The sequence below is a fragment of the Cervus elaphus genome, chromosome 11, assembly GCF_910594005.1.
Source record: "Cervus elaphus chromosome 11, mCerEla1.1, whole genome shotgun sequence".
NCBI lineage: Eukaryota > Metazoa > Chordata > Mammalia > Artiodactyla > Cervidae > Cervus > Cervus elaphus.
The window spans coordinates 13,175,166-13,240,521 of record NC_057825.1 but is presented as its reverse complement, the minus strand read 5'-3'; the positions used below and the strand labels follow the sequence as shown (position 1 = coordinate 13,240,521).

The 65,356-nt window shown below is 40.9% G+C and overlaps 5 protein-coding genes and 1 non-coding gene across 7 annotated transcripts; 5 read left to right on the top strand and 1 right to left on the bottom strand.

Annotated features, from left to right (window-relative positions):
* The first annotated feature begins 4,649 nt into the window (after positions 1-4,649).
* On the top strand, positions 4,650-5,642 carry LOC122703088 (olfactory receptor 1J4-like). The gene has a single exon (XM_043917181.1). It carries the CDS (start codon positions 4,650-4,652, stop codon positions 5,640-5,642), a length of 993 nt encoding a protein of 330 aa, XP_043773116.1.
* Positions 5,643-11,648: 6,006 nt separating this feature from the next.
* On the top strand, positions 11,649-22,846 carry LOC122702938 (olfactory receptor 1J4-like). 2 transcript variants are annotated; one of them, XM_043916946.1, is made up of 2 exons: positions 11,649-12,145; positions 21,907-22,846. In XM_043916946.1, exons 1-2 carry the CDS (start codon positions 11,649-11,651, stop codon positions 22,844-22,846), a joined length of 1,437 nt encoding a protein of 478 aa, XP_043772881.1. The 2 variants fall into 2 exon arrangements, with proteins under 2 accessions (XP_043772881.1, XP_043772882.1); XM_043916947.1 differs by lacking the exon at positions 21,907-22,846 and having other exon boundaries at positions 11,649-12,590.
* A 2,425-nt stretch (positions 22,847-25,271) lies between these two features.
* On the top strand, positions 25,272-25,996 carry LOC122703087 (ubiquitin-conjugating enzyme E2 E1-like). The gene has a single exon (XM_043917180.1). It carries the CDS (start codon positions 25,272-25,274, stop codon positions 25,956-25,958), a length of 687 nt encoding a protein of 228 aa, XP_043773115.1. The 3' UTR covers positions 25,959-25,996.
* Positions 25,997-34,854: 8,858 nt separating this feature from the next.
* TRNAC-GCA lies at positions 34,855-34,925 on the bottom strand. The gene has a single exon. It is a non-coding gene; the product is annotated as a tRNA-Cys (tRNA).
* Positions 34,926-35,567: 642 nt separating this feature from the next.
* LOC122702937 (olfactory receptor 1J4-like) lies at positions 35,568-47,171 on the top strand. The gene is made up of 2 exons (XM_043916945.1): positions 35,568-36,064; positions 46,229-47,171. Exons 1-2 carry the CDS (start codon positions 35,568-35,570, stop codon positions 47,169-47,171), a joined length of 1,440 nt encoding a protein of 479 aa, XP_043772880.1.
* Positions 47,172-53,676: 6,505 nt separating this feature from the next.
* On the top strand, positions 53,677-54,618 carry LOC122702939 (olfactory receptor 1J4-like). The gene has a single exon (XM_043916948.1). It carries the CDS (start codon positions 53,677-53,679, stop codon positions 54,616-54,618), a length of 942 nt encoding a protein of 313 aa, XP_043772883.1.
* Positions 54,619-65,356: the final 10,738 nt, after the last annotated feature.

Below are 65,356 nucleotides of genomic sequence, written 5' to 3'. Positions count from 1 at the left end.
CATCTCAAGTATTCTTTGTGAATTTATTTTTATAATCTTTGAGTAACTGATCTATAAGCCATAGTTACTGTCCTATAAGTCACAGGTGGTAAGAAATCACAAATCAGTGTTTTGAGTGTGCACATGAATGTGTGTTTCATGTGCAAGTTTCAGGGGCTTCTGATTCACCCCACGAGCCCAAATATTGCCTTAACTGTCTTTCAACAGTGGCCGTATCACTGCAATGAGTGTGGAAGTGCATTTCCAAAACCCGTGGGTAGCTGCCACATACTAATGGATGTGAGTTCAGGGTCTGCACTGTGTCAGATCAGAGCCTAATCCTCAGTCTGGCCCTTAAATGTTTTTATGATCTTAGGAAGTGATTGCAATTCTCTGAGGTTCAGAACCCTCCCTGGCAAAGAAGAAATAACTGTTCCTACTTCACAGTGATATTGTGAGGATTAAATGAGGTAGTACATACAAATTGTTCAGCACCTAGCCTGGCACATAATTGGTACTCATTAACAAGGAGATACTTTTATTATGTTCCTACAAACCCCATGGATGTGTCATGGAGCTTCCTCTTTCAACATTGTCTGGTAAAAGAAGACAACAGGCCCATCCAAAGGCCCTGTGTCATACTTCAAGATCAGGGTCTGACCTTTCCAGGGCTCATGGCCCGCTGCCTCTTTCACAAGGTCCTACTTGAATCAAGGTTGCTGTTTGGTTCCGATCATCTTGCTTTCTTCTGGTTTCTCGACAAGGACTGACCCAATGTGTGTTGGCGAGCAGCCACGCTTCCCCATAAGGATCAAGTCACTGTCTTCCTTGGTGGCCATGAACTAAAAAAAATCAGTGCCCCTGATAAGAGTTCATGGTCCTGTTATTGAGTCCAAGCTCAATAAATCTGCTTGCCACATGACAGGTCAATAAATTGGGAGACGAATTGTTAGGGCAAGAAATAATGACTTTATTGGGAAAGTCAGAAGACTGAGAAGATGGTGTTCCAAGGAAACATCTTCCCCTAGTTAGAATTCAGGCTTCTTTCGTATTGAAAGGGAAGGGGACATGGTTGGTTGTTGCAAACTTCTTCATGTCTGAATCCTGTGTTTTTTTAGCTGTCCCCTTAGGTCAGGTCAAGATGTTCCTGTAAACCTCCAATAAGACAAATGCTATTCTCTGTTTTGCAACTTTTTTATCCCGATATGAATAGAAAAGTATTATATCTTTAAAGATCAGAGTCTTGAGAATGGGCTAGCCTTTATGTTTAAGGCTATAAGCAACTTTCTTTTCTTTTTTTAATAGCTTAACAGTGCCAGTTATTCATTATGACACACGAGATTTTCAGTCTTCATGGGATCTAGTTCCTGACCAGGGATTGAACCCAGGCCTTTTCCATTGGGAACTTGGAGTCTCAGCCACTGGACCACCAGGGAAGTCCCTAGGCAACATTCTTAGCTTGTAGCAAAAACAATAGAATACAAATGTTAAAGTAAATTAAATAGATCCAATATGGAGTCAGATTTATTCTTCCCTCTTAGTCTCTAATGGGGACTCATTGTCCTGCTCCCCTACTTCAGGGAGAATGTCAGTTTTGATTCCCTCTTTAGGTCCATGTGGTTAGTAATCCTTACGTGTAATTTAACTTGCAAAGAAATATTAAACCTGGAATCCACCATGAAAGAGCTGAGTCACCTTAGGTAAGTCTTTTATCTCTTTAGCTTCAGTTTTCACATCTATAAGATGAGGACATAACATTTGCCTGTGTAACTAAGCAGTCCCTAAATTATAATTATTGCTTTAAGTGGTTAAAATCCATGTGAAAGTCGTTTGTAAATTGTATAATGTATAAATAATGAGTGGTAAATTTTTCTTTGAGTTAGGAACATTTTAGAGAAAGGTAACTAACATAACATATCTTCTCTGAAAATTCTAATGAGGATATAATTTCTATGCAGAGTGGTTAAGAGATGGAATCTGGACAGATAGACATATATTGTGAGTCCATCTGTTGCACTTAATTGTGTGTATCTTTGCACATTTAAGTAATGCACACTTGAGACTTCCTCAGTGATCCAGTGGTTAAGAATCTGCCTTCTAGTGCAAGAGATGTAGGTTCAATCCCAGATCAGGGAACTAAGATCCCATATGCTGCCAGGAAACTAAGTCTGCATGCCAATTGCAACAAAGACCCAGAGCAGCCAAAAAAATAAAAAGCAAAGTAAATGTTACATACTTCTGCTTTTTATGATTAAAATGTGTTTAATAATACTCACTTGTTAGAGTTATCATGAAGATTCCATTTGAAAGTACATGTAAAACACTTGGAATAGTGCTTGGTACTATTGTTGTTGTTGGTTTGGAGACCACTTTTTTTGTTTTTAATTTATATAGCTGTGCTGGGTCTTAGTTGCAGCATGCAGGACCTTTTAGTTGTGGCATGTGGGACTTTTTTTCTTTAGTTGTGGCATGTGAACTCTTTGATGAGGCATGTGGGATCAAGTTCCCTGACCAGGGATTGAACTCAGGCCTCCTTCATTGGTATAGTGGAGTCTTGGCCACTGGACCACTAGGGAAGTCCCTGGACACTTTTTGATAACAGGGAATTTTAAGTGACTCAAAGCAAGTAGGATGCAGCAAATTATATTGAATGCTCATGACAAAGCTTTAGTAATTCTCTTTCAGTTTAGGGACTTGCACATCCTTTTGATGAGGAAATGGCTGATACCTCTGACCTGGTGCCCTTTTCACATTTTCTAACATATTTATTTATTTTTAATTGAAGAATAATTGTTTTAGAGTATTGCATTATTCCTACCAAACATCAAAATGGATCAGCCATAGGTATACCCATGTCCCGTCCCCTTGAATATTCTTCCCTCCTCCATCCCTATCCCACCCTTCCAGATTGTTACCAAGGCCTGGTTTGAGTTCCCTGAGTCAATTCCATTGGCTATCTATTTTACACATGGTAATGTATGTTTCCATGTTACTCTCGTCCTACCTCCCACCTTCTCCTCCCCACCCCCAGCTATGTCCATAATTCTGTTCTCAATATCTGTATTTCCATTGTGCTGTGCGGTGTATAGTTGCTCAGTCATGTCCGACTCTTTGTGACCCCATGGACTGTAGCCCACCAGACTCCTCTGTCCATGGGATTCTCCAGGCAAGAATACTGGAGTGGGCTGCCATGCCCTTCTCCTGCTGCTCTGAAAATAGGTTCATCAGCACCATCTTTCTAGATTCCATATATATTCATTAGTATACGATGATTGTTTTCTTTCTGACTTACTTCACTCTGTATAATAGGCTCTAGGTTCATCCACCTCATCAGGGCTGACTCAAATGTGTTCCTTTTTAAGGTTGAGTAATATTCCTTTGTATATATGTACCATAGTTTTTTATCCATTCATCTGTTGATGGACATCTAGGTGGCTTTCATGTCCTAGCTATTGTAAATAGAACTGCAATGAATGTTGGGTTACATGTGTCTTTTTCAATTTTGGTTTCCTCAGGTATATGCCTTATGGTAGACTTATTTCTAGTTTTTTTTTTTTATTTCTAGTTTTTTAAGGAATCCCCATGCTGTTCTTGGAGAAGGAAATGGCAACCCACTCCAGTACTCTTGCCTGGAAAATCTCATGGACAGAGGAGTCTGGTAAGCTACAGTGCATGTGTTCGAGAAGTGTTGGACATGACTGAGCGGCTTCACTTTCACTTTTCACTTTCATGCATTGGAGAAAGAAATGGCAATCTACTCCAGTGTTCTTGCCTAGAGAATCCCAGAGACAGAGGAGCCTGGTGGGCTGCAGTCTATGGGGTCGCACAGAGTCGGACTCAACTGAAGCGACTTAGCAGCAGCAGCAGCAGCAGCATGCTGTTCTCCATAGTGGCTATATCAATTTGCATTCCCACCAACAGTGTGAGAGGGTTCCCTTTTCTCCACACCCTCTCCAGCATTTATTGTTTATAGATTTTTCAATGATGGCCTTTCTGACCAGTGTGAAGTAATATTTCATTATAGTTTTGATTTGCATCTTTCTAATAATGAGCAATGTTGAGCATCTTTTCATGTGTTTATTAGCCATCTGTATGTATGTCTTCTTTGGAGAAATGTCTGTTTAGGTCTTTTGCCCACTTTTTGATTGGGTTTTTTTTCTGGTATGGATTTGTATGAGCTGCTTCTATATTTTTGAAATTAATCCTTTGTCAGTTGTTTCATTCGCTATTATTTTTTCCCATTCTGAGGGTTGTCTTTTCACCTTGTTTATAGTTTCCTTTGCTGTGCAAAAGCTTTTAAGTTTAATTAGGTTCCAATAATTTATTTTTGTTTTTATTTCCTTTCACAGTTTTAATCCTATTAAACTACAGAGGTTTGAACCCCACTTGATATAAAGGTGAAAACTCCCTAAACATGGAGACTTCTCATGTCTTGTTCATTATTATGTGCTTAATATGGGATGAAACTGTTTTTTGATAAATATTTATTGAATAAAGAACAATGTCCTTTGCTTTCTGTGGAAAGAGACTTGGTTAATGTGAGGGTTTGATGCATTATGAAAGCCAGAATGGGACAGACTGATTCATTCACCAACAATTATGAGAAATAAAGAGAAAGGGAGCAAAAAGTAAGAATTTTCATGCTAAAGAGGACTTTATGATATTATGGAATGTTCACTGACATTTCCTACATTCTCCACTTTTCAGCAGAAATTAAGAAGAGAATGAAGAGGGAGAACCAGAGCAGCATGTCCGAGTTCCTCCTCCTGGGGCTCCCCATCCTGCCAGAACAACAGGGCATGTTCTTTGCCCTGTTCCTGGGCGTGTACCTGACCACACTGCTGGGGAATCTACTCATCCTCCTGCTCATCAAGCTGGACCCTCGCCTCCACACCCCCATGTACTTCTTCCTCAGCCACTTGGCCTTCACTGATGTCTCCTTTTCATCTGTTACTATCCCTAGGATGCTGATAAGCATGCATATTCAGCAACAATCCATCCCCTATGTGGAGTGCATTTCCCAGATGTATTTTTTCATACTTTTTGGCTGTCTTGACAACTTCCTTCTCGCAGTGATGGCATATGACAGGTACGTGGCCATATGTCAGCCACTTTACTACATCACTGTCATGAGGCAGGAGCTGTGTATCTCACTAGTAGCTGTGTCCTGGTTCTTCTGCTGTATCCATGCCCTGTTGCACACCCTCCTCTTGGTCCAACTATCCTTCTCTGCTGAAAATACCATCCCCAACTTCTTCTGTGACCTCCCTGCCCTCCTGAAGATGAGCTGCTCAGACATTTCCATCAATGAGCTGGTCATCTTTACCGAAGGAGGAATGCTGTTCATCTTGCCTCTGAGTATCATCTTGGGCTCATATGTTCGTATAGGGACCATCGTCCTGAGGGGCCCCTCCACTAAGAGACTCTTTAAAGCCTTCTCCACTTGTGGCTCTCATCTCTTTGTGGTATCTTTGTACTATGGAACACTTGCTGGGGTTTACTTTTTCTCCTCATTATGGGACTCCAATGACAAATATATAATTGCTTCAGTCATATATGCAGTAGTTACTCCCATGCTGAACCCCTTTATCTACAGCCTCAGAAACAGAGACATAAAACAAGCCCTAGAGATATTTCTCAATAGGGCTAACTTCCTGAAATGACAGTCACTAAATCCTCTTATTGCAGCCATGAGCATTGTAAGATATATCTCCTAAAATTATTGTATGGTTGGCAACTTTGTGTAACTTCAAGTGAATATACATTCTGATGTCATGTTGTAGTGTTGTTAACATGCCAACAAAGTCCAGTTTGTTACTTGGACTCTTAAATATTCTTTATCTTCAATTTTTTCTGCTTGTTGATGAACAACAAGCTTTCATAAAATATGTGGAAAATATTATGCCAAACATTTTTATACTGTGTTGCTGAGGACACACAGATTTAGCATCATGATCTACTCCTGGTGGGCTAATTCTTCCTTGTAAGGTGTGCTGAAATTGGATGCACTGGCTTCAAGCTGATTATGAACATCTCTTTTTAACTCCATATTCAATGACAACATGCTGGTGGATTGAAATCAGTCATAATGGGGATAATTACACTATGGAAATTGGCAAATGCTACAAAGCAAGTCTCCCTACAATAGAGAGCCATTTTTTATCCATTTAACAGTACACCACTGCACTTATAATTAAGAGACATTTCTCTTTAGCAATGGCTCCTAACTTAACGTCTCATTTACTTCTTCTGATGTTAGTATAGATATACTAGCTTTCTTTTTGTTAGTATTTACATGGTACTTTTTCCATCACTTTAAACTTTGTTAAGTTCTTCTATCTGTAAAGTGTCAGTTGTTAACAGTGTGAAGTTGGGGTTTGCTCTTTTACATAGATTGGCAGTCATTTCTGGAAAATTTCTCTCTTAACATCTAATCTAATCTAACCAGAATATACTTGAAGTTATATTTTTCATATTTCTATATGTTTTCTTCTATTTGTTTGGTTTTTTTGGCTGTACTATGTGGTATGCAGGATTCTAGTTCCCTAACCAGAGATCATTGAATCTATGCTCCTCACATTGGGGGCATAGAGTCCTAACCAAAGGACCACCAAGGAAATCCCTGAATTTCTACAAGTCTTCTAGTTGAGATATCTGATTTTGTATTTATTGTCTCTTCTCTTTCTCCCTTTTGATTAATTAAATATATATTTTATTATTCCATTTCCCCTCTGCTAACAAATTAATCATATATTATTATTGATTTATAATTCTTTTCTGCAATTTATGTAGAGACTATGTCTTGCTTTTTCTTTAAAAATTTTTTATTGTAATATAATGCATACAACCTGAAATTTACCATTTTAACCATTTGAGGTATACAGTTAGATGGCATTTGGTACATTTATCACTGCTATCTCATCCTAGGGCTTCAAAAGGAAACTTTGTGGAACATCATGCAATTGAGCCCTTCAAAGCTATGAAAAAATAATGACAAAGACATCTATGAATCAATGTGGAAGGATTTCCAAGCTATATTATTTAATGAAAAAAGAAATATGTAAGACAGCATCTATAGCATGCTACTTCTTGTGTAAAAATAAAGGGAAAATAACATATACATGTAACTTCCCACTGAGCAAGAAGAAGCACACAAAGAATAAATCAGAAGCTAATGAAACTGCTTACCTACAGGAGGTGGGTGGGTATGGGATAGGAAAAGATGGAGTGATAGTGTATTTATTTGTATAGTTTGATGATGTTACCATTTACCTACTAAAAATAAATAGAAGATGATGGAGAATAAAGCAAAGTAGAACAAAACAGAAAATGAGCCTAACTATATTTCAAATTAATACCATAATCGGACTAAGGTGGGGGGAATAAAATAATCAAGTAGTTATTAAACACAGAATTTTGTCTATAAACTACTCTCACAGTAAAGAAAAGATTAAGCAAGGTTGAGCTGAAGTTAGTCTGTCATTAGCAGTGGTTTGAGTTCAAGTGACATTACTTGTATTCAAAGATATAGCAAATAAATAAACCTATTCTGGAAAAGGGAGTAATTCATCAGTTGGGGAAAGATGTCACATACATGGAAAAGGAGAGGCTGGAAAGAACTCTATGGTGTCAAGCTAGAACTGGACATAAATCAACTTGAGCTCGTGGGTTTTAGTATGTCTAAACAGACTGAAATTTATTGGTTCCCATCCCACATATTCAGTGGTGTTGGGATCTCAAGGACTAATACTGCTCTGTCTGGACCTTACTGTGATATATGGGGAGGCAGAGTCCATTGCCGAGTTCTTCAAAGGTCAAGGGCATTCACCTCTCCTCGTCCTCATGAGCAGGCAGAGGAGCGGCTAACATGTCGGTGACATTAGGGACACCTTCTGCCGGGACTCCTGTGGCTCAGCCCTTTGGCCTCTGCAAGGATCCATATCAAGAAAAAGGCAAGAAATTGGCCAATTAGCTCAGCTGGATTCTTTTCTAACAAGAAGCTTGGGGCTGAGTCCCTGGGGCCTTACTCCTATTGATAAAAATGAATCTTCCTGCTCATTGTTCCAGTTCTTGTAGTCAGGCATGGAAGGTGCTAAAGATTCTTAGGTCTTGGAGGTACAAGAGACGGATATTTAGGTAGCAGCCTGAACCAGCAAACATCAACATCAATCTGAGGAAGGTGGGGAAGCATCTCTTTTCCTAGATATGTGCATTGATGTGAAGACTAGGAGAAAGAGAGAGAAAAGGTATGTTTACATTGCTAGTACAACCATGTGTTCACTGGTTCACACAAATGACTAAATGGTGCTACCAGCCACAGGTGGCCATAAAATTAAAATAAATTAAAATTACCTAAAATTAAAAACTTGGTTCTTTACTTGTACTAGCCTTATTTCAAGTCTTTGGTAGTCACATGAGGTTAGTGCTACTGTATAGGACAAAGCAGATGTAGAATATTTCCACCACTGTAGAAAGTCCTATAATGGGTTGATAACAGACCATGAAGGGCTGGAATTCTCCTGCACTGCATGGGTGTGTGCTTGTGTGGGTGTGTGTAAGTTATTTCTGTGTTGGGTTTGACTATATGTGATTCAGTGTGTATAGTGGAGTTTCTCTATGTGTGTGTGTGATTTGTGAGCTGCCTGGATGTAGTCTTAGCATGTCTGTTTAAAACAGCTTTTTTGGTGTGATGGTTATACAATACTGTACATATCTAATGTATACAATCTGAGGAGTTTGGACATATGCACACACATATGAAGCCATCACCACAATCAAGTAACTGACATGTCTATCTCCTCTAAAAACTTCCTTGTGTCCCTTTTTTGTGGTAGAAAACTTTACACAGGTTTCATTACCACTTTGTGATCACAAAGTGGTAATTAAAACTCTTTTAATGAGTTTTTAAGTGCACAGTATAGAATTTTTGACTCTAGGCAATATGCTGTATAGCAGGACTCTAGAACTAATTCATTTTGCATAAATGAGACTTCATATCAATTGAATAATCACAGTGCATTTTCCCCTCTTTTCCTCTCCAGCGCTTGATAACCTCCATTTATTCTCTGCTTCTGTGAATTTCTTAAACTGAAATCATGCAGTAATTTTCCTTGTAAGACTGGCTTATTTCACTTAGCATAATGTTTCCCAGGTTCATCCCCATTGTCACAAATGTCAGAATTTCCTTTTTTAAAGGCAAAATAATATTCCGTTGCATGTCTATGCCATATTTTCTTTATCCGTTCACCTGTCAATGGGCATTTGGGTTGTTTTCATAACTTAACTTTTGTGAATAGTACTGCAATACACATGGAAATGTAGAAATATCTTTGAGATCCTGATTTCTATTCTTTCTGATATACACTCAGAAGTGGAATTGCTGGATCATACGGTAGTTCTGTTTTTAATGTTTTTGGGGAAACTCCATACTGTTTTCCATAGCAGCCGTAGCATTTACATCCACAACCAACAGTGTAGAAGGGTTTTGTTTTCGTGATTTTTAAGTTGTGTAATGACAAGTATTTCATTTTAAAGTTGTGTGTAGTTGGTCTGAATCCATAAAAACCTCTACGCTTCTGTCTAAGATAAGTCAGAGAGGGTCAAAAAGAAGCACTTTGTCACTCTGTGTGTCTGATTTTGTGTCCAGCACCCTCACAATCTAATTCTCCTCTCCTTGAATGAGTGTAGAGAAGAGTGGGCTAAGTGACTTAGAAACATGTGTTTGCATTTGACCTGGGGAGATAGTCTTGCAGCCTGACTCTTCTCTTGCCTCAGCTCTGGACGTAAACAGGCAGCTCTAAACAAAGTCCTCTTTATGCTAAGTTTGTGGAAGCTTGTCCTGGTGGCTTGAAAGTATCAAACTTCTCCAGGGCCCCAAGTTTTCTTCATCGACATTTAATTATTTCCACATTTCCACTTTGGGGGACATTCTGATAGAACTTCTTGGTCCTACAGCATCTTTAATGTCTTGGCTCTCAGGCCACACATTGAGCAAATTCTCCTGTAACTCACTTTGGTTGTATGCTCAGAGCTCACTCAAGCATTTAAAAACACTGGAGATGGAAGGGGAGAGAGAGACAGTGGTGCATATGAAGGCAATTATGTGTGAGTGTGCTCATTTGCTGTCATGTCCAACTCTTTGTGACCCCACGGACTGTAGCCTGCCAGACTTCTCTGTCCATGGGATTCTCCAGGCAAGAATACTGGAGTGGGTTGCCCTTTCCTCCTCCAGGGGATCTTCCTGATCCAGGGATTGAGCTGGCATCTTCTCTGTCTCCTGCATTGGCAGGCAGATTTATGAAGGCAGTTATTAACATATATTGGCAAATTTATTAAAATTGCAGTGAGTCAAGTGTTACGGATGTGTTCATCTTCAGGGACCATGGTCTGGGCCCTTATTGTTTCTTTGGATGTGAGAGCAAGATCCCAGAAGTCAACACGCATTTTCAGGAAGCTTCTTGATGGCCCCCTCATATCTTTGTTATCATTAGTTCCTGACCTGGGATCTTGATCATTCATCCTGCCTAAATAATGAATTGATTTATTTAGTTTTGGGGGCCACTCTCCTTTGACTGTTTCTCTTTAGTCAATGCTTTAATATCCCTTGTGGCATATTTTTGAATGTAGACATTTTTTATTGTGGTAAACATATATATAACATAAAAATTACCATTTCAATGGTTTTTAAGTGTACAGTTGAGTGACATTAAGTACATTCACCTTGTTGTACAATCATCACCACCAGACACCTCTAGAACTTTTTTAGCTTTCTAAACTGAATCTCTGTTTCCACTGAATAATAACTCCTCACTTTTCTCTCCCACACAAGTCCCTGGCAACCACCAACCACCATTCTACTTTTTGTCTCTGTGAATATGACTATTCTAAGGTCTCATATAATTAAAATCATATAGTATTTACACTTTTGTGACTGGCTGACTTTACCTAGCATAACGTCTTCAAGGTTCATCCTTGTAGCATGTGCCAGGGTTTCTTTCCTTTTTAAGGCTGAATAATATTCCATTGTATGTAAAGGCCACATTTTGTTTATCCATTCATTTGTCGATGAACACAGATTGTTTCCATCTTTCAGCTACTGTGAGTAATGCTATTTTATACATAGGTGTACTAATATCTCTTTGGCCTCTGCTTTCAATTCTTTTGGATATATTATTAGGAGTGAAGTTTCTGGATCATATTCTATGTTTTAAGTTTCTGAGGAACTGCTATAACATGTGTGTGTGTGTGTGTGTGTGTGTGTGTGTGTGTGTGTGTGGCATGCGTCTGTGTGCGGGACAGACACAAACACATAAGCAGCAGTCTGGCTATAAAGTTATGGAAGAGACTGTGTATTATTTATTATTCTCCTAATGTCTCTCACAGTGTCTCCACTATGTTAAAAAAATGAACTCTCCTGATTTCCTTTGAAGAGTTTGATTGATGTTTGCTTTATTGATGCTTGATTGATGTCTCCAAGTGAATATGTCAGTGTTCAGATAGATCATATTTTCATTGTTGTTCCCAGACTGGATGAGCATCAATGTGTGAGCAAAATAGAGTGAGATTTGTCTGTATATTGAAACAGCCACTGGGAGATATTGGTAATGTATGGTAATTGCTATGCTCAGTATGTCTAAGTTCCTGACATTTCCAGCAGAGATAAGAAGAGCATGAGGCCTGAGAACCAGAGTCATGTGTCCGAGTTCCTCCTCCTGGGGTTCCCTATCCAGCCAGAGCAGCAGGGCATGTTCTTCGCCCTGTTCCTGGGCATGTACCTGACCACGGTGCTGGGCAACCTGCTCATCATCCTGCTCATCAGGCTGGACCCTCGCCTCCACACCCCCATGTACTTCTTCCTCAGCCACTTGGCCCTCACTGATGTCTCCTTTTCATCTGTCACTGTCCCTAAGATGCTGATAAACATGCAAACCCAGGATCAATCCATCCCCTATGCAGGGTGCATAACACAGATGTATTTTTTCCTACTTTTTGGCTGCATCGATAACCTTCTTCTTGTAGTGATGGCTTATGACAGGTACGTGGCCATCTGTCACCCTCTCCACTATGCCACCATCATGAGCAGGGGGCTGTGTGTGTTTCTGCTGGCTGGATCCTGGCTCCTCTCTTGTGTCAGTGCCCTGTCCCACACCATCCTCCTGGCTCAGCTGTCCTTCTGTGCAGAGAACATCATCCCACATTTCTTCTGTGACCTTGCTGCCCTGCTCAAGCTCTCCTGCTCAGACACCTCTCTCAATGAGCTGCTTATATTCACTGCAGGGACTGCAGTTGTCATTCTCCCACTGAGTGGCATCCTGGTCTCTTATGGCCTCATTGGGGTCTCCATCCTGAGGGTCCCTTCTACCAAGGGGGTCTGCAAAGCCCTGTCCACCTGTGGCTCCCACCTCTTTGTGGTGTCTCTATTCTATGGAACCATTATGGCACTGTACTTTTCCACCTCATCAGGCAAGTCCAAGGACAAAGACATGATTGCCTCACTGATGTACACAGTGGTGACCCCCATGCTGAACCCCTTCATCTACAGCCTAAGGAACAGAGACATGAAATTGGCTCTGGGAATTCTTTTCAGAAGCAATAACCTTTTCATCCAGTGAGACTCACCTAACCATGTTCTTATTTCACCCACTGACGTTGTCAGATATACCCTCTTGAAAAGTTGCGTGTTTACCATCCATGTCTCTAGCATCTTACCAACTGTCCTTAAGTGGTCACAATGTTATTGGATGAATTCCTTTCACTTTAGTCATATCTACTGCCCATTTATTCTTCCATAATCCTCAATATGGGATTGCCCACAACACACATGCAATTTGTGGTCTTCAAAGCCCCCAACTCCTTATTAGTCAAATATGTGACTTATTTGAATATGCTGCACTATTGTTTTATCTTCCTGAAGAGAGAAAGACTTAAGATAACAACACACACCAACCATCACTCTCAAAAGGAAAACATTATGCTGACATTTTATACTTCTGTTTTAATGATGAAAGCAGGTTTGTTTTAGGCTAAGATTAGAGGCATGAAACACAATTCTATTTTGGACCAAGCTATACATTTTCGTATCCTGAGTTTCTTATCTTGAGGTGGTAGATGGTCAGGATTTTCAAATATGTTATAGCACTTTACTTTTCTATGATGAACATTTGGAATCTCAAGTAGAACCAGTTTAAGTTTGTGTAATATTCTTTTGCTAGGTTAAAGAATCATCTTTAGTAATAGGTAATGTAACTTTTCTTTATAATCTGCAGTTTCTAACTGTTGAAATAAATAAGATATGAACCAACTTCATATTTCTTCTTTCTCGTCTAGTCTTTTCCAGAGCTACAAATATTGTTTCTCATGTTCAGTTTTAGTAAAGTCCAGAATGCTTACCTTTTCAATGCAGTATCTAGTTATAAAGTACTTTTGATGGTTTGCTAAAACTGAAGTAAACTTTAATTTTACTGTGCTTCTGACAATAGGGAACCACAGAGTAGTCAGTCAAATTACCAAATTTCCCCATTCTAGGAAGACTATAATTTTTCCCTCTGAGTTGGATTTTTGTGTTGAGAGCAGCCTTCAGCTGTCTGATTAATTTTAGTCTGGGAAAATGAGTGTTGTCTTTTTCCCAGAGGTCTCACTTCTAATAGGAAAAAATTAAATGCATAAATTTACAATTTTTGCACACAAAAATATTTACTGCATGACACTATATACCAGGCAATTTTCTACTTTCTGGGAATACAGGTTTAAAAAATTGATCCCCTTTTAGACTTTTTATTCCAGCACTCCTGATTCTGCTCATCACACTCCTTTTTTTTCCATAGCAGTTTTGAACTAACACACCATAAGCTTTACTTATTTTTTAATTGTTACTGCTTCTTTACTAGAATGTGAGCTCTACAGAAGATGGGTTTTGCATTTGCAATAAATCCTAAGTTTTGCTTCTGGGCAAAAACTTCTATGAATAATGGAGGCATAAAAAGGGAGGGCAAGCACGCTGGGGATGGAGTTCATAATTTAACATTGTATGATCCAGGAGGTAGAGCTTGTTGGAAAGGTAACAAGCAAACAAGACATTAGTGAGGACAGGTAAGTCAGCCATGGGGCTATCTGGGTAAAAGTATTCCAAGCATGGACATCAGACCTAGAAATACTCTGAGGTGAGTGTGTGCCTGGCCTGTTCCAGGGACATTAAGGGGCCTGTGCAGCTGGACAGGGCTGAGTTGGGGAGAAATGGTAGGCAATAAGCTTAGAGATATCAGAGGGTCAGATTTGTAGGGCACTTAAGGTTATAGCAAGTGAATTAGTCAAGAATCACTAGGGAAATAGAACGAATGGTGTGTGTGTGTGTGTGTGTGTGTGTGTGTGTGTAGAAAGAGTGTTATTGGAATTGGTTCATATAATTGTAGACACTAGCAAGTCCAGTTTTGCAGGGTCAGTTGGCAGCCTGGAAACCCATGGAAAACTTATAGTTTGAGTCTGAAAGTAGTCTGAGAATAGACATGCCTCTCTTTTCTTGGCCAGGGTCGGGGGTCAGTTTTTCTCTTAAGACCATAGGCTCATTGGATGAGACCCACCTACATTATGGAGGACAATCTGCTTTATCAGAGTGTGAGCATTAAAATGTTAATCTCATCCAAAAAATAGCTTCGTGGAAACAGCTTGAGTTGTATTTGACCAAATATCTGGGTCCTGCAGCCTAGCCAAGTTGACACATAAAATGAACCATTATAGTAGACTTTCTGGTTTTCAGTCTGAGGATTTGGGAACCCTTATAAAAAGGGATTCAATAGAGAAATAACAGGGCCACACTTTTTTTTTTTTTTTTAATTGTTTCTTTAAAAACACCCAGATTTGGGGGAGTGTAAGTGACATACAATAAACTTTGTATATCTAATGTACACTATTTGACTAGTTTTGACATTTGTGTACACCCATAAGACTATCACTGCTGACCTTAAAGATCATGGATTTTCCTGGCACCTACCCTACTTTTCTCTCCGCTTGTCTCTTCTGTCCTCAGGGGAAACACTGATCTGTTTCTGTCACATGGATTAGTTTGCATCTTCTGGGCTTCCCTGATAGCTCAGTTGGTAGAGAACCTGCCTGCAATGCAGGAGACCTCGGTTCAATTCCTGGGTTGGGAAGATCTGCTGGAGAAGGGATAGGCTACCCACTCCAGTATTCTTGGGCTTCCCTTGTGGCTCAGCTGGTAAAGAATCAGCCTGCAATGTGGGAGACCTGGGTTTGATTCCTGGGTTAGGAAGATCCCCTAGAGAAGAGAAAGGCTACCGACTCCAGTATTCTGGCCTGGAGAATTCCCTGGATTTTAATTAATGGAATTTAATTAAATGGAATTAATTTAAATGGAATCATACAGTTTGTGTTTATTTCTTGCTGCCTTCGTTCCCTCAGTGTAAGCATTTTGAGACTCATGCATGTGGTGCTGTATATCAGCAGTTCATTTCTAAAAATTGGTAAACAGTATTCCATTGCATGGATATACCACAGCTTTTTTGATGGATCTATGGGCTATTTCCAGTTTTTGCTATTAAATAAAGTTGTTATGAACATTCTTGTATAAATCTGTGTATAGATGTATACATTCTTTTTCTCTGGACAAATACCTAGTCCCATGCTAGGTACAGTAACCTCAAGTTGCAAACTTCCAAAGATGCAAATGTGTCCCTTTGTACAAGTTGTTATATTGTACTATTGTCCTTTTCAAGGTACTGTTCTATAAGATTAAAAATGTTTTCTTTACTTTTTTGTATTTGTCTTTTATGTATTGTGTGAAAAATATTATAAACCTATTATAGTACTGTACAGCCGACTGTGTTTGTTGGGTACCTATGCCAACTCTGTTGGACTTGTGAGCAAATTGAACTAATAAACGCACTCTCAGAACAGAACTTATTCATATGTAAGGAACTTAATGTATACTTTAACTTTTTTCCCCACTTCACTACTTTTATTTTTTAAATTTTGATTGGAGTATGGTTGATTTACAATGCTATATTAGTTCCTGCTGTATAGCAAAGTGAATCAATTATACGTATATCCACTGCTTTAGATTCTTTTCCCATATAGGTCATTACAGAGTATTGAGCAGAGTTCCATGTGCTATGCAGTAGGTCCTTATTAATTATCTATTTCAGTATATGTTTAGCTTTAAAATAAAATTCCAAACTGTTTCATATTCCCACAAACAGTGTATGAGACTTACAACTCTGCCATAGCTTCAGTGACACTTGATGGCAGTGGTCCTTTTCATTTAGCCATTTCCATTTTAGCCATTCCAATAGGTGTGCAATGGTATAAACGAGTTTACAGATCTGGAGTCACTTGATTGGAAGGATATCTGGGTTTCTGTGAAAAATAACCCTGTGACACTGGGTCTTTTCAGAACTTCTTCATTTTCCCTAACTCTGTGTCTGATTTTTATCATGCCCCAGCACTTTTGACCATTTATCTGCTATTCATTTTGCATTAATAATTTTTTTTCTACACCACTCCTACTTGGGTGTGTATTTCACAAAAGGGATATATATCTGTTGATATTATTCACTGTTAAGTCTCCAGAGCATACATTAGTGTTTACTTTTATGAGAGCCTTAATGATTATTTAAGCACATGAATGAAAAGATGAATTCATTCAGCGATTTTGTGTGTGTGTGTGTGTGTGTGTGTGTGTGTGTGTATCCAGGCGCTCAGTCCTGTCCTGGGCTCATTGCCACAGCATGGACTGTAGTCCGCCAGGCTCCTCTGTCCATGGGATTCTCCAGGCAAGAATACTGGTTTGGGTTGCCATTCATTTCTCCAATTCAGCGATGACCAGGTGTCTATTGTGAGCCATAGCTGATCCTTAGTGACAAAAGGGGTTTCACAGGAGGCACTAGTGGTAAAGAACCTGCCTGCCAATGCAGAAGACTTAAGAAACGTGGGTTGGATCCCTGGGTGGGGAAGATTCCCTGAAGGAGGGCACGCAATCTGCTCCAATATTCTTGCTTTGAGAATACCATGGACAGAGGAGCCTGGTGGGCTACAGTCCATAAAGTTGCAAATAATTGGACACGACTAAAATGACCTAGTGTGCACGAACTCAGTGATAAAGACAGTGACAATAAACCTTAACATTTGTCAAGCTTTCGATAAAACTCATTTATGCATCCTTCAAATTGATGTGAAGAGAACAATTATTACTTCTACTTTGAGGAAACTGAATCTGAGCTCTCTGATAACTTTCTCAGTCATGCTCTCTTACTAGGGGCAAGCCCTGAGCTTTTTTCAAAGTTATAGATTCAGTTCCCCTACTCCTGAACAAGGCATAGACCATACCCTAGAGAACCTCACAGAAGAGTGTGAAGACCTGTACATTTCAAGGGACTTTGTGTTCTAAGAGAAGCCAGTGTAGATGTTAGGAAGCCTGCAGAAGCTTGCTGAGATCATAAGGACTGTGTGTACCATACATCAGTAGAGAAAAGCTGAATTCACGATGCAGAGGCCACAGGGAATGGGGGAACAGCTACCTCCCAGCTGAGACTTGACCAGAAGCCCAAGGTACCACTGACTTTAGGGACAATTTCTCCTGTGGCTCCAGGTATAGCTCAGCCCCTCTGCACTCCAAGTATGCTCCCTCCTGAGGGGCCAGGAGGAAGCTGGGCAATTAGCCCCCAGTTGACTGCTTCTCTAGTCAGGAAGTGGGGGCTATTTCTCTCTGGGGTTTCTTTCTAATGAGTCAAAGGAGACCTTCTTGCCTGTGGTTTTGAGGCTGCTGAACAGACATGAGAGTCTGTAAAGGCCCTTGGGCCACCAAGGTTTGCTCTTTTTCTTTGGATGCTGGGTCTTTCGGGGAGAAAGTGAAGATTCAGGTAACAGAAAGAAGTGGAAGGTATCTGAATTCATAGCACTGTTATAGCTCAGGAGGAGCCCAGAAATCTCCATCGTCGTACATGTGTGTCTGTGTGCAAATGTGTGCATGTGTGACCATGAAGGACATTGCATGTATCTCTGTGTGTGTGCTGTGTTGTATGACTATGTGTGTTTGTGTAACTGGATTCCCAGAGAAGCTGGAAATTTCCTATCAGTGTGTGCTCATTTGACTTGCATTCTTTGCTTGTGTGCTGTGTGTAAGGCCCTCTGCATGGCTCATGATTCAAATATGAATAACCTCTTGGACTGCAGTATCTGTGTAGAGGATGCTTGAGAGATCTGTGTGTAGCTGAATTGTACATGTGCATTTTGTTTGTGATTTTTGCTGACTCACATCCTGACTGTATTCACCTATTAATAGTTTGAGTGTGTGTGTGTGTGTGTGTGTGTGTGTGTGTGTGTGTAATTGTGCTCAGTCATGTCACTGTTTGTGACGCCATGGACTGTAGCCCACCAGTCTCCTCTGTTCGTGGAATTTTCAAGGCAAGAAAGTTTTCTCTACTTTCCAGATATAAATAAACACTGATGGATTGAATAAAATTGAAGACAAATAAAAGCCATTTAAAGACTAAAGAACAGCAGGAATATGAGTGTTGACAGTTATCTGAGCAGAAGACTCCATCAGATCTTGAAATAACACATCTTAAGGTCCTGACTATTTTCTCTAACTAAAGAGAGTCAGAAATAGTAGAGTCATAGGAATAGACATTGCAATAAATTTTAAAAAAACACAAGAGATGATTGTGACTATAGAGGCTACTGTATGAACAAGCTAGCTTCCTACTCCTTCTGAGTATGTTGACAATGAAGGTTAATAACACCTACCTCTTAGGACTGTTGAAAAAAATTAGTGAAGCTATTATCCAAAAATGTATTAGTCTGACAAAGTTTTCATTGTATGTCAATAATTATCCAGTGTGAAGATCAATATTGGGAAATAATGAATGGTCAATTAGGCAACCAAATTCCAATAGATGTCCAATCCTTCAGTATCTCCTAGCTCTCAGATCCCAGAACTCAGGTGTCTTCCTACCTATGAACACCCAGATCCGAGTCAACATGAAGCACCAGAAATGTTTGGAGATACATGTACAGAAGGATGGTTATTTCTTGACAAGAAGATAAACAAGACAATTAATGACACAAAGGGAACATTTCAGGCAAAGACGGCCTCAATAAATAGCAGAAACAGTATGGACCAAACAGAAGCAGAGGATATTAAGAAGAGATGGAAAGAATACACAGAAGAACTGTACAAAAAAATGTCTTAATGACCCAGGTAACCATGATGGTGTGATCACTCACCTAGAGCCAGACATCCTGGAGTTTAAGTCAAGCGGGGTTTAGGAAGCTTGACTCTGAATAAAGCTAGCAGAGATGATAGAATCCTGGATGAGACATTTCAAATCCTAAAAGATGATGCTGTTAAAATGCTGCACTCAGTATGTGAACAAATTTTCATAACTCAGCAGTGATCAAGGCACTGGAAAAGGCCAGTTTTCATGCCAATCCCAAAGAAGGATAATGCCAAGTAATATTCAAACTACTGCACAAATGCACTCATTTCATATGCTTGCAAGGTCATGCTCAAAATCCTCCAAGCTAGGCTTCAACAGTACATGAACCAAGAACTTACAGATATTCATTTGGATTTAGAAAAGGGAGAGGAACCAGAAATCAAATTGCCAACATCCGCTGGATCATAGAAAAAGCAAGAGAATTCCACAAAAATATCTACTGCTACTTCATTGACTACACTTAAGCCTTTGGCTGTGTGAATCACAACAAGCTATGGAAAATTCTAAGAGAGATGGGAACACCAGTCCATATCACCTGCCTCCTGAGAAACCTATATGCAGGTCAAGAAGCAACAGTTAGAACTGGACATGGAACAACAGACTGGTTCCAAATTGGGAAAGGAGTATGTCAAGGCTGTATATTGTCACTCTTCTTATTTAACTTTTATACAGAATACATCATGCAAAATGCCAGGCTGGATGAAGTACAAGCTGGAATCAAGATTGCCAGGAGAAAGATCAATAACCACAGATAGGCAGATGACACCACCCTAATGGCAGAAAGCAAAAAGGAACTAAAGAGCCTCTTGATGAAAGTGAAAGAGGATAGTGAGAAATCTGGCTTAAAACTCAACATTAAAAAAACAAAGATCATGGCGTCTGGTCCCATCACTTCATGGCAAACAGACGGGGAAACAATGGAAACAGTGATGACTTTATTTTCTGCGGACAGTGATTGTAGCCACGAAATTAAAAGACACTTGCTTCTTGGAAGAAAAACTATGACAAACCTAGACAATGTATTAAAAGGAGAGGCATCACTTTGCTGACAAAGGTCTGTATAGTCAAAGCTATCATTTTTCCAGTAGTCATGTACGGATGTGAGAGTTGACCCATAAAGAAGCCTGAGTGCCAAAGAATTGAACTTTCGAACTGTGGTGCTGAAGAAGACTCTTGAGAGTCCCTCAGACAGCAAGGAGATCAAACCAGTCAATGCTAAAGGAAATCAACCCTGAATATTCATTGGAAGGACTGGTACTGAAGCTGAAGCTCCAGTATTTTGGCCACCTGATGAAAAGATTGATTCATTGGAAAAGACTCTGATGCTGGAAAAGATTGAGGGCAGGAGGAGAAGGGGGTGACAGAAGATGCAATATTTGGATAGCATCATCGACTCAATGGACATGAGTTTGAGCAAACTCTGGGAGATAGTGAAGGACAGGGAAGCCTTGTGTACTGCAGTCCATGGGGTTGCAAAGAGTCGGACGTGACTGAGTGACTGAACAACAACAAAGATATATTCCCCCACGGAATTTATCCCACTAATAGGATCCAAACTCAGAAGTTCACCTTAAGGGTGTGAGAACTCAGATAGATGCAAATTTTAGGCCAGTTTCTTGGTCCTTGTGCTGATCATAACACTGTTTTATTAAGTCCCTGAATTTGATACTGGGTTTTTGGATACTTATCCTGTCATAAAAGTAATCGATAAAATTTTGTATGTATCTTATGCAGGATTCTGCTCTTAGATACTTAATGAACTAATTAATGTGCATTGAATTATAACCCTCTGATTAACTCTATGAAGGTGCGATGTGTGATATTGGTATCTCAGCATTACAGAGGCACAACAAGAGGCTACGAGCCTCTACTAGCATCCCAAGTCACACAGCTAGAAAGCAGTGCGGCCAGGATCACAGCGTGAGGAATCTGGCTTCAGGTCCACAGCGTTAGTCAGTCCTTTGGCAAGTGTTCCTTAGAGGGTTAGTATCCAGACAGAAGAGGCCCTGTGCATCCTGTTCATTCCTGTATCCTGACTCAGCTGATAAAGAATCCACCTGCAGTGTGGGAGACCTGGGTTCGATCTCTGGGTTGGAAAGATCACCTGGAGAAGGCAACACCTACCCACTCCAGTATTCTGGCCTGGAGCATTCCATGAACTGTGGTCCATGGGGCCACAAAAAGTCAGATTTGACTGAGCAATTTTCACCTTCTAGTCAAAAGCTTAGTGCCAGAAACATGGTTAATTAAAAAGAAAACTAAAGAATGAATTTACTCTGGTCTCCATTCAAATTAATCTATTGAGCGTTGAGGATTTTCACTTGCTCTGATAGCATTAGGTGATAAAAGAAATTTAGGAGAAAATTCTTCTTCTCTATGAGTAAGTTAGGGACCTTAGTGTGTGTGTGTTAGTCACTCAGTTGTGTCTGACTCTTTGCAATGCCATGGACTATAGCCTGCCAGGCTCCTCCATCCATGGGATTTTCCAGGCAAGAATACTGGAGTGGATTGACATTTCCTTCTCCAGGGTATCTTTCCAACCCAGAGACTGAACCCGGGTCTCTCGCATTGCAGACAGACTCTTTACTGTCTGAGCCACCAGGGAAGCCAGAGAGACCTTAGTGTGGCAGCCATAATCACAATATCAAAGCTTCTGACATTTTCCCCCCTCCTTCATCCCCAGCAGACATGAGTGGAGCATGAGGAAGGAAAATCAGAGCAGCATGTCCGAGTTCCTCCTCCTGGGGCTCCCCATCCGGCCAGAACAACAGGGCGTGTTCTTTGCCCTGTTCCTGGGCGTGTACCTGACCACAGTGCTGGGCAACCTGCTCATCGTCCTGCTCATCAGGCTGGACACTCGCCTCCACACCCCCATGTACTTCTTCCTCAGTCACTTGGCCTTCTCTGACATTTCCCTTTCCACTACCACAGTTCCAAAGATGCTGATGAACATGCAGACTCAGCAACAATCCATCTCCTATGTGGGATGCATTTCCCAGATGTATTTTTTCATACTTTTTGGCTGTCTTGACAACTTCCTTCTCGCAGTGATGGCATATGACAGGTACGTGGCCATATGTCAGCCACTTCACTACACCACTGTCATGAGGCAGGAGCTGTGTATCTCATTGGTAGCTGTGTCCTGGTTCTTCTGCTGTATCCATGCCCTGTTGCACACCCTCCTCTTGGTCCAACTGTCCTTCTGTGCTGAAAATACCATCTCCAACTTCTTCTGTGACCTCCCTGCCCTCCTGAAGATGAGCTGCTCAGACATTTCCATCAATGAGCTGGTCATCTTTACTGAAGGAGGAATGCTGTTCATCTTGCCTCTGAGTATCATCTTGGGCTCATATGTTCGTATAGGGACCATCGTCCTGAGGGTCCCCTCCACCAAGAGACTCTTTAAAGCCTTCTCCACTTGTGGCTCCCACCTCTTTGTGGTATCTTTGTACTATGGAACACTTGCTGGGGTTTACTTTTTCTCCTCATTATGGGACTCCAATGACAAAGACATAATTGCTTCAGTCATATATACAGTGGTTACTCCCATGCTGAACCCTTTTATATATAGCCTCAGAAACAGAGATATAAAACAAGCCCTAGAAATATTTGTCTTTAGGGGTAACTTCTTCAGATGAGAATCACTAAATCTTCTGTTTATAGTCTTTAGCACAGTGATATATATCTCCTAAAATTATTCTATGGTTGGCAACTCCGTGTAACTTCAAATGAATATGCATTCTGCTTTCATGTTGTTGTTAAATCATTCAGTTGTGTCCAGTCTTTGCAACCCCATGAACACCAGCATGCCAGGCTTCCCTGTCCTTCACTATCTCCCAGAGTTTGCTCAAACTCATGTCCATTGAGTTGGTGATGCCATCCTAGCATTTCATCCTCTGTTGCCCCCTTCTCCTCCTCAATCTTTCCTAGCACTGGAGTCTTTTCCAGTGAGTTGGATCTTTGAATCAGGTGGCCAAAGTATTGGAGCTTCAGCAACAGTCCTTCCAGTGAATATTCAGGGTTGATTTCCTTTAGGATTGACTGGTTTGATCTCCTTGCTGTCCAAGGTACTCTCAAGAGTCTTCTTTAGCACCACAGTTCAAAAATATCAGTTCTTCAGCACTCTTTACAGTCCAACTCTCACATCCATATGTGACTACTGGAAAAACCATACCTTTGACTACATGGAGCTTTGTCACCAAAGTGATGTATCTGCTTTTTAATATGCTGTCTAGTTTTGATACAGCTTTTCTTCCAAGGAGAAAGTATGTTTTAATTTCATGGCTGCAGTCACTGTCTGCAGTGATTTTGGAGCCCAAGAAAAGAAAGTTTGTCACTATTTCCATTTACCCCCCATCTATTTGCCTTGAAGTAATAGAACCAGTTGTCATGTTGTACTGTTGTTAATATGCCAACAAGGTCCAGTTTGTTACTTGGACTCTTTTATATTCTTAAATTTGTTTTTTTTCTGTTTTTTCATTATCTCATAAAATATGTGAAAAATATTATGCAAAACATTTTTATAATATGTTGTTGAGGACACACAGATTTAGCATCATGATTTGCTCCTGGTGTACTGATTCTTTTATGTAAAGTGTGCTGAAATTGGATGCACTGGCTTCATGGTGATTGTGAATGCCTTATTCCAAATCCATGTTCAATGACAGCATGCTAGTGGATTGAAATCAATCATGAATGGGGAGGATTACACTTTTGAGCAAGTTCTGGGAGTTGTTTTTGGACAGGGAAGCCTAGTGTGAGGCAGTCCATGGTTCACAAGGAGTCGGACTGAACTGAAATAAATGGAACACTATTGAAATTAGCAAATACTACAAAGCAAGTCTCCTCTACAATAGAGAGCCATTTTTATTCATTTAATGGAATACCACTGCATTTATAATTAAGAGACATTTCTCTTTAGTAATGGCTCCTAACATAACATCTCATTTACTTCTGATGTTAGTAAGATATACTAGCTTTCTTTTGGGGTTTCTCACATAGCTCAGTCAGTAAAGAATCTGCCTGCAATGCAAGAGACCCAGGTTTGATTCCTGGGTCAGGAAGATCCTCTGGAGAAAGAAATGGCAGCCACTCAAGTACTCTTGCCTAGTGAGTCCCGTGGACAGAGGAGCCTGGCCGGCTACAGTCCAAGGTATCGCAAGAGTCAGATGTGACTTAGTGACTAAACCATTCCCAGCTTTCTTTTGGTTAGTGTTGTTTACATGGTATTTTTTCCATCACTTTGCTTGAAACTTTTTTATGGCTTTATCTGTAAAGTGTCAGTTGCTAGGAGTGTAAAGTTGGGTTTTGCTCTTTTTATGTGGATTGACAATCATTGTATTTCTGGAGAATTTATCTCAACATCTAATAAAAAATGATAGAATGTATTTGAATTTATATTGTCCATTATTTCTATATGCTTTCTTCTTTTTTCCTTTTTGCTTGTTTTTTGGTTTTTTTTTTTTTTGTTGTTGTTGTTTTTTTTTTTTTTTGGCTGAATCATGTGGCACGTAGGATTCTAGTTCCCCAACCAGGGATTGAACCCGTGCCACCCACATTGGGAGCACAGAGTCCTAACCACTGGACTGCCAGGGAAGTCTCCGTATATCTACAAGTTTTCTAATTAAGATATCTGATTTCATATTTATCTTCTCTTCTCTTACTCCTTTTTGATTAATTAAACATTTGTTTTGTTATTTCATCTCCCTCCCTATTGAACAATTAGTCATATATTATTATTTTACAATTCTTCTTCTGTGCCTTATGTAGAAATTATGTCTTACTTTTTCCTTAAAATTTTTTTTATTTTAGTATAATATGTGTGTGTGCTCAGTCACTCAGTTGTATCCAACTCTTTTCAACCCTGTGGACTGCAGCTTGCCAGACTCCTCTGTCCATGGGATTTCCCAGGCAAGAACACTGAAATGGGTTGCCATTTCTTTCTCCAGGGCATCTTCCCAACCCAGATATAGAACTTGTGTTTCCTGTGTCCTACAATTATTTGCAGGTGGATTCTTTGCCACTGAGCCACCCGGAAAGCCCATTGTAGTATAATGATGCAACATGAAATGTACCATTTTAGCAGCCGCAGCAGCAGCCGCCGCGGTGGCACAGAGCAGCCAGACACAAAGAGAGGGGCTGTTTGCGGGGTGTGGCAGGGGGTTCGCTACGTCGGATGACGATTCGAGGGCCAGCACCAGGTCCTCCTCGTCTTCGTCTTCCAACCAGCAAACCGAGAAAGAAGCAAACACCCCCAAGAAGAAGGAGAGCAAAGTCAGCATGAGCAAAAACTCCAAACTCCTCTCCACCAGCGCCAAGAGGATTCAGAAGGAGCTGGCGGACATCACTCTAGATCCTCCGCCCAACTGCAGCGCTGGTCCCAAAGGCGACAACATCTACGAGTGGAGGTCCACCATCCTCGGGCCCCCGGGCTCCGTGTACGAGGCCGGCGTGTTCTTCCTCGATATCACGTTCACACCGGAGTACCCCTTCAAGCCTCCAAAGGTTACATTTCGGACAAGAATCTATCACTGTAATATTAACAGTCAAGGAGTTATTTGCTTGGACATTTTGAAAGATAATTGGAGCCCAGCACTAACCATTTCTGAAGTCCTTCTTTCTATCTGTTCACTTCTCACAGACTGTAATCCTGCCGACCCCTTGGTGGGCAGTATTGCCCCTCAGTATATGACCAACAGAGCAGAACATGACAGAATGGCCCGAGAGTGGACCAAGCGATACGCTACATAAACCGGGCTCTCACAGCGCTTTACATTGTCTGTCACAGAGAGAGCTGCTTATGGTTCTGAAGGGGTGGGGGAGGGTGGGCGTTGGTAAAGAGTAGGGTATTTCTATGACAGATATTATTCAGTCTTATTTCCTAAGATTTTGTTGTAACTTAAGGTATCTTGCTACAGTAGACAGAATTGGTAATAGCAACTTTTAAAAACTCGTTAGTTCTGCAATATTAGCTGAAATGCAGTACAGAGAAGAATAGACATTTGGGTTCAGTTGCTTGTAGACTGTAAATTTAAAACAGCTTAATTTCGTACAGGTTACACATGGCCATTTATGTAAAGTCCTTCCAAGACTACACACTTTTGTTTTGAAAAATTGGAATTTGTTTTCCCTCTTTGGAAGGGAATATTGATATTTAACAGCTTTTAGAGACTGTTATCTCATATATAAAATGGACACGTGGCTATGACACCAATATAGAAAATGAGTAGTTATGTATTTTATTTTAAATGCCAATCTACTTTATTGTGAAGAGAGAGAGGTTTGAATCAGGACTTTTGAAAACCTGTAGTAAAATACCTTAAGCTGTTAACTGTCAGGCGTGGAGTGGGAGTTGCTCAGTGGATTGGTTCTATGTTGTGGACTACTTACGTCTGCATTTGTTACTGTGTTAATATAAAACAAACAAACAAAAAAAGAAATGTACCATTTTAACAATTTGAAGTATACAGTTAGATGGCATTTGGTATATTTATCACTGTTCTCCTATTCTAGGGCTTCAAAGGAAACTCTGTGGAACATCATTGCAATTGAGGACTTTGCAGCTATGAAAAAATAATGACAAAAATTATGAATCAATGTGGAGGGATTTCAAAGCTATATTATTAAATGGAAAAAAGATATGTGTGAAAGAGCATCTATAGAATGCTACTTCTTGTGTAAAAATGAAGGGAATCTAATACTGGGTTGGCCAAAGTATTTGTTTGGGTTTTTCCATAAAATGGTATGGAAAATCTGAATGAACTTCTTGGCCAATCCAATATATACATGTAACTTCTCACCGAGCAAGAAGCACACAAACAATAAATCAGAAACTAATGAGACTGTTTACCTACAGGAGGTGGGTGGGAATAGGATAGGAAAAGATGAGAAGATGAGTATATTTGTTTGTATAATTAGACTATGTTATCTTTTACCTACTAAAAAATAAACAGAAGATAATGGAGAATAAAGCAAAGTAGAATAAAACAAAAAATGAGCTTAACTATATTTCAAATTAATACCATAATCAGGCTAAAGGGGAAAATAAAATAATTAAGTAATTATCAAACACTGAATTTTGTATGTAAATTGCTCTCACAGTAAAGAAAACATTAAGAAAGTGTTTGAGCTGAAGTTAGTTTGTCATTAACAGTGGTTTGAGTTCAAGATTCTGAAATTACTTGTATTCAAAGATTTAGCAAATAAATAGACCTATTCTGGAAAAGGGAGTAATTCATCAGTTGGGGAAAGATGCCATGTACATGGAAAAGCAGAGGCTGGAAAGAACTCTATGGTGTCAAGCTTGCATTGGGTATGTATCAACTTGAGCTCGTGGATTTTAATATGTCTAAACAAGCTCAAATTTTATATTCCATATCAATACTGGTTCCCATTCCACATTCTTTCTGTTCCACTCCTGACCTGTTGCCTATGGGTAACCATGCCTTTAGTTTATTAGATCCTGGTTCATTTTCATCAAGGTTGTTCTGGCTTCTGTGGGTCTTTTGTGGTTCTATACAGATGGAATAAATAGTGACAGTGAAACGAGTGCTCTAATACAGTTCGATGTCAGTGGTGTGGGACTCTCAAGGGTTAATACTGCTCAGTCTGGACCTTACTGTGATATATGGGGAGGCAGAATCCATTGCTGGGTTCTTCAAAGGTCAAGGGCATTCACCTCTTCTCCTCCTCCTCCTGACCAGGCAGAGGGATGGCTAACATGTCACTGACATTAGGGACATCTTCTCCCAGGACTCCTGTGGCTCAGCCCTTTGGCCTCTGCAAGGATCCATCTCAAGAGGAAGGCAAAAATTGGCCAATTAGCTTAGTTGCTTTTTCTCTAACCCGAAACTTGGGGCTGAGTTCCCTGGGGCCTTGGTCCTATTGGTAGAAATGAATCTTGCTGCTCATTGTTCTAGCTCTTGTAATCAGGCATGGAAGGTGCTAAAGATCCTTAGATCATGGAGGTATAAGAGATGGGTGTTTAAGTAGCAGCCTGGACAAGCAAACATCAACATCGATCTGAGCAAGGTGGGGAACCATCTCTTTTCCTAGAAATGTGCATTGGTGTGAGGACTAGGAGAAAGAGAGAGAAAAAGTGTGTTTTGGTTCACACACTGACTAAATGGTGCTACCAGCCACACAAGTGGCCATAAATTTAAAATGAATTAAAATTACCTAAAATGAATAATTTGCTTTCTTACTTGCACTAGTTATATTTCAAGTCTTTAGTAGTCACATGAGATTCAGCCAGTTTAGTTTAGTTCAGTTCAGTCGCTCAGTCCTTTCCGACTCTTTGAGACCCCATGAATCACAGCATGCCAAGCCTCCCTGTCCATTACCAACTCCTGCAGTTTACTCAAACCCACGTCCATCAAGTTGGTGATGCCATCCAGCCATCTCATCTTCTGTCGTCCCCTTCTCCTCCTGCCCCTAATCCCTCCCAGCATCAGGGTCTTTTCCAATGAGTCAACTCTTCACATGAGGTGGCCAAAATATTGGAGTTTCAGCTTAACATCAGTCCTTCCAATGAACACCCAGGACTGAGCTCCTTGAGGATGGACTGGTTGGATCTCCTTGCAGTCCAAGGGACCCTCAAGAGTCTTCCAACACCACAGTTCAAAAGCATCAATTTTTCGGCACTCATCTTTCTTCATAGTCCAACTCTCACATCCATACATGACCACTGGAAAAACCATAGCCTTGACTAGATAGACCTTTGTTGGCAAAGTAATGCCTCTGCTTTTTAATATGCTATCTAGGTTGGTCATAACTTTCCTTCCAAGGAGTAAGCGTCTTTTAACTTCATGGCTGCAATCACCATCTGCAGTGATTTTGGAGCCCAAAAAAATAAAGTCTGACACTGTTTCCACTGTTTCCCTATCTACTTCCCATGAAATATTTCACATGAGGTTAGTGCTACTGTATTGGACTAAGCAGATGTAGAATATTTCCATCAATGTAGAACGTCCTATAATGGGCTGATAACAGACCATGGAGGGCTGGAATTCTCTTGCAATGCATAGGTGTGGGCTTGTATTGGTATGTGTGTGTTATTTGTGTGTTGAGTTTGACTATAGGTGATTCAGTGTGTGTAGTGGAGTTTCTCTGTGTGGGTGTACTGTTTGTGAACTGTCTGGGTGACTGGATGTGGTCTTGGCATATTTTTTTTAAAACAGCTTTTGCTGTGTGATTGTTATATAAAACTGTACATATCTAATGTACACAGTTTGAGGAGTTTGGACATATGCACACACATGTAAAACCATCACCACAATCAAGTCATCAACATATCTATCTACTCTAAAAATTTCCTTTTGTCCCTTTTTTGTGGTAAGAAATGAATTTTTAAGAATTTTTAATGAATTTTTAAAGTGCACAATATGGAATTTTTGACTCTAGGCAATATGCTGTATAGTAGGTCTCTAGAATTAACTTATCTTGCATAATTGAAACTTTATTTCGATTGAATAACATACTACATTTTCCCCTCCTCTCCAGCCCTTGATAATCTTCATTTATTCTCTGCTTCTGTGAATTTCTTTAACTGAAATCATGCAATATGTTTCCTTAATGAACTGGTTTATTTCACTTAGCATAATGTCCTCCCAGTGTATCCCTACTGTCACAAATGTCGGAATTTCCTTTTTTAAAGGCAAAATAATACTTCATTGTATGTATATATGCCATATTTTCTTTACCCATTCATCTGACAATAGACATTTGGATTGTTTCCATAACTTAACTATTGTGAATAGTACTGCAGTACACATGGGAGTAGATGTATCTTTGAGATTATGATTTCTATTCTTTCTGATATATACCCACTCCTATACCCATTTCTATTCTTTCTGATGTATACCCACTTCTGGGTAGAAGTGGGATCGCTGGATCGTATGGTAATTCTGTTTTTAATGTTTTGGGGGAAACTCCATACTGTTTTCCAAAGCAGCTGCACCATTTACATCTGCACCAACAGTGTAGAAGGGTTTTTGTTTGCATGATATTTAAGTTGTAAAAAGACAAAGTATTTCATTTTAAAGCTGTGCATAAGTTGGTCAGAGTCCATAAAAACCTCTACACTTTTGTCTAAGATAAGTCAGAAAGGGTCAAAAAGAAGCACCTTGGGTTTTGTTTCTCTGTTACTCTGTGTGTCTGTTTTCTGTACAACACACTCACAATCTAATTCTCCTCTCTTTGAATGAGTGTAGAGCGGAGTGAGCTAAATGAGGGACTTAGAAACAAGTGTATGCATTTGGCCTGGGGAGACAGCCTCGCAGCCTGACTCTTCTCGTCTCAGCTCTAAACATAAACAGGCAGCTCTATACAAAGTCTTCTATATGCCAAGTTGGTAGCAATTTGTCCTGGTGGCTTGAAGGTTACCGAAGTTCTCCAGGGCTTTTTTTCCATCAACATTTAATTATTTCCATATTTCTACTTTGGAGGACATGGTGGAGTCAATTCTGGAACCCTGTATAGTTAACCTAATGATTGTGAATTCGGATACAACTTTTTGGTCCTACAGCGTCTGTAATGTCTTGGCTCTCTGACCACAACGTTGGGCAAATTCTCATGTCACTCACTTTGTGAGCATGCTCAGAACTCACTCAGCCATTTTATTTATTTATTTATTTTATTCAGTATCATTACAATAGTATATTTGAGGAATGTCTGGTAACTCTCTTTTTTTCCATTTATTTTTATTAGTTGGAGGCTAATTACTTTACAATATTGTAGTGGTTTTTGCCATACATTGACATGAATCAGCCATGGATTTACATGTATTCCCCATCCCGATCCCCCCTCCCACCTCCCTCTCCCGATCTCTCTGGGTCTTCCCAGAGCACCAGCCCCGGGCACTTGTCTCATGCATCCAACCTGGGCTGGTGATCTGTTTCACCCTTGATAATATACATGTTTCGATGCTGTTCTCTCTAAACATCCCACCCTCACCTTCTCCCACAGAGTCCAAAAGTCTGTTCTGTACATCTGTGTCTCTTTTTCTGTTTTTCATATAGGGTTATCGTTACCATCTTTCTAAATTCCATATATATGCGTTAGTATACTGTATTGGTCTTTATCTTTCTGGCTGACTTTACTCTGTATAAGGGGCTCCAGTTTCATCCATCTCATTAGAACTGATTCAAATGAATTCTTTTTAGTGGCTGTCACTCAGTCATTTTAAAACACTGGAGAAGGGAAGAGAGAGACCAGTGGCATACATGAAGGCTATTATGTGTGTCATGCTCGGTCACTCAGTCACGTCCGAGCTTTCTGATCCTAGGGACTGTAGCCAGCCAGGCTCCTATGTCCATGGGATTCTCCTGACAAAAATACTGGAGTGGGTTGCCCTTTTCTCCTTCAGGGAATCTTCCCTACCCAGGAATTGCACTAGCATTTCCTGCATCTTATCATCTATATTGTCAGGCAGATTTATGAAGGCAGATACTAATATGTATTGCAAATTTTTTTAAGTGTAGCGAGTCAAGTGCTATGGATGTGCTCATCTTTAGGGACCATAGTCTGGGCCCTGGATGTGAGAGGGAGACCCCAGAAGTCAACACACATTTTCAGGAAGCTTCTTGATCTTGCTTGATGGTCTTCTCATGTCTTTGTTATATTTAGTTTCTGATCTGGGATCTTGGTCATTCATTTTGCCTAAATAATGAATTGATTTATGTAGTTTTTGGGTCACTGTCCTTTTGACTGCTTCTTTTTAGTCAATGCTTATTAACCCTTGTGACATACTTCTAAATTAACAAATTTTTATTGTGCTAAAATATATATGATGTAAGTATTACCATTTCAATGATATTTAAGTGTACAGTTCTGTGGCATTAATTATGTTCATATTGTTGCACAACCATCACCACCATCCACTACAGAACATTTTTGTCTTCCCAAAATGAAATTCTGCATCTACTGAATAACTCCTCATTTTCATCCCCCCATGCAAGGCCCAGCAACCACCATTCTATTTTTTGTCTCTATGAATTTCACCATTCTAGGAATCTCATTTAAGTGGAATCATGCAGTATTTATATATTTGTGACTGGCTGATTTTACTTAGCATAATGTCCTCAATACATGAACCGTGAACTTCCAGATGTTCAAGCTGGTTTTAGAAAAGGCAGAGAAACCATAGATCAAACTGCCAACATCCACTGGATCATCAAAAAAGGAAGAGAGTTCCAGAAAAAAACATGTATTTCTTCTTTATTGACTATGCCAAAGCCTTTGACTGTGTGGATCACAATAAACTGTGGAAAATTATGAAATGGATGGGAATACCAGACCTCCTGACCTGCCTCTTGAGAAACCTGTATGCAGGTCAGGAAGCAACAGAACTGGACATGGAACAACAGACTGGTTCCAAATAGGAAAAGGAGTATGTCAAGGCTGTATATTGTCACCCTGCTTATTTAATTTATATGCAGAGTACATCATGAGAAATGCTGGGCTGGATGAAGCACAAGCTGGAATCAAGATTTCTGGGAGAAATATTGATAACCTCAGATATGCAGATGACACCACCCTTATGGCAGAAAATGAAGAAGAACTAAAGAGCCTCTTGATGAAAGTGAAAGAGGAGAGTGAAAAAGTTGGCTTAAAGCTCAACATTCAGAAAACGAAGATCATAGCATCTGGTCCCATCCCTTCATGGGAAATAGGTGGGGAGACAGTGGAAACAGTGTCAGACTTTATTTTTTGGGCTCCAAAATCACTGCAAATGGTGACTGCAGCCATGATATTAAAAGACGCTTACTCCTTGGAAGGAAAGTTATGACCAACCTAGATAGCATATTAAAAAGCAGAGACATTACTTTGCCAACAAAGGTCCATCTATGGTTTTTCCAGTGGTCATGGATGGATGTGAGAGTTGGACCATGAAGAAAGCTGAGTGCCAAAAAATTGATGCTTTTGAACTATGTATGGTGTTGAAGAAGACTCTTGAGAGTCCCTTGGACTGCAAGGCGATCCAGCCAGTCCATCCTAAAGGAGCTCAGTCCTGGGTGTTCATTGGAAGGACTGATGTTGAAGCTGAAACTCCAATACTTTGGCCACCTGCTGTGAAGAGTTGACTCATTGGAAAAGACCCTGATGCTGGGAGGGATTAGGGGCAGGAGGAGAAGGGGACGGCAGAGGATGAGATGGCTGGATGGCATCACCGACTCGATGGACATGAGTTTGAGTAAACTGCAGGAGCTGGTGATGGACAGGGAGTCCTGGAGTGCTGCGATTCATAGGGTCTCAAAGAGTCAGACACGACTGAGTGACTGAACTGAACTGAACTGAATGTCCTCAAGGTTTATCAAGGTTTATCAATGTTGTAGCACGTGTCAGGATTTCTTTCCTTTTTAAGGATGAGTAATATTCCATCACATGTAGAGACCACATTTTGTTTATCCATTCATTTGTCAGTGGATACAGATTCTTTTCATTTTTTGGCTATTGTGAATGATGTTGCTTTAAACATGGGCTTCCCTTGGGGCTCAGCTGGTAAAGAATCCACCTACAATATGGGAGTCCTGGGTTCAATCCTTGGGTTGGGAAGATCCCCTGGAGAAGGGAGAGGCTGCACACTCCAGTGTTCTGGCCTGGAGAATTCCATGGACTACAGCCCATGGGGTTCACAAAGATTCAGACACAACTGAGCGACTTTCACTTCACTTCACTTCAAACATGGCTATACAAATACCTTTTAAGCCCCTGCTTTCAGTTCTTTGGGACATATTATCAGAAGTGAAATTTCTGAGGTGTTAGTCACTTAGTCATGTCCACCTAAGATGGCATCCAGTCCCATCACTTCATGGCAGATAGATGGGGAAACAGTGGCTGACTTAATTTTTCTGGGCTCCAGAATCACTGCAGATGGTGATTGCAGCCATGAAATTAAAAGATGTTTACTCCTTGGAAGGAAAGTTATGACCAACCTAAACAGCATATTAAAAAGCAGAGACATTACTTTGCCAACAAAGGTCCATCTAGTCAAGGCTATTGTTTTTCCAGTGGTCATGTATGGATGTGAGAGTTGGGCTATAAAGAAGGCCAAGTGCCGAAGAATTGATGCTTTTGAACTGTGGTGTTAGAGAAGACTCTTGAGAGTCCCTTGGACTACAAGGAGATCCAACCAGTCTGTCCTAAAGGAGATCAGTCCTGAATATTCATTGGAAGGACTGATGTTGAAGCTGAAACTCCAATACTTCGGCCACCTGAATCAAAGAGCTGACTCATTGGAGAAGACCCTGATGCTGGGAAAGATTGAGGGCAGGAGGAGAAGGGGACAATGGAGGATGAGATGGCTGGATGACATCATTGACTCTATGGATGTAGGTTTGGGTGGACTCTGGATGTTGGTGATGGATGAAAGTAGGAAATGTCAGGAACTTAGACATACTGAGCATAGCAATTACCATACATTACCAATTTCTCCCAGTGGCTGTGTCAATATACAGACAAATCTCACTGTATTTTGCTGTGGTTCATGGGGTCGTGAAGAGTCGGACATGACTGAGTGACTGAACTAAACTGAACTGAACTCTTTTGTGACCCCATGGACTATATATAGCCTACCAGGCTCCTCTGTCCATGGAATTCTACAGGCAAGAATATTAGAGTGGGTTGCCATTCCCTTCTCCAGGGAATCTTCCCAACCCAGGGATTGAACCTGAGTCTCCTGCATTGCAGGCAGATACTTTACCACTGAGCCACCAGGGAAGTCCTGAAATTTCTGAATCATATGGTAATTTTATGCTTAATTTTTTGAGGAACTGACATGATGTTTCATTACTTCCTTTCTCCCTTCCTCTCTCCCTCCCTCCATTCTTTTCTTTCTATGTCATTCTAATGATAAGAGGTGAGTTTATGGGTTGAGCGCTTATTTTGTACATGGTGTATTACTTTTACAATAACGCTTTAAGTGGTATCTGTGTGAGTGTGTGTTTTTGTCTGTGTGTGCACAAGACAGACACAAGCACGTAAGCAGGCTGGTTGTAAAGTCATGGAAGGGACTGTATCTTATTTATTACTCTCCCTCTAATGTCTATAGTAGTGTTTCCACTAAGTTTAAAAAACAATGAGGTGTTATGATTTCCACTGAAGAGTCTGGTTGATATTCATTCATTAATGTGTTATTGGTGTCTCCAAGGGACTGTGTCAGCGCTCAGACAGATCACATTTTCATTGTTCTCACTACACTGGATGAGGCATCAATGTCTGAGTGAAATGCAGTGAGATTTGTCTGTACAATGACACGGCCACTGGGAGAAAGTATGTAACCATGTGGTAATTGCCATGTTCAATATGTCTAAGTTCCTGACCTTTCCCATTCTGTTCATCCCCAGCGGAGATAAGAAGAGCATGAGGCCTGAGAACCAGAGCAGCGTGTCCGAGTTCCTCCTCCTGGGGCTCCCCATCTGGCCAGAGCAACAGGGTGTGTTCTTCGCCCTGTTCCTGGGCATGTACCTGACCACGGTGCTGGGCAACCTGCTCATCATCCTGCTCATCAGGCTGGACCCTCGCCTTCACACCCCCATGTACTTCTTCCTCAGCCACTTGGCCCTCACTGACGTCTCCTTTTCATCTGTCACTGCCCCTAACATGCTGATAAACATGCAAACCCAGGATCAATCCATCCCCTATGCAGGGTGCATAACACAGATGTATTTTTTCCTACTTTTTGGCTGCATCGATAACCTTCTTCTTGTAGTGATGGCTTATGACAGGTACGTGGCCATCTGTCACCCTCTCCACTACACCACCATCATGAGCAGGGGGCTGTGTGTGTTTCTGCTGGCTGGATCCTGGCTCCTCTCTTGTGTCGGTGCCCTGTCCCACACCATCCTCCTGGCTCAGCTGTCCTTCTGTGCAGAGAACATCATCCCACATTTCTTCTGTGACCTTGCTGCCCTGCTCAAGCTCTCCTGCTCAGACACCTCTCTCAATGAGCTGCTTATATTCACTGCAGGGACTGCAGTTGTCATTCTCCCACTGAGTGGCATCCTGGTCTCTTATGGCCTCATTGGGGTCTCCATCCTGAGGGTCCCTTCTACCAAGGGGGTCTGCAAAGCCCTGTCCACCTGTGGCTCCCACCTCTCTGTGGTGTCTCTATTCTATGGAACCATTATGGCACTGTACTTTTCCACTTCATCAGGCAAGTCCAAGGACAAAGACGTGATTGCCTCACTGATGTACACAGTGGTGACCCCCATGCTGAACCCCTTCATCTACAGCCTAAGGAACAGAGACATGAAATTGGCTCTGGGAATTCTTTTCAGAAGCAATAACCTTCTCATCAAGTGAGACTCACCTAACTATGTTCTTATTTAAACCCACTGACTTTGCCAGAAACGCCCTCTTAAAAAGTTGTGTGTTGACCATCCATGTCTCTAGCATCTTCCCAGTTATTCTTTAAATGGTCACTATGTTACTGGGCCAATTCCTTTCATTTTAGTCATATCTGTTTTCCATTCATTCTTCCATTGCCCCACAACACACATGCAACTTGTGGTCTTCAAAGCACCAAACTCCGTATTAGTGAGATATGTGGTTGATCATTCTGAATACATTGTGCTATGTGTTTTTGTTTTTGTTTTGTTTTTTAGTATTTATTTATTTGTCTGTGTTTTAGCTGCAACACACAGGATCTTTGTTGCATCATGTGGGATCTCTCTTTGCAGCACACGGACTCTCTGGTTGTGGCCCAGGGGCTCAGAAATTGCCACACATAGGCTTAGCTGCTCCATGGCATGTAAGATCTTAGTTTCCCAACTGGAAGTCGACCCTGTGCCCCCTGCTTGCAAGGCAAATTCTTAACCACTGGACCACCAGGAAGGTTTCATGAGTATGCTGCCCTATTGTTTTATCTTCCTGAAGAGAGAAAGACTTGCTAAGACAACAACACACATCAACCACCTCTCTTAAAAGGAAAACATAACAGCAGAATTTTACGCTTCCTTTTTAATGATGAAGCCAGGTTTGTTTTAAATTTAGGCTAAGATTAGAGCTGTGAAATATGGTTGTATTTTGGACCAAGCTGTACCTTCATGGGCTTCCCTGGTGGCTCTAGCGGGAAAGAAACTGCCTGCCAATGCAGGAGGTGAGGGTTAGATCCCTGGGTCAGGAAGATCCTCTGGAGTAGAGCATGCAACCCACTCCAGTATTCTTGCCTGGAGAATTCCATGGACAAAGGAGCCTGGTGGGCTACAGTCCACAGGGTCGCAAAGAGTCAGACTGAAGCCACTTAGCAAACTTGCACACATGTTCCTTCTCAAACGCTGGGTTTCTGATCCTCAAGTGGTGGATGGTCAGAATTCTCCAACATGTTACAGCACTTCACTTTCTATGATGAAATGAGCATTTTGGAATCTCAAGTAGAGTCAGATTAAGTTTTAGGGAATATTCTTTTGATAAGTTAAAGAACCCTCCTTAGTAATAGGTGATATAACTTTTCATTATAACTTAGAGTTTCTATATGTTCAAATAATTAGATATAAACCAGTCCCTTATTTCTTCTCTCTTGTCTAGTGTTTTCCAGGCACAAATATTCAGTTAAGTTTCTAATTTTTAGTTTTAATGAAGTCCAGAATGCTAGCTTCTCAATGCAGAATCTAGCTAATAAAGTACTTTTGATGGTTTGCTAAAACTGAAATAGACTCTAATTTGATTGTACTTGTGACAGTAGCAGACCACAGAGTAGTCAAACTGATTACCAAATTTCTCCATCCTAGGAAGACTACTATTTTTCCCCTCTAAATTGGATTTTTGTGTTGAGAACAGGCTTTTGCTGTCTGATTACTTTTAGCATGGGAAAGTAAGTGTTGTCTTTTACCCAGATATGACACTTTTATTAGGATAAAACTAAATGCATGAACTCACAGTTTATGCACACAAAAATATTTACTGCATGACTACTATGGGTCAGGCAATTTTCTACATTCTAGTAATACAAGTTAAAAAAAATTGATCCCCTTGTAGAGTTTACATTTCAGCACTCCTGATCCTGCTCATTATGCTCCTTTTTTTCCCATAGTAGTTTTGAACTTTCTAACACACCATTAGCTTTACTTATTTTTTGTCGTTGTTACTTTACTGGCATGTAAGCTCTATGGAAGATGGGTTTTGTCTGATATAAATAAATTCTAGGTTTGTTGGTAGGTAAAAACTTCTATGAATAAAGGAGACTTAAAAGGGGGGATCAAGAGTGCTAGGGGTGAGGTCTGACTCTTTGCAACTCCATGGACCATAGCCTGCCGGGCTCCTCTGTCCATGGAATTCTCCAAGCCAGAATGCTAGAGTGGGTAGCCAGTCCCTTCTCCAGAGGATCTTCCCAAGCCAGGGATCAAACCCAGGTCTCCCACAGTGCAGGCAGATTCTTTTACAGTCTGAGCCACCAGCGAAGTCCAACTTTCACAAAAAGGGGGTTCAAGAGTGTTAGGGGTCAGAGAAGGAAATGGCAACCCACTCCAGTGTTCTTGCCTGGAGACTCCCAGGGACAGGGGAGCCTGGTGGGCTGCCATCTATGGGGTCGCACAGAGTCAGACACGACTGAAGCGACTTAGCAGCAGCAGCAGCAGCAGGGGGGCCCTCTTTCTGCCCCCTTCCGATGTCTGTGTCAGAAGCTGTCTCTCTCTCTTTCATACTTTAATAAATCTTTATCACACACACACACAAAAAAAAGAGTGTTAGGGGTGAGGCTCATAATTTGATTTCATGTGGTCCAGGTAGAGTTCACTGAAGAGATAACATCCAAAGTTGTTAGTGAGGACAGGGAAGTGAGCCATGGAGGTATCTGGGCAAAAGTATTTGAAGCATAGAAATTAGCACCTAGAAATGCTCTGAGGTGAGATGGTGCCTGGCTGTTCCAAGGACGCTGAAAGGCCTCTATAGCTGGACAGGGACGAGTAGGGGAGGGATGGCAGATAGTAAGTTTAGAGCTATCAGAGAACCAGATCTGTAGAGTACTTAAGGTCATAGCAGGTGTATTAGTCAAGGTTCTTTAGAGAAATAGAACAAATGGGATGTGTGCAAGTGTGTGTGTGTGTGTGTGAGAGAGAGAGAGAGAGAGAGAGATTCATTGGAATTGGCTTGTGTAATTGCAGATACTAGCAAGTCCAAATTTTGGCAGCATGGGTTGACAGCCTGGAACCCACGGACAAGTTGCAGTTTGAGTCTGAAGGTAGTCTGGGGACAAAAATGCCTCTTCTTTAGGGGAATCATTCTTCTTCTGGTGGCTCAGTCAGTAAAGAGTCTGCCTGCAATGTGGGAGATTTGGGTTCAATTCCTGGGTCAGGAAGATCCCCTGGAGAAAGAAATGGCAACCCACTCCAGTATTCTTGCCTGGAGAATTCCACGGACAGAGGAGCCTGGTGGCCTACAACCCATAGGGTCACACAGAGTTGGACACACCTGAGTGATGAACACTTCTTTCAACTGATTGAATAAGGCCCACCTACATTATGGGGGACAATCTGCTTTAATCAGAGTCCGGATTGCAATGTTAATCTCATCCAAAAATACCTTCATGGAAACATATAGAGTTGTGTTTGACCAAATATCTGGGTCCTGCAGCCTAGCCAAGTTGACACATAAAATTAACCATTCCAGTAGACTTTCTGGTTTTCATTCTAAGGATTTGGGAACCCATTGAAAGGGATTCAGTAGAGGAAAAACATGATCATACTTGATTTTGTTATTGTTTGTTTAAAAACAGCTGGATTTGGGGGGTTATAAATGACATACAATAAACTTTGTATATCTAAAGTACACTATTTGCCTAGCTTTGACATTTGTATAACCCATCATGATCATGGATTTTCCTAAAGACACTGCTCTCTCTTTGCTCTTCCCATCTATCCCCAGGGAAAAGACTAATCTGTTTCTGTCGCATGGGTTAGTTTGCATCTTCTACAAGTTTATTTAAGAAGTTATTTAAGTTTATTACAGTGTGTGTTCTTTTCCTGCTTTCACTCAGCATAAGCATTTTGAGATTCATTTGTGTTGTACTGTGCATCAGTAGTTCATTTTAAAAAATTGGTGAGTAGTATTCCATTGTATGGACATACCACAGATTTTTTTTTGATGGGTATGTGGGCTGTTTCCAGTTTCTGGCTATTAAATAAGCTGTTATGAACATTCTTGTGTAAGTCTATGTATAGGTATACACATTAATTTTCTCTGGACAAATACCTAATTGTGCTAGGTAGTACATGTTGAACTTTTTCCCCTTTACACTACTTCTATTTTTTAAATATTTGTTGGAATATAGTTTATGTCCAAAGTTGTGTTAGTTTCTGCTGTTCAGCAAAGTGAGTCAGTTATATATATATACATATATTCACTCTTTTTTTAAGATTCTTTTCCCATATAGGTCATCACAGCATATTGAGTAGACTTCCCTGTATTATGAAGTAGTTCCTTATTAGTTGTCTTTTTTGGCATATATTTAACTTTTAAATATATTTCCAAACTTAGCAGTGTAAATGAGTTCCAGTTGTATCATAGCTTCAACAACATTTTATATCAGTGGTTCTTTCCATTTTAGCCAATCTAATGGGCATAAAGTAGTGCAAACCAGTTTACAGACCTGGAGCCACTTGATTGGACAAATGTCTGGGTTTCTGAGAAAAAGTTATCTTGTAACACTAGGTATTTTCTGAGCTTCTTGATTCTCCCTAGCTCCATGCCTGATTTTTATCAGACCCCAGCACTTTTCACCATTTACCTGCCATTCATTTTGCATTAACAATTTTTTTCTACACCCCCTCCCGCTTGAGTATGTGTTCCACAAAAGGGATTTATTTCTGTTGATATTATTTGCTGTTTTGTCTCCAGAGCATAAATCAGTGTTTACTTTAAAGAGAGTCTTAATGATTATTTAAGTGAACGAACGAATGAATAAATGAATAGATGAATTCATTCAACAATTACTAAGCAGAATTGTCTATTGCAAGCCATAGTTGATCATCGGTGATACAAAGACACTGACAACAAACCTTACCATTTGTTAAGCTTTCATTATGTGCTTACTTAAGCATCCTTCAAACTCACATGAAGAATATGATCATTGTTTTCAAGTTGAAGAAGCTGAATCTGAACTCTTTGATAACTTGCTCAGGTGTGCTCTCTTACTAGAGGGAGAGCCCTGAGTCTTTTTTCCAGAGTTATAGATTCAGTGAAAGTGAATGTGAAAGTCGCTCAGTCATGTCCAACTCTTTGCAACCCCATGGACCATACAGTCCATGAAATTCTCCAGGCCAGAATACGGGAGTGTAACCTCTCCCTTCTCCAGGGGATCTTCCCAACACAGGTATCGAACCCCGCTCTCCCACATTGCAGGTGAATTCTTTACCAGCAGAACTACAAGGGAAGTCCTACTTCAATCCCCCTACTCCTCAGGAGTAGGGAGCCCTGTTCATTTTTTAAATTAATTCATTTATTTTAATTGGAGGCTGATTACTTTAATATTGTAGTGGTTTTTGCCATACATTGACATGAATCAGCCATGGGTGTACATGTGTCCCCCATCCTGAACCCCCCTTCCACCTTCCTCCCCATCCCATCTCTCAGGGTCATCCCAGTGCACCAGCCCTGAGCAGCCTGTCTCATGAATCGAACCTGGATTGGTAATCTATTTCACATATGGTAATATACGTGTTTCAATGCTATTCTCTCAAATCATCCCACCCTCACCTTCTCCCACAGAGTCCAAAAGTCTGTTCTTTACATCTGCATCTTTTTTGCTGTCTTGCATATAGGGTCATTGTTGCCATCTTTCTAAATTCCATATATATGTGTTAATATACTGTATTGGTGTTTTTCTTTCTGACATACTTCGCTCTGTGTAATAGGCTTCAATTTCATCCACCTCATTAGAACTGATTCAAATGCATTCTTTTCAATGGCTGAGTAATATTCCATTGTGTAATTGTACCACAGCTTTCTTATCCACTCGTCTGCCAATGGACATCTAGGTTGCTTCCATGTCCTAGCTATTGGAAACACTGCTGCAGTGAACACTGGGGTACACGTGTCTCTTTCAATTCTGTTTTCCTTGGTGTGTATGCCCAGCAGTGGGATTGCTGGGTCGTATGGCAGTTCTATTTCCAGTTTTTTAAGGAATCTGCATGCTGTTCTCCATAGTGGCTATACTAGTTTGCATTCCCACCAACAGTGTAAGAGGGTTCCCTTTTCTCTGCACGCTTTCCAGCATTTATGCTCAACATCATTCATTATCAGAGAAATGCGAATTAAAACCACAATGATTTACTATCTCACGCCAGTCAGAATGGCTGCTATCAAAAAGCCCTGTACATTTTAAGGGGCTTTGTGTTTTAGTGGAAGCCTGTGTAGGTGTTGGGAAGCCTGCAGAATCTTGCTGAGTTACTTACACTGTCTGTACCATACACTGCCATACAGAGAACCTGAACTCATGGTGCAGAAGCCATGGGCAAGAGGGGAACTTCCACTTCCCACCCAGAGATTTGACCAGAAGCCCAGGGTACCACTGACTTTAGGGACAATATCTCCTGTGGCCCCAGGTATAGCTCAGTCCCTCTGGACCCTAAACATACTCCCCATCTGGGGGCCAGGAGGAAGCTGGGCAATTAGCCCCCAGTTAACTGCTTCTCTAGTCAGGGATTGATGGCTGTTTCCCTCTGGGGTTTCTTTCTGATGAGTCAAAGGAGACCTTCTTGCCTGTTGTTTTGAGGCTGCTGAACAGACATGAGAGTCTGTAAAGGTCCTCGGGCCACCAAGGTTTGCTCTTTTTCTTTGGATGCTGGGTCTTTTGAGCAGAAAGTGAAGATTCAGGCAACAGAAAGAAGCAGAAGGTATCTGAACTTATAGCACTGTTATAGCTCAGAAGAAGCCCAGAAATCTCCATTGTCGTACATGTGTGTCTGTGTGTAAATGTGTGCATGTGTGACCATGAGAGACATTGCATGTATCTGTGTGTGTGCTGTGTTTTATGACTATGTGTGTATGTGTAACTGGATTTCCAGAGAAGCTGGAAATTTCCTATCAGTGTGTGCTCCTTTTACTTCCATTCATTGCTTGTATGCTGAATGTAAGGCCTTGTGTATGACTCATGATTTGAATATGTGTGACTTCTTGGTCTACAATGTCTGTGGTATAGGATGCTTGAGAGTTTGTGTGTAGCTGCACTGCACATGGGCATTTTGTTTGTGAGTTTTGCATAGATTTGAAGCTGACTCACATCCTGACTGTATTCACCTATTAATAGTTTGAGCATGTGTGTGTGTATGTGTGTGCAAAGTCATTTTTGACTGTTTTGTGACCCCATGGACTGTAGCCCACCAGGGTCTTCTAGTCCATGGAATTTTCCAGGCAAGAATACCGGAGTGGGTTGCCATTTCCTACTTCAGGGGATTTTACCAACCCAGGGATTGAACCTGGGTCTCCTGTGTGCCACTGTGGTTCCTGGGAAGCTCAAGTTAGAGAAAAATAAAAATCCATTTGGCAAGTGCTTGTCTGTGATGCTGTGTGAGTGCCTTTGTGTAAAAAACCCCACATCTTGACTTACTTCACACCAAAGATACAGGTGTGTGTGTGTGTGTGTGTGTGTGTGTGTGTGCATAATGGTCTCATATTTTAGCTCTCCATTTGGCTGAGACCAGAATCCACACAGGCAGCTCCAAAGGAAGCCCACTTTGAGGCACTTCTGACGTCCATTTCCAACAGTAGTGGAAACCCAACACTTTTGACATCCTTCTTCAATTTTGGTAATACATTTTAGAAACAAAATGCTCATTTCTGATGTCACAAATGTCTACATTCAAATCTTTGTCTTTTCCCCATTTAATAGCTTTGGATTTGGCTTTGGTGATGCTCAGCATCCTCTACTGTCAATGGAATCCTGACGATTGCTGAAAGATCTTGTGTGTAAGGTGCTTCAGACGTTCTAGACACATTGCAAGCTCTTATTAAATAGCAAATTGTAGACTCATGGAGGCTAAGACACCTGACCCTCCATTTCTTCACTATTCAGGAGGCAAAATTTGGTATGAAGACAGGAAAATTAAGCCCATCCATAGGCTCTTTCCCAACCTTCTCCAGGCCGCACTCCCCCAGGTTGCCACTTCTCTTTATTACTGAGCAATTCTGTGACCACCTCTTTCCACATGGTGTTGATGGAATCATAGAACCACTTCTGTATTATTCCCAGCTCCTTGTTGTCATTATGTGCTCTGTTTCTCCTCCAGGAGATCTTTGTGATCCTGGGTTAAGTCTGACCTAGCAACTTTCAGGGAGAAGGCAGTCCTTGGCAGAATAGTCCAGAGCCTGGACCCTTCTTCTACCCTATGAACTGAGTCAATTAATGACCTTGAGCAACTTCCTGGTCTGGAGCAAGCATCTAGTGAGAGATCCTTACACAATGTTAATGTTTATCTTTCTCCCAAGCGTATTTTACCTTTTCACTTTAACTTTTCATATTTCACATTTAAATGTTGCCTCTCTACCACCCATAAAAATAAATGAGTGGGTCCTCTCTCTAGTGAAAATATTATCAGAAAATCAACCTTTTAGTCCAGGCTCCACTATACAGTATCTATGTGAGATTATTTAATTTATTTCACTACTCCTGTTAGTGAAATGATGGGGAAAAATTACTATTTTCCAGATACAAATAAACACTGATGGACTGAACAAAATTGAAGGCAAATAAAAGCCATTTACAAACTAAAGGGCTGCAGGAATTTGAGTATTGACAGTTATCTGAGCAGAGAGAATCCTTCAAATTTTGAAATAACATTTCTTAAGATCCTGCCTATTCTGTCTAACTAAAGAGAAAGAGAAATAGTAGAGTCACAAGAGCAGAGATTCCCATACATTTAAAAAAACACAAGAGACAATTGTGACTATAGAAGTTACTGTGTGACCATGCTAGCTTCCTGCTGCTTCTCAGTAAGTTTACGATGAAGTTTAATAACACCTACCTCTTAGGACTGTTGAAAAAATTTAGTGAGGCTATTTTCCAAAAATGTTTTAGTTTGACATAGTGTTCATTCAATGTCAGTAATTATCCAGTGTGAAGATCAATTTTGGGAAGTAATGAATGGTCAGTCAGGTAACTGAATTCTAATAGACCCTCCAATCCTTCAGTATCTCTCAGCTCTCAGACCCCAGATCTCAGCTCTCAGGTGTCTTCCTACCTATGAACACTCAGATCTGAGCCAACATGAAGCACCAGAAATGGATGGAGATACATGTACAGAAAGAAGGTTTATTTCTTGTCCAGAAGATAAACATGCATTAAGACAAGTTCTACCAGGGAACTGACCCCAGTGATATCTGAATTCTGTTCACCTTAGTGTGTGTGTGCTCAGATAGATGCAAATTTTAGGCCAGTTTCTTGGACCTTTGTGCTGACCATCTCATAATACTGTTTTATTAAATCCTTGAATTTGATACTGAGTTTTTTGGATACTTGTCCTATCACAAAAAATAATTGAGAAAATTTTGTATGTATTTTATGTAGGACACTGTTCTTAGATACTAATATGCATTGAAATAGAATGCTGTTATTAGCTCTATGACTGTGTGATGTTAGTATCTTTGCATTATAGAGGCACATGTGAGGCCAAGAGAGATTTAGCAACCCAAGTCATTTAGCTAAAAAGAGGTGGGGCCAGGATGGCAACACGAGGAATCTGGCTTCAGGTCCATAATGTTGGTCAGTCCTTTGGAAGGTGTTCCCTAGAGGGCTAGTATCCAGAGAGAAGCGGTCCTGTGTGTCCTGTTTATTCCTTTATCTCCGGTCAAAATCTTAATGCCAGAAACACAGTTAATTAAAAAGAAAACTGAAGAATGAATCTGCTCTGGTTTTCATCAAAAGGAACCATATTGAGCATTGAGGATGTGTCGCTTGCTTTGGCAATACTAGGTGATAAAAGAAATTTAGGAGAAAATTCTTTTTCTCTGAGAGTAAATTTGAGACCCTAGTGTGGTCAAAGCTTCTGACATTTCCCTCTATCCTTCATCCCCAGCAGACAGAAGAGGAGCATGAGGAGGGAGAACCAGAGCGGCGTGTCCGAGTTCCTTCTCCTGGGGCTCCCCATCTGGCCAGAGCAACAGGGTGTGTTTTTCGCCCTGTTCCTGGGCATGTACCTGACCACGGTGCTGGGTAACCTGCTCATCATCCTGCTCATCAGGCTGGACCCTCACCTCCACACCCCCATGTACTTCTTCCTCAGCCACTTGGCCCTCACTGACGTCTCCTTTTCATCTGTCACTGTTCCTAAGATGCTGATAAACATGCATACTCGGGATCAATCGATCCCCTATGCAGGGTGTGTAACACAGATGTATTTTTTCATATTTTTTGGTTGTGTTGATAATCTCCTTCTTGCAGTGATGGCTTATGACAGGTACGTGGCCATCTGTCACCCTCTCCACTACACCATCATCATGCGAGGAAACCTGTGCATTTCACTGGTGGCTGTGTCCTGGATCTTCTCCTGTAGCAGTGCAATGTCCCACACGCTCAGCCTGGCCCGGCTGTCCTTCTGTGCTGATAACACAATCCCTCATTTCTTTTGTGATCTTGCTGCCCTGCTTAAGCTCTCCTGCTCAGACACCTCCCTCAATGAGTTGGTCATCTTCACTGTGGGGGCACTGGGAATCATCATACCACTCACTGGCATCCTAGTGTCTTATGTCCGCATCGGGGTCTCCATCCTGAGAGTCCCCTCGACCAAAGGGATTTACAAAGCCTTGTCCACCTGCGGCTCCCACCTCTCTGTGGTTTTCCTATTCTATGGGACAATTATGGTTCTGTACATTTTCCCACCATCAAACAACTCCAATGACAAAGACATAATTGCTTCAGTGATGTACACAGTGGTCACGCCTATGCTGAACCCTTTCATCTACAGTCTGAGGAACAGGGACATGAAGGGGGCTCTCGGGAGACTTTCCAGGTGGGAGATCTTCTTCTCTAAGTAACAATACCTCACCTTCTCAGCTTCTGATTCTGAAGAACCAAATGGCACCTGTCAGAGATTCCCCCGTGGACATCTATGCCAAGGACCAGCCTGTTGCCGTACCCACTGTGCGTCCCTGCTTCCTGCCACTTGCTTTGCTTGTTCTTTTGTTTGCTCTTCCTGAAACCAGTGAGTTCCAGGCATAGACACACAGCAAGTGCTATTTGTTGTAACCATCTGTGTTTTTTGAACCAACTTCTTTTTGCTTTAGCTTTATTTTTTGTCTCTTTCTGTTTCATAAGCCTTGGGATCTGGCAACATACTAAAGCACCATCATTTCACTATCTTCAAAGCACCAAATGTCTTTTAAGTCATGAGTAGGAAGTGTCATCTTTAACAATTACACTATTGATTTATAGTTATGAACAGGCAAAAAGAACCCTTATTTTGATACATGTTTCCTCTTTAAGGAAAAAGAAAATTTGACTGCAAATTTATTTGCTCTTTGAATGTGTTAGAGCAAATAACAGTTTTTAAATTTTAATGTTATTTTTAAAAATAACATTTTTAAAAGCTATATCTTCTCATTCTTTAAGTTTCTGATGCCTATGTCAAGAATACTAGATGATGACACTTGGACTATAGTGATTAAGAAAAGCACAGGGAACTGAATCAAGATACATATTCTGAAAAATAAATGTCTACAACTACACTGGGAATTCTATAGAGAATTTTTATGGTAGAATCCAGGAGGAAATTTTTGCCAAAGTTTTGCCACAGCTGAAAGAACATCTTATCCTTGGGAGCCTTGTAGATAATGAAATATGTACCAAAACCGAACACAAAGAATCATCGCTTGATGAGACATTGCAATAAGGCAGATATAACTCTGATCTCTATAGATAGTGGCTGACTGCAAAAGACAGGCTTCCAAAGGAATCTGCTCTGAAAAATGAAGATGGATAAAAACATATTTCCATGTTTAATATTTCTGTGAAATGTCTTTGTGTGGAAAGTATTCCCTAGTGTGAAAATTGTGTTAATTAAGATAATGGCGGGGGGGAGGTCTCAATGGAAAATATTTCTGTTGTTTGGGGACTCCGGCTTATTTCTAATTTTTCATTTTTATTTACAGTTTTATTGGGGGTGTAATTGACATACAGTTTTTAAAAGTTCAACTGAAGATATTTTGACATACACATGAACAGATGGCACCTTGATCTTGGACTTCCTAGCCTCTAGACCTCAGACAAACAGGGGTCTACCAAAGTGGCTGTACCAATTTGTATTCCTACTAGCACTGAACCAGGGTTCTTGTTGCTCCGCATCCTCACCAGCATTTAGCATTGTCAGTATTTTGGATTTTGATTTAGCTTTGTTACTCCTTTGTCTGTAGAAAGGGAGCTGATCTACTGATTATAACTATTACTGAGCCCGTCTATGTGGGCAGGCCTGTGTTAGGCAGCTGGACAAAGAGAAACATCAACCAAAGTGTCTTTGGCATACATGAAACTTTTTAGGGTCAGAATAAACGAACATCATCATATTTGGAGGCAAATGTGTGTGCCTCAAGGCTGATGATTTGGGAAGCTTCTTAAAATGATACACAGCCTTGAGCAGGACCTAGAAAATCATGCATTTTTGAGAGATGGAGAATACTGGAGGTGGCCATCCCAGCAATTATGGTGATGGCAACTGTGACTATGGGTTGATTGAGAATGGCAAGGCAAAATGTGGATTTAGTATATTAGTCAGTTCTCTACAGATTTAATAATTTATTTGTTGGAGTGTGAAGCTTCCTCCTCAGAAAGAAGTTTCTTCCTCCTTTCATTAAAGGTTATGAAAACATTCTCATTTGAATGAACTATTTTTTATTCATATCTAACTTTCTCAGGATGCCTACTCTGACCACCTTGCTTAAAGTGTTTCTAGTCACTTCTCATATCCCTATCCTGATCTGTTAACACCATGATGATTTTTACCAACTGCCAAGTCATAGATTGTACTATTTCGATTTTTTGTGTTCTTGTTTTACTATGTAGACTTGTTTTGTTTTAGGTTTTTGTTTCCTCCCCTTAAACTGCAAGCTATACCAAATAACATGTACTTCCCTGGTTGCTCAGGTGATAAAGAATCTGCCTGCAATGCAGGAGACCTGTTTGATCCCTAGGTTGGGAAGATCCCCTGGAGAAGGGAAAGACTACCCACTCCAGTATGTTTGTATTTTATCCACTCTGTGTTCCACAGCCTAGCTTGTCACCTTTGTAAAGTCTTTAGTCAATATATATCAGAAAGAACAAATGAATACATAAAGTTAATTAAATGTCCTGAGATTTAAAAATTATTGCTGATATCCCCTAACAATTACTACACATTTTCATGTACCAGGCACTGCGATAAGAATGCTAATGTGTATTATCTCATTTAATCCTCACAACAACCTCTTGAGGAAGGTATGATTCGTAACCCCAAGTTACATTTCAGACTGAATACTGTAGAACTGAATTATATTGTTTAGGAGCTCACAGTAAGTGACAGAGTCCAAAATCAATTCCAACAGTGTCTTTGTCATGACCTATGGGGTACATTCTTCTGTTCTTCAATCTTCTGAGCTAGGCTCAACCCCTGCTCTATAGGAGCCTCTCCAGGCAGTGGGGAGACCAGTGAATTCTAGGCATGGCTTGTGCCAGAGGTCCAGGAGCCGTGCTCTGACATGGGAGCAGGCTTACTTTATCTCCATGAACATTTATGAAGCCCAAGACTGACTTTGGTCCCTTTGCCACCCACCTGAAACAAGCAGATCAGACAGAAAGGAGACCAAGTTATCACCAGCATCAGAAACACTGTCCCCAGGGACTCCAGGGTTTCAGCACCTCTGGCCCCTGCACAGGCCCCTCCCCTAGAGGCCAGCAGGAATGTTGTTCAATTAGCCCACATTGACTGTTTCTTTATTGGTGATCCTGGGTGTTTTTCCCTCATGTGTTCCTTCTTCTATAAAATAAAAGCCTCTCGCCCGTTGTTCTGTTACTGATAAACAAACATGCAAGTCTATGACAGTCCCTGAACCACAGAGGCTGTATCTTGTCCTTTGGCTCCTGGATCTGTTGGAAAGACAGCAAGGACTAAGGTAATATCCCAGAGCAGAAGGTATTTGAGCATATTGATAACAAACATGGGTCAGAAGGGGCTCGTGTAAACTGTGTGTGATTATGAGACTGAGTGTGCATGTTCTGTGTTTTCTACATGTGTGTTGCTGACTCATATATGGAAAATCTCCACCTGGGATGTGCATTGACCAGGCATGGCTAGAAATCTATGAGTAGTATATGTGCTTTAGTGGTTAAGTCTATGTTGCCTGTGTAGTGTTTGTGTGACTCTCTGTGTTGTTTTGATTTGAATATTTGTGATTGTCTGGGAGTGCCTGTACATATGCATTTCTATTACATGTTTTTTTTGTCAGTTCTTTGTGGGACTCTTTGTATGTTATGTGTGCTTTGCCTCTATGAGAGAATGCTTATTTATGAACTTTCTGTGAAACAGATTTGTTCCCTGATCATCTTCATCCATGGCATGCATATGTCAGAGAGAATAGGAAATTACCATTTAACAGTATGTGTGTTGTGAAGTATACGTGTGGGAGAAAGAGAGAAATTACAGGTGTAGAGGTGTCTGTACTATATTTAACAGACTCACATCTCTACTAAATTCACCCAGAAGTGATAGGGGAAATGCAAGGGATTAAATTCTAATAAAGCTCTGTGTGTGTGTGTGTGTGTGTGTGTGTGTGTAGGTGTGTTTGTGTACACACTCACACGTGTGCCTGTGTGTAGGACAGTCTTTTCAGTGTTCCTCTTGACTCAGACCAGAACCCACCAAGGCACTTTCAAACTGGATCCTCCTCAAGACCTATTGCTGCCATTGGACTCGGTGAGTTGACTTTTCCTATAATGTACCCAGAGCCCTAAACATGTCCCACTCGGGCCTTCAGTATTGTTCATATTGACACTTTAGGAGCATGGTAACCTGGTTCAGTGTCCAGGTTCTGGTGCCCTAGGAATCTGGTGGTGCCATGCAATAGTTTTCTGGGCTTAACATTTGATCTCTCTGAGGTCCACAGCCTTAAATGTAAAATAAGGTAACAATATGCTATGAGATATTGTCTGCATGTCAGGCATGTAGTAAGACCTAGCCAGCTGTATATTATTTCCCAAATGGAGGCTAATGTCCCTGGCTGGCTCTTCTTCAGGTAACTCTAACATGGGAGAATATGTCATGTCAGTTAGAACAGAAAGTTCATGCAAAGATTCTCTCCCAAACGTTAGGTTACACCTTCAGTCCTGAGTATCTCTCACATTGCCATTTAAACACATGATGAATGCTTCCTTTCTTCTGGTTCACCTCTTGACATGCAGCTCTGTGCCTGCTTCAGGCTTCCTGGTCACCCCACCCTGGTCACCTCTCCCTTCCAGAGAAGCCAGAGCTCTTGGTTGAGGTTTCACCCAAAAATTGTCAATAAGCATCCAGACCCCATAGGGTGGGAGGTCACCTCCTTCCTCCTAGTGTCCTTGTGTTCCTGAGAATCACCTCGGTCTGGAATAAGAATCTACTACTATCAGATATGCAGTCCTGCGTGTTAATGTCAGTTTCCTCTTCTAGGCGTGCATCATGCATGCTAAGTTGCTTCAGCTGTGTCCTTCTCTTTGCAACTCTATGGACTGTAGCCTGCCAGGCTTCTCTGTCCATGGGATTCTCCAGGCCAGAACACTGGAGTGGGTTGCCCTGCTGTCCTCCAGGGGATCTTCCTGTCACAGGAATTGAACCCATGTCTCTTATGTCTCCTGCATTGGCAGGTGGGTTCTTTACCACTAGCACCACCTGTGAAGCCCCTTCTAGGTATTTGGGTATTTTAATTCCATTACCCACTCCCCCACCCCCAAATGGGAAGTCTGTCCCTAATGAACAGAGTATCAGCAGACTTTGAGATCAAGTTCTACCACCAAATACATTTTGTAAGTGACACACTTCTCACATTAGTAGAATGAAAGAAAATAAGTCACTGTTTTCGCTCCTTCTCAGACACATAATGTATGCTGACTGCATACAATTGAAAGCATATGGAAGCCATCTGTACAGTGTAGGCTGTGGGAACCTAAATGGATATAGGTATGAGTGATGGCAGATGGGTGCATTGGTGGTTGAGGTCGTATTGAGCATAGAAATCCTCTTTCAAAGACTGAAATAACATGTCTCAAAGGCATTGCTCTTCTGATCAATTAAATAAGGGAAGGGAGAGTATGTAAATAAGAGTAGAGACTTAATAAAAAGTTGAGTAAAGAGTGATGACTCTCACAGTTACTGGCTGTGTGATCAAGGGCTGGTTTCTTAGCATGTCTTAGCTTGAGCATCACACACACATGATGTGTATACTAAAATCCATTTATTTTGTCTGGTGCATAGTAGACCCCATGCTCAGTAAATGTCAATTACATTAGGACTGATAGTGGAGCTAGCCATAGAAATCAGATAAATATTAATTCTAATAGGCATCACTTATTATATAGCATCTACCGTCTCTGATATCCTAGGGCAAATGTTCCAGTGCCTCACTGCATATGACTACCTAGATTGAGGCAATTTGATTCACTAAAGGTAGATGCAGGGAAATGAACAACAATGGAGATGGGTGAAATACAATTTATTTTGCTCCAAGTTAAACAAAATGCATCAAGTTAAGCTCTATCAGGAAATTAACCACAGGGTCTAGGGTGTGTGTGTGTGTGTGTGTGTGTGTGTGTGTGTGTGTGTGTGTGTGTCTGCATCTCCCTTGGGACATTAGGAGCCCATGTAGATTAACACAGCTTTGAGATCAGCTACCTGGTCTCCTCCCATTCCTGGTGTAATGAATGGGTTTCTGAAGATTAATCCAGGTTCTATCTGGATACTCACACTGGTGTGAAGATATTAAATGATGTATCTCTGCCCTTACTATGTGAACATTATACTAATATCATAACTCACATTGAATCGTTTAATTCTTCTACAATCCCTATGTGTAAGTGTTACTGTGAGTATTAGTAGAGTTTCAAAATGAAGCTGGCAGAGAGTAAGTTGATGCAAATAACTAGAACGTCTTGGAGTCAGAACCCACTAGAAATCTCATCACAAATACAATGAACTGAGAAAGTTTCTGAAGAGGCTACTCCTGAGCATATGAGCTCCCTGAAGGAAGGGTCTTTCTCTGTCTTTGTTTTCTCCAGCAAAGAGTCTCCTGATAGAACCTAACTTGTCTCTCATATTGTTAAACAAATAAATAAGTTTCCCCTGGTATACACTGAAGGACAATTTTTGCTCATTGGAGCTCTGATAACTTCCTTCTGCTCCACTGGGGGAGGGTGGGGATTGAGGTGATAGCATATGAGGAATATCCTGAGGAATTCCTCAATGGAAAGTAGATAGCCCTACAGTGATTGTTGTTATCATGATTTATCATCTGGGACATTTCCAATCTAAGCAGAGAGACAAGGAGCATGAGGAGGGAGAACCAGAGCAGCATTTCTGAATTCCTCCTCCTGGGGCTCCCCATCCGGCCAGAGCAGCAGGGTATATTCTTCGCCCTGTTCCTGGGTGTGTACCTGACTACAGTGTTGGGCAACCTGCTCATCGTCCTGCTCATCAGGCTGGACCCTCACCTCCACACCCCCATGTACTTCTTCCTCAGCCACTTGGCCCTCACTGACATCTCCTTCTCATCTGTCACCGTCCCTAAGATGCTCATGAACATGCAGACTCAGCATCAATCCATCTCCTATGTAGGGTGTGTAACACAGACATATTTCTTCCTCTTTTTTACTGATCTGGATGATTTCCTGCTCACCTCAATGGCCTATGATAGGTACGTGGCCATCTGCCACCCTCTCCACTACTCCACCACCTTGGGACAGGGGCTGTGCATCTTACTAGTAACTGTGTCCTGGATTCTCTCCTGTGCCAGCGCCCTATGTCACACCCTCCTCCTGACCCAGGTGTCCTTTTGTGCTGACCACACTATCCCCCATTTCTTCTGTGACCTTGATGCCCTGCTGAAGCTCTCCTGCTCAGACACATCCCTCAATGAGCTGGCCATTTTCACAGTAGGAGTGGCCGTCATTGTCCTCCCACTAGTGTGCATCCTGATCTCATATGGCCGCACTGGGGCCACCATCCTGAAGGTCCCTTCCACCAAGGGGATCTGCAAAGCATTGTCCACATGTGGCTCCCACCTCTCTGTGGTTCTCCTATTTTATGGAACAATTATTGGACTTTATACTTTACCCTCATCCAGCACCTCTAATGACAAGAACATAATAGCTTCAGTGATGTACACAGTGGTCACACCCATGCTGAACCCTTTCATCTACAGTCTGAGGAACAGAGATATGAAGAGGGCTCTCAGGAGACTTTCCAGGAGGGAGATCTTCCTCTCTAAGTAGCCATACTTCACCGTTTCAGTTCTTCCTTCAGTGAATGGCACCAGTGTCAGACATTCCTCCATGGAAAACCACGCCAAAGACCATCCCTGTTGTTGGTATCCACTGCACTCCCATGTTTCCAGCCACTTCCGTTGCTTGTTCTTTTCTGTTTTCTCCTCCTGAAATCAGTGAATTCCAGGCATAGACACACCAAGTGCTATTTGTTGTAACCACCTGTGTCCTTTTAAACCAACTTCTTTTTGTTTTAGCTTTATTTTATGTCTCTTTATGTTTCATAAGCCTTGAGATCTGGCAACATTAGAGCACCATCATCTTAGTTGTCTTCAAAGCACCAAGTGTCTTTTACGTCATGAGTTGGAAATGTCAGCTTTTACAATTACACTATCGACTTATAGTTACGGGTAGACCAAAAAAATCCCTACTTCGATACATATGTTTCCTCTTCAAAGAAAAAGAAATTTTGACTGCTAATTTATTTGCTATTTAGATTTGTTAGGCATTTTAAACAGCTATGTCTTCTCATTCTTTAAGTTTCTGATGCCTATGTTGAGAATATTAGAGATGTCAAATGTGCTGTGGTTTGGAAATGGTTATCTTTTGTAGTGTTTATGTGAACCTCTTATATGAGTTTGTATCAATGTTTGTGAAACTTGGTGGTGTTGGTAATTAGATCACTCTTAAAATGGCTCTATAAAATTAATAATAATCCATATTTTAACAATCAACTCCTTAGTTTCACTCTCAATTTTTATCATATTTTTTTCTATAGCTGTCTCAACTTAACTTGTAAGTTTAGGGTAGGAACATTCAAAATGCTGCTTTAGCTATAGGATCATCTGATCAATTAAATGCTTCTTATGGGTTTTCAAAGTCTAAACACAATACCAAACTTCTGACAGTTGATTCTAATGCAGTCAAGGTTGAGGACACTTGGACTAAATGATTAAGAGAAGCACATAAAACTGAGTCAAGATTCATATCTTAAAAACACCTGTACCTACACTGGACTTTACTGGTGGCTCAGATGGTAAAGAATCTGCCTGCAATGCCAGAGACCCTGTTTTCATCCCTGTGTCAGGAAGACTCCCTGGAGAAGGAAATGGCAACCCAGTCCAGTATTCTTGCCTGGAGAATTCCATGGACAGAGGAGCCTGGCGGGCTATAGTGCATGTGGTCACAAAGAGTTGGACACGACTGAGAAACTAACACTTTCACTTTTGTACCTATACTGGGAATTGCTATAGAGAATTTATATGGTAGAACACAAGAGTAAAATTTTGCCAAAGTTTTGCAATTATCCTTGGGAGCCTTGTAGATAACGAAATGTGGACCAAAACCAAACACAAAGAATCATCCCTTGATGAGACATTACAATATGGCAGATGTAACTCTGATCTCCCATCCTTTAGATAGTAGCTGGATGGAAAAAAAAGCTTATTTTCCAAAGGAATCTGCTTGGAAAATGAAGATGGAAAAAAAAACATATTTCCATGTTAATTTCTTTGTGAAATACATTTGTGTGGAAAGTCTTCCCTGATATGAAAATTGGGTTAATTAAGATAATGGGGGAGGGGGTCTCAATGGAAAATTTCTCTGTTGTCCAAGGGGACTCCTGCATGTCTTATTTCTTCATTTTCATTTACAGTTTTATTGGGGTGTAATTGACATATAGTTTTTAAATGTTCAACTGTAGGTATCTTGACATCCACATGTGAAACAATTACCATAATCAAGATAACAATCATATCTATAATCCTCAAAGGTAACCCTGAACAGTTTCCTAATATGCTTTTGTAAGCCTACCCTCCCTTCACCTATACCTAATGTTTTAATTTGGTATTCTTTTTCTTAATTTGGTATATCTTTTTTCTTAATCAGCTTGGTTGACAACTTTTATTATTTTCTTCAAAGAACCAATTTTTGGTTTTATTGTTATTATATATTGCTTTTTCTGTTTTCTCTTTCACATATTTCTGCTTTTTTATTATCATTTTCTTTGTTTTGCTTACTTTGGGTTTTGGATTCACAAAAGACCCTGAATAGTCAAAGCAATCTTGAGGGGAAAAAAACACTTGAAGCAGCACATATCATGATTTCTAACTACAGTGCAAAGTTATAGCAATCAAAACAGTATGACATTAGCTTAAAACAGATGCATAGATATAGTGGAACAGAATAGAGAGACTGGAAGTATTAATAAACCTACATGTATATGGTCAATTAAGTTTACCAAAAAAGTACCAATCAATATACAATGGGGAAAGGACAGTCTCTTCAATAAATAGTGTTAGGAAAACTGAACAGCCACATGAAAAAGAGTGAAATTGGACTACTATCTTATACTCCTAAAACAAGTACAAAAATTAACTCAAAATGGATTAAAAACTTGAACATAGACTTGAAACCATTAAAATCCTAGAAAAATACATAGGCAACAATCTCCTAGACACTGTTTTTGATGATGATTTTTTAAAATTTTGACACCAAAAGCAAAGGCAACCAAAGCAAAAGTAAACAGGTGGTACTACATCAATTTATAAAGCTTTTGCACAGCAAAAGAAATCTCCACAGAATGAAAAGGCAACCTAATAATGGAAGAAAATATTTGCAAATAATATGTTTGAAAAGGGATTAATCTCCCCCCAAATTATAAAGAATTTATACAACTAGATTACAAACAATCAGACAATCCAATGAAAAAATTAGCAGAGGATATGAAATAGATATTTTTCCAAAGAAGACATACAGGTGGCCAATAGGCACACGAAATGATGCTCAACATCACTAATCATTGGTTTCGTTGCTAAGTCATGTCCAACTCTTGTGACCCCATGGACTGTAGCCCACCAGGCTCCTCTGTCCATGGGATTTCTCAAGCAAGAATACTGGAGTGGGTTGCCATTTCCTTCTCCAGAGGATCTTCCTGACCCAGGGATAGAACCTGGATCTCCTGCATTGCAGGTGGACATTGGGAAAATGCAAATCAAACCATAATGAGATACCACCTCACTCCTGTTAGAATGGCTATTATCAAAAAGACAACAGTAATATGTGTTGGTAAGAATGTGGAGAAAGGGGAATGGTTGTGTACTGTTGGTGGGAATATAAATTGGTGCAGCTGCTGTGGAAACCAGTATAGAGGTTCCTCAAAAAATTAAAAATAAAGCTACCATAGAATCCAGTAATTTCACATCTGGGGTGTTATCCAAGTAATATTTATTTGAAAAAAATTATACAAATTTATTCCAGAGAAAACAAAAACAGTAATTTTAAAAGAGATATATGCATCCAAATATTCATTACAGCATTATTTACAAGAGCCAAGATATGGAAACAACCTAAGCGTCCATCAGTGAGTGAATGGATGAAGAAGATAATTGTATGTATATATGTGCATGAAACAGGCAAAAGGAGTCCAAAGGTGTAATTTTCCAGTTTTAAAATGAAGAAGTCCTGAGGGTGTAATGTACAGCATGGTGACTATAATTATTAATAATAATACTATATCGCATATTCAAAAGTTGCTCAAAATCACTGCAGATGGTGACTGCAGTCATGAAATTAAAAGACGCTTACTCCTTGGAAGGAAAGTTATGACCAACCTAGACAGCATACTAAAAAGCAGAGACATTGCTTTGCCAACAAAGGTCCATCTAGTCAAGGCTATGGTTTTTCCAGTGGTCATGTATGGATGTGAGAGTTGGACTGTGAAGAAAGCTGAGCGCTGAAGAATTGATGCTTTGAACTGTGGTGTTGGAGAAGACTCTTGAGAGTCCCTTGGACTGCAAGGCAATCCAACCGGTCCATCCTAAAGGAGATCAGTCCTGGGTATTCATTGGAAGGACTGATGCTGAAGCTGAAACTCCAATACTTTGGCCACCTCATGCGAAGAGTTGACTCCTTGGAAAAGACTCTGATGCTGGGAGGGATTGGGGGCAGGAGAAGAAGGGGATGACAGAGGATGAGATGGCTGGATGGCATCACCAACTCGATGGGCATGAGTTTGAGTAAACTGTGGGAGTTTGTGATGGACAGGGAGGCCTGGCGTGCTGCGATTCATGGGGTCGCAAAGAGTCAGACACGACTAAGCGACTGAACTGAACTGAACTGAAGACTGCAGATCTTAAATGTCCACATCACAAGAAAAAATATTTTTGGAACTATGTAAGATGACAAATGTTAACTAGACTTATTGTGGTGATTATTTTATAATATGTAAATATTAAATATCAAATCATTATGTTGTACACCTAAAACCAATATAATTTATATGTCATTATACCCTAATCCTAAAAACTCTTATAAAAGAATAAAACAATTCAGATAAAGAACATCTCTTTTTAAAAAACAAAAGAGCATATTATATTTCATGGTAACATTTTTAAGCTTGCCTCCAAGATTTTTAATGAAACAAAGATTAATAATTTTTACTCTACTTTCCAACCAGAGCCTTTATACTAGTATGATAAAACTGGCAGTGTTAAGAACTTAATCTATGAACATTACAATCTTTACAACATAGTTTTGGTCAGATTCTCAGTCACAGCTACTCTGCAAACACCCGAGGTAAAGAGAAATGCTTCTATTTAGGGTGCTCTAGGGGCACTCTGCAGAGAAGGCAAGGCAACCCACTCCAGTACTCTTGCCTGGAAAATCCCATGGGCAAAGGATCCTGGTAGGCTGCAGTCCATGGGGTCATGAAGAGTCAGACACGACAGAGACTTCACTTTCACTTTTCACTTTCATGCATTGAAGAAGGAAATGGCAACCTACTCCAATATTCTTGCCTGGAGAATCCCAGGGAGAGAGGAGCCTAGTGGGCTGCCATCTGTGGGGTCACTCAGAGTCAGACACAACTGAAACGACTTAGCAGCAGCAGGGGCACTCTGATGCTTGTACTTATATTCAGTCTGGGTTTATTGCTTGCTTCTACATACTCTTTGGGTAGTCAGAATCAGCAATCCCACCCCATAAATATTGTGATTATTGTGTTACATTAATGATTCTATGTCATAGTGACTTGATCTCCCAATGCTTTGTCCTCCATCTCTATTATGTATCCAGCCACCACCAGTAATAATTTGAGCAATCAGAATGCTACCATATCCCAAAGGTTATCTCCCACTCATTGTCATGAAGGTGACTCAGGAGCTTTTCAAATATATGAGCAACCCAATCTCAGAATTCTGGTTTTAGTCTGTCTGTCCTTTAGCAAGGACAATGCCTGCTATCAATTACTATTTTATGTAGGGTCCTGACAACAAACAATTATGCACTCAGATGGTGAGAAGGAGTTACCATTCATAGTTATGAACACAGAAGATGTGAAAGCACTGTCAGCATAGTTAACGCACTCAGTGGTATCAGACTCTTCATGACCCCATTGACTGTAACCCGTCAGGTTCCTCTATCCATGGAATTTTCCAGGCAAGAATACTAGAGTGGGTTGCCATTTCCTACTCCAGGGATCTTCCTTACCCAGGGATCGAACCTGCATCTCTTGCATCTCCTGCATTGGCAGGGAGATTCTTTACTATGGCACCACTCTTAGTATAAGCCATGAATATTCTAGCTGTGAGAAAGAGGCTACTTGAGATGAACTACAACCTATAGGTACAGGGACAAAGGCAAAACAAACCCTAGTCTGGCAGAGAAGAGGAAATTTCAACCTCAAATCTCCTCCCATGGCAACCCTACAAGAAGTCAGAGGCCCAAGAATATCAGAAACAAGAAAACCTTGGTTTGAAATAATACTGAGAAAGAAGGAAATAGGTCATAACTGTTATTGTTTTGAAAAATATAGAAAATAACCTTCAAATATATATCCAAAATTTCTGAGAAATAGGTAAGTCACCTTGGGGCATGCATACTAAGTAGCTTCAGTTGTATCAACTCTTTGTGACACTATGGTCTGTAGCCCAAGAGGCTCCTTTGTCTATGGAATTCTCCAGACAAGAATACTGCAATGGTTTGCAATGTCCTCCTTCAGGGGATCTTCCCAATCCAGGATTCAAACGTGTATCTCCTGTGACTCCTGCATTGCAGGTGGATTCCTTACTGCTGAGCCACCTGGGAAGCCCCAGTCACCTTCGTAGCAGTGTTAAATAGTTTAACTTGAGATGGAAAACCAGTCAAAACAAGTGAAATAAAGTGAAATGTTCAGAGGGAATTATTACAATCTACTGCATAAAGAAAGGCAAAGCCAAAGAATGCTCAAACTACCACACAATTGCACTCATCTCACACACTAGTAAAGTAATGCTCAAAATTCTCCAAGCCAGGCTTCAGCAATACATGAACCGTGAACTTCCAGATGTTCAAGCTGGATTTAGAGAAGGCAGAGGAACCAGAGATCAAATTGCCAACATCTGCTGGATCATTGAAAATGCAAGAGAGTTCCAGAAAAATATCTATTTCTGCTTTATTGACTATGCCAAAGCCTTTGACTGTGTGGATCACAATAAACTGTGGAAAATTCTTCAAGAGATGGGAATACCAGACCTCCTGACCCAACTCTTGAGAAACCTGTGTGCAGGTCAAGAAGCAATAGTTAGAACTGGACATGGAACAACAGACTGGTTCCAAATAGGAAAAGGAGTATGTCAAGGCTGTATATTGTCACCCTGCTTATTTAACTTATACGCAGAGTACATCATGAGAAATGCTGGGCTGGAAGGAGCACAAGCTGGAATCAAGATTGCTGGGAGAAATATCGATAACCTCTGACATGCAAATTACACCGCCCTTATAGCAGAAAGTGAAGAACTAAAGAGCCTCTTGATGAAAGTGAAAGAGGAGAGTGAAAAGTTGGTCTAAAGCTCAACATTCAAAAAACTAAGATCATGGCATTGGGTCCCATCACTTCATAGCAAATACATGGGGAAACAGTGGAAACAGTGTCAGACTTTATTTTTGGGGGGCTCCAAAATCACTGCAGATGGTGAATGCAGCCATGAAATTAAAAGACGCTTACTCCCTGGAAGGAAAGTTATGACCAACCTAGATAGCATACTAAAAAGCAGAGACATTACTTTGCCAACAAAGGTACGTCTAGTCAAGGCTATGGTTTTTCCAGTGGTCATGTATGGATGTGAGAGTTGGACTTTGAAGAAAGCTGAGCACTGAAGAATTGATGCTTTTGAATTGTGGTGTTGGAGAAGACTCTTGAGAGTCCCTTGAACTGCAAGGAGATCCAACCAGTCCATCCTCAAGGAGATCAGTCCTGAGTGTTCACTGGAAGGACTGATGCTGAAGCTGAAACTCCAATACTTTGGCCACCTGCTGTGAAGAACTGACTCATTGGAAAAGACCCTGATGCTGGGAAAGATTGAGGGCAGGAGGAGAAGGGGACAGCAGAGGATGACATGGTTAGATGTCATCACCGACTCAATGGACACAAGTTTGGGTAAACTCCAGGAGTTGGTGATGGACAGGGAAACCTGGCATGCTACTCTTCATGGAGTCACAAATAGTCGGACATGACTGAGTGACTGAACTGAACTGAACTGACTGCATAATTAGTATTTACTTGTGTCCCTCCAAAACTCATACATTGAAACCTATTCCCCAATATGATGGTCTTTAATGTTAATTAGGTTATGAGGGTGGAGCCCTCATGAATGGTATCAGTGCCCTGAAAAAGAGACCACAGAGAGCTCCCTTGCCCCCTTTGCCCAGTCAGGACACAGCAAAAAGATGACTGTCTATGAGCTAGGAAGCAGGCTCTCACCAGACACCAAGTCTGTTAGCATCTTGGTCTTGAACTCCCCAGCCTCCAGGACTATGAGAAAACAATGTTTGTTGCTTAAGCTACCCAGTCTTTGGTATTCTGATATAGTAGCTGAAACAGATTAAGATATGCTCTTATCTACAAAAAGAAGAAATAAAGACACAAGGTGGCCAAGATGACAGAGTAAGAAGACCCTGAGCTCCTCTTCTCCCACAAGCACACCAAAATTACAGCTATTTACAGAGCAATTATCTAAGATAATGACCTGAAGACTAGCAGGAAAGATTTTCCACAACTAAATATATAAAGAAGGAAACAATGAGACAAGTAGGAGGGATAGAGATGTGATATTGTCAAAATCCATACCCCTGGAGAGGTGACCCACAAAAGGGAGCGTAATCACAATTGAAGAAGTTCTCACCTAAAAGCCAGGAGTCCAAGCACCACATCAGGCTTCCCAGCCTGGAGGTTCTGCACAGGGAAGACAGGCTCCCAGAATGTCTGGCTTTGAAAGCCAGCAGGGCTTGCATGTGGGAGAGGGCTGTAGGAAAGAGACTCTACTTTGAAAGGGCACATGCTAAATCTCACATGCTCTGAGTCCCCACGCAGAGACAATAATTTGAAAGGAGCCCCTCAGATTCACTTGCTGATCTTGGAGAACCTCCCAGAGAGACAGGAGCCAACCACCTAGGACTCCATCTGTGAGCATAGTTGCTGGCAGCAGCCATTCCTAGAAGCTTGTTCTACCATAAGAAGACTGCTGCTGGCAAGTGCCATGTGGGGGTTCTCCCTCTAGTCCATTAGCACCAGAGGTTTACCCAACCACCAGTCCCAGGTCCCTCAACAGCCAGTGGCCTAGTTACCCCCACCAGTGGGCTGACACCAACCCAGGGATGACTTAGTAGTCACACCAGACCTGGCCCCAACCAGCCCCACCCAGTTGGAGCCAGCAGCCAACACATGAAGAAGAGCCAGGCAGCCAATTGGATAAGGAACCACTCTTACATACAAGTTCTCTACAATAGCCAGTCCTTCCACAACAGAAGGACTCACACAGCCCACATGGGGGCATCCCTAGAACATATAGCTTAGATGGCCAGGGGGTAGCATGCTGTTAGGCACATGGTACATCTCTATGTAGGATTACTTCTCCAATACTGGGAAACATAACCAATGTACCTAGTACATAGAAATAAACACAGAGAATTAGGCAGAAGAGGAGACAGAAGAGTACATTCCAAAAAAAAGGAACAAGACAAAGCCCCAGAAGAACTAAGGAAAGTGGAGATAAGGTAATGGTCACTGTCATTTAATCACTAAGTCATGTCCAACCCTTTGTGACTCCATGGACTGCAGCATGCCAGGCTTCCCTGTCCTTAACCATTTCCCAGAGTTTGCTCAACTCATGTCCATTGAGTCAGTGATGCCATCCAACAATCCCATCCTATGTTGCCCCCTTCTCCTCCTGACCTCAATCTTTCCCAGCATCAGGGTCATTTCACATCAGATGGCCAAAGTATTGGAGCTTCAGCATCAGTCTTTCCAATGAATATTCAAGGTTGATTTACTTGAGGATTGACTGGTTGGATCTCCTTGCAGTCCAAGAGACTCTCAAGAGTCTTCTCTAACACCACAGTTCAAAAGCATCAGTTTTTAGGCACTCAGACTTCTTAATGACCTAACTCTCACATCCATACATGACTACTAGAAGTGCCATAGCTTTGACTAGATGGACCTTTGTCAGCAAAGTGATGTCTCTGCTCTCTAATACACTGTCTAGGTTTGTCACACTTTTCTTCCAAGGAGCAAGCGTCTTTCAGTTTTGTGGCTGCAGTCATCATCATCAGTGATTTTGGAGCCCAAGAAAATAAAGTCTGTCACTGTTTCCTTTTCCCCCATCTATTGGCCATAAAGTGATGGTACTGGATGCCATGATCTTAGTTTTTTGAATGTTGAGTCTTAAGCCAACTTTTTCACTTTCCTCTTTCACCTTCATCAAGAGGTTCTTTAGTTCCTCTTTGCTTTCTGCCATTAGGGTGGTATCATCTGCATATCTGAGGTTGTTGATATTTCTTCCAGGAATCTTAAAGATGCTCAATGAAATTAAGAAAAGAATAGATGAACATGGTGAGACGCTTATGAGTTAGAAATTATAAAGAGATAAAAGAATACAAAACAGATCTAAGAGTACAAAAACTGAAATAAAAATACACTAGAAGGAATCAATGGATCAATAGATTAGATAACACAAGAAACTGGAAGTCACCAAGGTGAACAGAAAAAAAAGAAAAAGAATTTTTTAAAGTGTGGATGAGTTAAGAGATTTCTGGGACAACTTAACATTCACATTATAGGGGTCCCAGAAGGAAAAGAGAGAGAGAAAGAGTCAAGAACTTATTTAAAGAAATAATTTCTGAAAACCTCTTTTACCGGGGGAAGTAAACAGGTATCTAGATCCAGGAAGTATAGAGACTCTATACAAAGACACATTATAATTAAAGTGACAAGAATCAAAGATAACGAGAGAATGTAAAGAGCAATAAGAGAGGGCTTCCCTGGTGGTCCAGTTGGTAAGACTCCACCTTGCAATGCAAATGACTGGGAAGATCCCACGTGCCTCAGAGCAACTAAGCCAATGCACCACAACTACTGAGCTTGTGCACTAGAGCCCGTGCTCTGCAGTAAGAGAAGCTACCACGATAAGAGACCTGTGTGCTGCAGACCTGTGTGCCGCAACGAAAGGAGCCTCCCTCAATGAAACTAGAGAAAGCCTGTGTGCGGCAATCAAGAACCACGCACAGTCAAAAATAATAAAATAAGTAAATCTTGTTTAAAAAAGCAGTAAGAGAAAAGCAGCTCGTTATGTATATAAGACTAGCAGCTGATTTTGAAGAAGGAATTCATAGGGCCAGGACTCCATCTCAGGCCTATCTGTGCTGATCTTGCTCGGCTGCCTCACCAGTGGACTCTGAACTCTCTGCTTAGTGCCTGTGGGAACGACAATGGAAG

Coding starts and splice junctions, on each gene's coding strand:
- LOC122703088 (XM_043917181.1), top strand. CDS start 4,650: ATGTTCACTGACATTTCCTACATTCTCCACTTTTCAGCAGAAATTAAG.
- LOC122702938 (XM_043916946.1), top strand. CDS start 11,649: ATGAGGCCTGAGAACCAGAGTCATGTGTCCGAGTTCCTCCTCCTGGGG. Junction 12,146..21,906: donor ACCATCCTCCTGGCTCAGCT/GTCCTTCTGTGC, acceptor ACATGAGTGGAG/CATGAGGAAGGAAAATCAGA.
- LOC122702937 (XM_043916945.1), top strand. CDS start 35,568: ATGAGGCCTGAGAACCAGAGCAGCGTGTCCGAGTTCCTCCTCCTGGGG. Junction 36,065..46,228: donor ACCATCCTCCTGGCTCAGCT/GTCCTTCTGTGC, acceptor ACAGAAGAGGAG/CATGAGGAGGGAGAACCAGA.
- LOC122702939 (XM_043916948.1), top strand. CDS start 53,677: ATGAGGAGGGAGAACCAGAGCAGCATTTCTGAATTCCTCCTCCTGGGG.
- LOC122703087 (XM_043917180.1), top strand. CDS start 25,272: ATGAAATGTACCATTTTAGCAGCCGCAGCAGCAGCCGCCGCGGTGGCA.